This window comes from Hesperophylax consimilis, chromosome 24 (genome assembly GCF_061612785.1).
Source record: "Hesperophylax consimilis isolate HC1 chromosome 24, BYU_Hcon_1.0, whole genome shotgun sequence".
NCBI lineage: Eukaryota > Metazoa > Arthropoda > Insecta > Trichoptera > Limnephilidae > Hesperophylax > Hesperophylax consimilis.
This window is the reverse complement of record NC_142859.1, coordinates 20,873,451-20,945,539: the sequence shown is the minus strand read 5'-3', so window position 1 is coordinate 20,945,539 and position 72,089 is coordinate 20,873,451. Positions and strand designations below refer to the sequence as shown.

At 33.7% G+C, this 72,089-nt stretch overlaps 1 protein-coding gene and 1 non-coding gene across 2 annotated transcripts; one reads left to right on the top strand and one right to left on the bottom strand.

Moving 5' to 3' along the window:
• Positions 1–21,571: 21,571 nt before the first annotated feature.
• Positions 21,572–49,205, bottom strand: LOC149412073 (uncharacterized). Its single transcript, XM_089646293.1, has 2 exons — positions 49,095–49,205; positions 21,572–22,789 (listed from the first exon to the last, which is right to left on the bottom strand). The coding sequence occupies exons 1-2, from the start codon at positions 49,203–49,205 to the stop codon at positions 22,127–22,129; spliced, it is 774 nt and encodes a 257-aa protein (XP_089502419.1). The 3' UTR covers positions 21,572–22,126.
• TRNAM-CAU (transfer RNA methionine (anticodon CAU)) lies at positions 29,112–29,184 on the top strand. The gene has a single exon. It is a non-coding gene; the product is annotated as a tRNA-Met (tRNA).
• Positions 49,206–72,089: the final 22,884 nt, after the last annotated feature.

Below are 72,089 nucleotides of genomic sequence, written 5' to 3'. Positions count from 1 at the left end.
ACTCATATTCACGACTGTTAAGTTGATTGTACCTAATATTTTAATATTACTTGCGTGGCAACTTTTCCTTATCCCTCTCCTCCCCTTTCCCGTTCCAACCCAAGTCTATTTAAGTATAGTTATAATCACTTTTATTTATTGCTGTTTATGGTAGGCATATATAGGTTTATCGTTTGTTGAATTTACATTCGTATTATTATTTTTCTTATTTGCTGCTTTATTCTGTTTTTTTTTTCTATTTTTATTAAATATTCTAGTTTACAGGTTAGTTTTATTTTATCTGTGAACATTATCAATTGGTCTGTTTTTTTGTTATCCTCTTATGTATATTGTATTACTAAGACTTTTTATGTTCCTCAAATAAATAAATAAATTCGAGCAACGTCTTATACAAGTCAACTAGTAATTTTAATAAAATAAAATAATCATCAAAAGACATTTGACTTTTTCAGGTCATAAACATTATTAATATATTAACTGATGCTTTACCGTATAACACTTCAAGAGAATAATTAAGATCAACAACTCGTCTGTACAGCATCGTCAGCATCCAACAGCATCAAGGTTTAGTTAATCTGAATTTAGCACGATTCAGCATTATTCATGCAATTTTAGCAATTTTTCGGGGCCATAGAAGCATTTATTTTACAGTTATGAAGATTGTACCATTATCACGATCGAAATAATGTCTGAGTTAGCCGTGACCAGGTTAGCGATCGCTTTAACAGAATGACATACGTAACTTTGCAGTAGAATACCGTGAAGCATTTTGAGAATTCCAGGCTAAAATTTATTTTTATTTTTATAGATACTTAATAATTAGTTTCTGCGACTCTAACAACACAGCTGAAACCCGCAGCAAATCGTTCTAACAATGCAATATATCGGGACTCTATTGCTTCTACTTCATTCAACATCTCATCTGTTCTAAGTTTGAATTCGACTCCAATCTTCCATATAAATTCTAAATTATATGGAAGAATGGAGTAGAGGCACACCTCTCCTCCATTCAACATCTCATTTGTTTTAAGTTTGAATTCGATTCCAATCTTCCATATAAATTCTAAATTATATGGAAGAATGTAGTAAATAATGGAGGCAATAGATTCCCGATAGTAGAAGCAATATCGGAACTCTATTGCCTCTACTCTATTCAACATCTCATTTGTTCTAAGTTTGAATTCGATTCCAATCTTCCATATTAATTCTAAATTATATGGAAGAATGGAGTAAATAATGGAGGCAATAGATTTCCGATAGTAGAGGCAGTATAGGGATTCTATTGCCTCTACTCCACTCAACATCTCATCTGTTCTAAGTTTGAATTCGACACCATTCTTCCATATAATTCCATATTAATTCTAAATTATTTGGAAGAATGGAGTATAGGCAATAGAGTCCCGATAGTAGAGGCAATATCGGGACTCTGTTGCCTCTACTCCATTCAACATATCATCTGTTCTAAGTTTGAATTCGACTCCAATCTTCCGTATAATATAGAATTTTGCCGATTTACACAAACTTGGTGTAAAAAATTCACCATCGATCTCTAAATAATAAGAAATGATAGCTTAGAACAACCCTTGGAGAGTAAAAGACAGAAAAAATTGAAAAAAAACATGCTTGAATGCCAAACCTTTCCCCTTACGAACAAAAGAGTTTTAAATTTTACACAACTGACTTGCGAAATGTATATTAGTAACGTCGTGAATTCTTACATCATTTTTTTACCGGTTCAAAATACAAAGTTTGTTGAAACCTAATCGTAATTACGCAGAGCTGAATAAGAAAGAAAAAATAAGGCGACTTTAAATCTTCTTTTGGCTCCCTAAAGAGTTAGCTGTGTCAAGCTGTAGAGAGTGTTGAACGTAAATTTATTTCATTGTATCGGGAGAACGGAGCAGAGCGGTAGGTGAGATCGGAAGGGAAAGTTTCCAGCAAAATGTTTCGAATTCCTCGCTGTGATTATTTTTAATTTTCAGAGCAACAGTTATACGTAGTGTCCGGTAACTTTTAGCACCAGCGGAAAACCGGTGAACATAGAAATCAAATAAGTGGTTAAAAACGGTACGACACAACTAAGAAAATATTAAACAGTCGATATTGATTGACCCCGTAGCGACCGATTTTTTTCAAAATGAAATAAAAAACTTCGGACTCGATTTACTTGAAAACGAAACCTCGAACCAAAAAAAGTTGTATCACAAAATCGATTTCAAATATGATGTGTATTGTAGAGTTTCCGGACACCGTTTATAGATACTTTGTATTAATCATAATAATGTGGGGAGGTTAGTGCAGTTCCACACATTCCATATACACATACAAAAATATATATAATCAAAAAAAAGATAGAACAGAAAAACAAAGAAATGAAAATAGAATAAATTGAAAATAAAATAGAATAAAATGATAAAATAAATAGAATAATAGAAAGTTGAAGCCTTTAGGGAGCCGTGACTATATTAGGCGCTAGTATTTTTCTCCAGTTTGCGTCAATGCTGGAGGATGGAGTGAGGCGGGCTTCCATAGTGAGGATATTTCCAGAGCTTCTTATCCTTTCCCTCATTCCTGCCACCCTGGATCTAATAAGGGCTGCATATCCGGGAACTCGCCCCTCCGTGAACATACGGGAAGCGCTGCAGTATCTGGGGAGACAAAACATTATGCGGAAGGCGTTGTTGTATTGGACCCGTAGTCTTTCTATACTACTCTTTTTGTAGTTTCCCCATAGTTCGCACGTGTACAACGTTGCGCAGAAGGAAAGGAATTATTATTGTGTTTGTAACGTTTTTTTTAGCAAAGATATGCTGTTATTTTTAAAAGAGGTTTGAATTGTATGTAGGGGAACACTGGCGATTGATATAACAATCAGAAAATTTGAGTAATACAACTTAAAGACACAGATATTTTTGATTAAGATGACACCGTAAATAACAATGTACCTAAATGGACGTTGGTTAAAAATTTTAAATCTCTGAAAGTTCTTCACCTATTGCTTAGAAATTTTGACACTATTTTTTTTTCAATCGCCTGTTGCATGCTCTCAACTATCCCCAAACTGTTTGAAAAACTTATCCTCGATAAAATCTCCATACATATTAACAACATCATTGTAACTAATCAACATGGATTTATGCCAGGCAGATCCACACTAACAAATCTCTCCTTATATGAAAATTTTATAGCATGTTCACTCGAAAACAAAACCCAAGTCGACTCAATATATACAGACTTTGTAAAAGCGTTTGACAAAGTTAACCATAAAATTCTTCTTAATAAACTTAGTCAAATCGGAATTGAGGGTAAACTATTGGAATGGATAAAAAGCTACTTAACAAATAGAAATCTACAAGTAAAAAATAATTCTAACCTTTCACACAAATTCATAGCTACTAGCGGTGTACCCCAAGGGTCACATTTAGGCCCAATACTGTTTCTCCTTTTCATAAACGATATTGTTACTGTATTTGATAAAAATGTTGAAGTGCTACTTTTTGCCGATGACCTTAAACTATTTAAAATTATAAAAACAATAAATGACTGTATTCAAATTCAATTAAATTTAAATAAACTTCAAGATTGGTGCAAAACTAACAAACTTTATCTCAATATTAGTAAATGCCACATTATAAGATTTTTTAGAACAACACAACCCCTTAACTATCAATACAAAATTAATAATGTTTCTCTCGCCTCTGTAAGTGAAATTAACGATCTCGGCATTATTTTCGATTCAAAATTTAACTTTCTTTCACATGTAGAAACAGTCACCAACAAAGGACTAAAAATGCTCGGCTTCATTCTCCGAAATGGCAGAGACTTTAAAAATATTTCAACACTAAAAATCTTATATTCCTCACTTGTTCGAAGTCAAATCGAATATAATTCTCCTATTTGGTGTCCTTACTTTAAAATCCACTCCGACTCTATTGAAAAAATTCAGCATAAATTCCTAAGATACATTAACTATAAACTCGGTCTACCTATAGAATCAATAAATTACAATCACTTGATGAAAGAATTAAACTTACTTAAACTCTCAGATAGAAGACTTATTTCCGATTTGACTTATATTTTTAAAATTGTCAATGGTATTATAGACAGCCCTGATATATTAAGCCTAATTACCTTCCATATACCCACTAGAACCACTCGATCCAAAATTCTTTTTAATTTCAATAACAATATCAGGACTGAGTCATTTAGAAACTCGCTTATACCTAGATTGCATGCAGTTGGCAATGCTTTCTCAGAAGTAGTAGATGTGTTCAACTGCACGGAATATAGTTATAAGAAGGCTATAATAACATACCTCTGTCGTAATTATCAAAGTTATTAGGCATAATACCATTCTATCCATAAGTTATCACAGAACCTAAACTATGCACTTACATCAGATATCAGACAGAAGAGTGTTATCTAATAATTTTATATACTTAATCAAAACTATAATTTTTCCCAAAATTGTTATGAGATGTCTTACTGACAGCCCTGTTTCAATAGAGCTAACTCTTAGTTCTCAGCAAATTCAACCAAATCCAATATTGAAGGTAACAATAACCTCAATAAATTTAAATGTTAAAATTTCAAATTTCCTTAAACAGACTGACTGGTCATTCTTTGTTAGCGACGATGATATTAATGTACACCTTAAAAAATTTTACTTCATCGTTAATTCTGCAATTGAACAATTTGTTCCTTTAACGACTTACAGAGAAACTCTATACCCAAAATGGTTCTCAAAAGACCTGATAGACTTAATTTACCTCAAAAAATTATCTCATAAGAGATTCAAACAAAGTCGCCTGGCCATCGATTATACTGCGTTTCAAAAATTGAGGGCAGAGTGCAATAAGCTCTCCGCAAAATGTTACAAAAATTACATTAGTGATGTCGAAGGCTCTATCATGGACGACTCAAATTTCTTTTGGAAATATGTTAAATCCCAAAAAGAAAATGGTACTTACATACCTAGTAGTGTGTCATTCGATTCTAAATTATCCCAAAATCTTCAGGAAACTGTTAATCTTTTTGCTGATTTTTTTAGCGGCGTTTACATTAATGCAAGTGAAGACAGCAATATTTCGTGCTTTGATTTGGTTGAAACTCTTGATATATCTGACTGTAATGTAACCATAGACGATATTATATCTAAGCTGAAGAGTCTTGATTCCCGAAAATCCGCAGGACCTGATAATGTTCCGCCCAGGTTTTTAGTAAATTGTATGCATACATTGTCATATCCTATTCATAAGTTATTTACAAAGTCACTCTCATCAGGTGTATTCCCGGACCTTTGGAAGTTTAGTCTTTTAACGCCCATTTTCAAAAAAGGTAATAAGAGCGAAGTAACAAATTATAGGCCAATATGTATAATGTCTACTTTACCCAAACTTTTTGAAAGCCTAGTACTAGATAAGTTGATATCCCGAATCAATCGAACCATCTCTCCCCTTCAACATGGATTCATTAAAGGTAGATCTACTCTTACCAATTTGATATTGTACACGAATGATATCGTTAATGCCCTTAATGCATCACATCAAACTGATTCCATATATACTGACTTCAGTAAGGCATTTGATAAAGTAAACCACAAAATATTATTACGTAAACTAAAATTGTTGGGAATAAGAGGGAGTATGTTGGAATGGTTTAAGAGTTATCTATTAGGAAGGTACTTAGCAGTCAAGATAGATTCGTTCACTTCTTATACATTTGCTGCCTCGAGCGGAGTACCACAGGGATCTCACTTGGGCCCAATTTTATTTTGTTTGTTTATCAATGATATTGTTAATATTTTTACTAATGTTAAAGTCCTGTTATTTGCCGACGATCTGAAGATATACAGAATAATCAAAGACGATGACGATCGCGCAATTTTGCAGTTGAACCTTAATAAACTATGTGCGTGGTGTTCTGTCAATGATTTGCAACTAAATTTAGGTAAATGCCAGATTATCAGTTTTTACAAAGGCAAAAATCCACTTAATTTTTCCTATTTTATGAATGGTGCTAATCTTCTTCGTGTATCACAGATTCGTGATCTTGGTGTTATATTCCACGAGAGTCTACAGTTTAACGTACACATCGATGAAATAACAAGCGATGCGATGAGAATACTAGGTTTTATTTTGAGAATGGGAGCAAATTTTAAAAGTATGTCAACATTAAAACATCTGTATTGCTCGTTAGTACGAAGCAAATTAGAATACAATTCCACCGTATGGTCACCGTACTACAAGGTCCATTCTCAATCATTAGAAAAGGTACAAAATAAATTCCTTCGGTACATTAATTTTAAAATGAAAATTCCAATCGAATTTATAAATTACAATAACTTGCTTGCTGAAACTAAACTTCTTAAATTATCTGATAGAAGAGTGTTAATTGATTTGCTATTTTTATTCAAAATTATTAAATCTTTAATTGACAGCCCTAATTTGTTGGAACTTATTTGCATTAATGTTCCTGCTAGGCAAGCTCGCAGTAAAGATACTTTTAAATTTAACAAGAACCTCAACACTAATTATTCTATTTTTTCACCAATTCCTAGAATTCACAACCTTGCGAATAAATACTGTGAACTTATAGATATATTTGGTTTTGACAATTTTGTGAGCTTTAAAAGGCAACTTATTTCGATTCTATCGGCTAATAATTAACTTTTATAGCTTTAATAATTTTATTACATCTTCTCCCATTCGAAACCTTTCAAGTAAATTATATCCATATTTGTTTGTTTTTTATTTGCTCTACTATACACTTATAATTGTATGCATATACCTACTAACTACTTTTTATACATAACACTATGTTCCATCTCAGATCTTATTATTTCTTATTCATGTCGATATTGCTAAATTCTATTAGTTTTTGCTTTTACAGGTGCAACTCTTATTTTGTTATTTTTTTTTTTAAATCTCTGTTATAATGTTCTTTACCTCACGAGTAAGTTACACTCTAATTTATATTGGTTTATCGATTTGTTAAACACACAATTAATACTGGGTTTAAACACACCCACTTACTTACTTTTTATGTTGAACTTTCTTTTACTTACTATTTCATGCTTGGGTATATTTTATATTGAATCCATCTTATTAGTGTTTTGCTAATTTGCACAAAATTTTATTATATGTGTTGCTTTCTTACAATTAACTCCATTTATCTTCTTATGTTCAATTATTGTAATCAATGTAAATGTATATTTTCATGTAAAAGCCCATAAGGGCGTAAATAAAATAATAAATAAATAAATAAATAAATAAATACTAAATTACTGTACGGATTGAAAATAAAAATGCTATGGTACCTATGTATACCAGATGTTATTCTTGTTTAATTTTCAACATAATTTCTCAGTAATTATTCTGTTTAACATAATACTGTTTCGCTCCTGTGAACCACTGTAAACATAACTCATGTATATTGTAAAAGCCTTTTACGGCGTCTAAATAAATAAATAAATAAATAAATAAATTTGTTTTTATATTCCTATATTATATTGATATCACTTTATGACAGGTAAAAATATGATTTTTGTGAAAAACAGCGCCATCTGTTGGACTTAAAAGCAACACGCGATATTTTTTCTCTTTATGCACAGACAGACTGAACCACAGCGACGCCTGTCGGGGGCATATCGTCTCAGCTAGTATTTAATACATTAATGAGATCTATAGATAGATGAGGGCGATATTGAGAGTAAATAACTTCCACTTCCCCCCTGCACAGAGAAAAATGAGTATTGCTGATTTATAAAAAAATATGGTTAAAAACGGGATTGCAGGCTGTTTCCTGTTAAATTTCTAATAGATTCCTAATAAATTAAAACACATGTTCATGCACCTGCACTTATCCTGATAATATACAATGACGAAATGTTAAAATATTAGTATGTTGTGTTCTGACATCGCGATAACACATTCGCGTTTTACTGAAAGTTTAGTAGGAAACTTATCGGCCAACAACCTAGGTTGGTTACAATACCCTAAAATAAAGCCAGAATCTTAGAGACGTAAACCGTTTTACAGAAAATTTATTTAACTAATAAGGTCCTGTTTTCATTAATCTTAAATATAAATAACTTGCATCCGTATGTATTCTTTTAGAAACATTTGGGATTTTATTAATACGTTCGTCAGAAAAATTAAAAAGTGGGCGTCGAGCAGACCACTGTTATTAGTGGCTCGGTAGATCGAATGGTCGAAACTGTCCGGTGCGGAAATACACGGGCGGATACGTGTGTGAATTATAGACTTTAGTATATTTGTCAAACATTCGAACACAGCGGTAGATTTTTTTTATTTTTTTTTATTGAATATATATAAACACATTACAATAATTTACAGATGTAGATATTTCGAGGCTGATTGCGAAAAAATTAGACATTTTTAACAAAAAATTGCCCAACTCAATTGAGAAATTATTTCTCGTGTTTGAGTTGGGGAGTGTTGTGAGTCATTATGGTTTATAGGTTGTAAAATTTCACTAGTTGATGTAGCTAAACATTAACAAATATCTATAAAACTAGATGATAAATTTGAACACTATATAATTAAGAAAATAAGAAATTTAATTACAAACAAAAAAATAAAAAATATAACTTAAATAATATAATAGTTATTAAACTTAGAAAAAATAAGATATAAAAATAAAAATGTACTTATTAGGTACGAAATAATAGTAGGTAGGTACAGTACTGGTAGTAAATTGTTCAAAGACCGAGCTGGCAATCTTGTATGAAATGGGTACTTAATAAAATGCAACAACAATAAACGTATATTAGCACATATTAGGAAGCGGATAATATAACTTTAGAGGATATGTATTTTTTTTTAAATATTAAATTTTGTTTATATATATTTTTTTTTATTAATCATTAATCAATTTTCCTAAATTCATAACGTAAATTTAGGAAAATTTAATTAATAAAAATTACAAATGAGTTCATATAAACAATTATTTGAAAAATGTATCCAATGAAATTAAAACTTGTGATTACCGTTGGGTTTATCTAAAAGTTGTTTGATTTGTGATTTGAAAGTTTTGTAATATTTTTCAGTTTTAATTTTATCCGGAAGGGCATTAAACAATTTTATACCTTGATAATTATAATGGTGTTGACCAGCACTAGTATTACATTTAGGAATTTCTAAGTTACCACGTGATCTAGATCGGTTACTTATTTTTGTCGAAATTGTTGAATTGAAATGGTCTTTATGAATTTGTAACAGTGCATTCTTTTTAAAAATTTTGTTTAAGCTAAGAACCCTAAACGAGTCAAACAGCTCCGTGGTTGGAAATATCGATGGTTTTCTTAGGATGACTTTCAAAATTAACCTCTGAACCTTTTCTACAGGTGAAAGGTTAGTTTTGAAAGTCCCTCCCCAACCGATTATACCATATTGTAATATGGATTGGGCAAGAGAAAAATATATAATTTTAATCATATTATATGAAAGGATGTTTCTCAATCTAATGAATAAGTAAATAAGTTTTCTTACTCTGGTTGCCGTATTTTGGACTTGTTCGTTCTATTTTAAGTGTCTATCTACTATGATACCCAGATCTTTTTACTTATCCTGGGCTTGGAGCATTTCAAAATGAACTGTCCGGTGTTGAACATATATTGAAAGGTGCGCACATTTTGGTGTAGTACATTTTTGAAATTTCAGTTTTTTTTTCTTTATTATGTGTTTTTATTGGTTTTTACATTTTTTAGGTGTGTTAAAACACAAAGCCAAACTATACCACCAAGCTAGGCGCACGCCCGTGTTGTGGTGATTGATTAAATATACAGTACAAAAAAATAATAAATCAAGTATTAAATAAAGAAGAAATTAAAATAATTATAAAAAATTAACAATTTAAAAGAAAATAAAGAGGATATAGTTTAAGATAGTATGTGAAATATATTAAAATAATTTGAAAGAATAAATCAAAAGATTGGAATATAATAGAATATTTAAAAAGAGTATAGAATATAAGACATAGTAAAAAGTAAAGAATTTAAATGAGAAAAAATATACATATGTATAAAAAGTTATTGAAATTATATACCCATAGCATCAAAATGAGTATGTATTACTAGGTAAGCAAATGTAAAAATATGGTACACAGTTGATAAGTATGTGCGAGTTACAATGACATATTTGAATACATTATTCTTCAGCATTTTAAGTATGGATTCTTGTTTGAACTCCGGCTAATAATACTAGAGTGAAAAAATTATTGTCACAATATTGTTCTTAACAGATACTGAAGCGATCCTAAAGTACATGAAACGTTTCAGTAGTGTCAAACCATTTTAAATAATTAATGCAAAAATAATTAAATTAATAATTAGATTAAACCTTACAAATTACAAAAAAATGAAATTACACTTCTAACTAACTAGCTAACTAACCATCATGCCGTTTCCCCCGCAGGGGTAGGCAGAGAGAACGGACCGCCAAAAAACTCGGCCTTGTCACACAATGCTTGCCTCATTCACATTCATACATCGTCTCATACATACTCTTCTATTGTTCTGACTCTTGACATGGCCCGACTCAAGTATCAGATTCACTTGGTCGTGCCATGTCTTCCTCGGGCGTCCCCGACTTCTGCTACGTTTTACTGTATTTTAAATCAGTAAGTTTTCTCCACGTTGAACATGCCGTTTATAAATCAAGGGCCTTATTAATGTACGTGTTTTAAATTGATGAATAACCATACATTTTTGGTAAATAGCCAATTCTTAGTCGAGATCGAGAGCCTTACCCCTTCGACCATGGGGGTCGATAATTCCTTCGGAAGTCGAAATAGCTGTCGCGCGCAATTACTTAGTAGAACTTTTTATTACTAATTATAGGTAAATTCATATTATGAACCGTCAAAAATATATTTTATTATTATGTTTTACGTTCTGTTTGTATGGTATAATGTGTGAATACTTAAAATACAGTAATTACTTTTTGAAGAAATATTTTTGCTATCTCTAAATAGTATAAAATAAAGTCGCTATCTGCGTATGTCTGTTTGTGCACTTAGTTCTTCTAAACTAAGCAACGGATTTCGATAGAGTTTTCACTATCATTTAGAGAATTTCTTTTGGAAGGTTTATATTATTTTTATTTTATTATTTATTATATAAGTACATTTTGTTTATTTGTTACAATATATGATCAAATATTTCAAGACCCCTCTTCCATAGAAGCATTAGCTTGTGGCTGGAAGAGGAGTGTACATTGTTTTATTACAATAAGTAAGTAATTAAAAATAAAATAAATACTTATTTGAAGTGAGTTATACTTAAGATTAATTCAATATATCGTCACCTTAAAGCAATAGTGGGATATCTTCGAAAAATACACTTTTGAGATAAGTATGCAGTTCGATGTAAAATTGTGAGCTCTACGTGATGAATTACTGGGATATTTTGTAAAAAAAAAATGCCCGTGTTACAAGTAAAATCTCAGTATTGAAATGTTCGGTCACTCAGAGCAACACTGAGATATTGATGTTATCCCACTGTTGCTTTCAAAATGTCGTTTTAAATACTGAAATAAATTCATTGTCTCACTGTAGCTCTATAGTTTGCAACAAGTTGGGTGATCTTGGAAGAGAAACAAAGAAACTGAAGGTGAATACTGGTCAGGAGTATGTAGTAAAGTCAGGAAAGGTACGCAGAACAAAACAAATTTAGCCTGTAGGTACTGTGTACTAATTTTAAATACAAATGTTCTGAATCTGTTTTGGAAGTTGATCGATTATAATATTGTAATATTTATGATTCCATGAATGCTAGCTAATAGTGGTTATTATTTTGAGAGAGATGGACATAACATATGTGTATGTAAGATTTTTTTATGGCAACCTTGGATATAAGCAATAATACCATAAGCACTGCAATAAAAATAAAACAGACAGCTTCCTGCAAAAGGATGATTTATGTTTATCTGCAAAAGGTGTTATGAACCACATCAACAGCTTTAGTAGAGTGGAATCGAACTATTGTCGTGCAGGATCAGCTCGGATCTCCAAATATCCAAAAGATGTACAATTTGTACAAATAGAAGTGCGTCTCGGTATGTAATCTCTATGTTACACACTCTACATACAGGAAAATATTCAATACCAAATTCAATATATATTTTTTAAACCAAAAAAGAACTTTTGCGCATTTTGTGTAGATTACAACTATAGTACTGCAAATGAGAAATTAGGAAAAAAAATAATATTCTGAACACACTCAGAATGAAAAGCTATGTCGACAAGAAAAAGATAAAAACATTACCAAGACCACTGATGATACTGTAGTTGCCATTTATGACTTTCAAGCTGTTGTGCCGTTGCCGAATGGCAATATATCTATTTTTTTATAAGAGCAAGTTAAACGTTATAACTTCTGTATTTACAATACCAAAACACGACAGGGCCATTGTTACATGCGGCATGAGGGTGTAGCTAAAAGAGGCGCAATTGAAATGTCTACCTGCGTGTACCTACACATTTTTAAAAGACCTTTGCCAAGGGAAACGGGAAGTGATCTTTTATTCTGATAACTGTGTGGCACAGAATAAAAACACATTTTATTTTCCATGTACATGCATGCACTATGAACACTTGATATTCGAATCATTACCCAAAATATCTAATTGTTGGGCACTCAGAGAACGAAGGAGACTCCATTCATTATTGCATCGACAGAGAAAAGGTCAGGGTTTTAAAACAAAGCCTAATATTTATTCCAACGGAGTTAGCGATGATCAGAAAGTGTTCCAAGAACAATGAACCTCGTTATAAGTTAACAGAAATGGAAACAACGGACTTCATTGACTGGAAGAAGGTATGTGAGAAGACTGGAAAAAATTTCTCAATAAACATGGACAAAAATAAATGTTTTGGAATAAAGTTAAGATTTTACAGATCACTAAAGATGAACCGTCAGTTATCAAATACAAAAGCACCTACACCGAGGATCCAATTAATCGGAGTATTAATGTGAAAGAGCGACTAAAGAAGTGGTGTTATACAAAAAAAACCTCATAAGTTTTTTTGAATTAATTAATCCTGCCAATACAGACCGCGATGTACAAGAAGAAAATAACGATGAAGGTTCATTGTAGGTTTCCAGGGAATCAACACATATTTGTTTTATTTTTTTGTTCTTAAAGTTTTCTGTAAAAAACTTTACATACTTTTTATTCTAAAGGTTTTCTGTTATTTTTGATACATACATACTTTTTATTCTTGAAATATATATTTTTTTCATTTTTATCCCACCTTACTCCCATACAATTGTCGTATTGACAAACTATAGGAGTGAGTGGGTGTGTACTGTTGAAAATTTATTTATGATTATAAGCAACATGGAAAAACATGCAGAAATGAGAATTATTAATTATTTTAAGCAATAATTATTAGCCTGAAACAGTCGTCCAGATTGAAAAAATCTCCCGAGAAACAATTATTAAATCATTTATCCATCTAAACTCGTAATATTATTACTATGCTACACTGAGATAATTTGAGATGATTACCAAACACTCCACGCAACAGTGAGATATTTCCAGATTTACGTATACTTTGTCGAAATTAGTATGAAAAAATTAATTATTTTTCTATTATTACAATTTTGTGTTGATGTTAAATAATTTACCTCTCTTATACCATATCATTAATCTGCAAGATTAGTTAATTTGATGCTGCTAGAGCTCACGCAAACCTAAAAGTCCTATTATCTCAGAACACCATTTTTTAAGATATCCCACTATTGCTTTAAGGTGACGATATTTAATACATGCATATTACACTTATAAAAAGTAGAAAAAAATCGATGTTTTGAAATAAAGTCGTAAAATTTTTTTTTCGGGCGCTTACATTGCTAACGCTGGCTAAACCTTATGAGATACGACGGAATTGTTTGTCTTAAAAAGGCCTACAGAAAAGTATGTGATGGTATTTGTATCCTAAATTTCCCAAGGATAACCCCTAGCAACACCGGGTACACCTCAGCTAGTATCCAGTTTTTTTTTTAATTTTTTATTTTTTATTTTATTTATTTGGAAAAGTTGACAGCAAATCTGTAATTATATAATGATACAATAATAATATTATTAATTATGCCAATTATGAACTTTCCACTGATGAATAGTTAATGGTGTTACAATGGTGTACAATGGCATAGAGATGTTCTCTTAAATTAATTTCTTGTTTAGTTAGGAAATATTAAAAATATTAAAATAAAGGAGGGTGGGGGGGAGGAGGGGGAAATATAGGATAAGGATTAAGAGGCAAAGGACGGGAATATATAGGAATTGAACTTCTAGTTTGAGTTTTGTTGATTATTGAGTTTTTGTTTTATGTCGCTTAAAGTCGAGTTAAATATGTCAATATGGTTATAATTTAAGTTAAAAAAGTGTGTGGATCTGTAGATAAATGAGTTTTGTTTGGAATTTGTCTTACAATGAGGGAGATTAAAAGTAAGCGACTGTCTGCTGTTGCGATTGGGAACATGGAATAATAGGCGTTGAAGAAGATCAGGGCTATCGATTAAATTGTGTGTAATTTTGAATAACATTACCAAATCTGCTACATTTCTTCGGAAAGTTAACGTCTGTATATTGAAGAACTTTGCAGAGTCTTCATTACTGATATGAGATCGAAAAGAGCGGAAATTAAGGTACCTTAAAAATCTATTTTGAACACTTTCAATTCTATTTTTATGTATTGCATAGCCTGGGTTCCACACTTGTGATGCGTATTCAAGGATACTACGAGCGTATGAGAAATACAGTGTTTTGAAAGTAGCAATGTCTTTGAATTGTTTACAGGAACGGATTGTGAAACCCAGCATAGAAGATGCGTTAGTGACTACGTGGTCAATATGTTTATTGAAATTCAGTTTACTATCAAGTATAACCCCAAGGTCCTTAATTTCTGATTTGGTAGATAAAGGTTGATGATTAATTGAGTATTCGTGTATAAATATGTTTTTGTTTCTAGTAAAGCGTACGATGAAGCATTTGGATATATTTAATTCCAGACAATGGGCATTAACATACGCGTTTAAACGTTGTAAATCCTTTTGCAGCTTGTGACAGTCTTCGATTGATTTTATAGGTGAGAAGATTTTCATGTCATCTGCATATAGGATGGTCTGCGAGTGTAAAAAGCAGTGACCAATATCATTGATATAGATATTAAATAGTAACGGTCCTAACAGGCTGCCTTGAGGAACTCCCGGTGTTACAGCAACAGAGTCGGATTTAAATCCAGCAACCACTACTATTTGACTACGGTTGGAGATATAAGAAGAGAGCCAACGATAAAGATTGCCGTGAATACCAATCTTTAAAAGCTTGTTCAACAAGGTTGAGTGATCGACCTTGTCAAACGCCTTACTATAGTCGGTATAGACAGTGTCCACTTGTATTCTGTTATCCAAATTATCCTGCAGGTACTCTGTGAAGGTTAAAAGATTTGTGGTTGTAGATTTACCACTAATGAAACCGTGTTGGGTCGTATTCAGGCTGGGCTTAAGAGCAGAATATAGTTGGTCATAGACTATTTTTTCAAAAATTTTGTTAAATATACAAAGTTTGGAGATTGGCCTGTAGTTTTTAACGTCTGTTTTTTTGCCATTTTTGAAAATAGGAGACACATAAGCAGATTTCCATATAACAGGGACAGTGCAATCGGTTAGGGAACGATTGAAAATTAAAGAAAGGGGTAAGGCTAGATTGTGTGCACATTGTTTGATAAAGATTGAAGGTATTTCGTCAGGACCGGCACCTTTGCGAGTATCAATTTCCTTAAGGTATTTTAAGACGATTTCTCGTGTCACCTCAATATTGCTTATATTGGATGTATGGTTCCCGACGTCAGTTGGATCAAGGGTAAGTGGATCGGAGGGTTTACTGAAAACTGAACTGAAATATTTTGAAAATAAATTTGCAATTTCCGTTCCATTATTGGCTTTCAGCTCTCCAAAATACATACATTTTGGGACACCTTGGGATGCGTTAGAAGATTTGACGTGGCTCCAGAAGTTTTTAGGGTTTGAGGAAATATTGTTTTCAATATTACTCAAGAAACGGGATTTGCTTTTCCGACATAAGTCTTTGTGCCGTTTACGAAGCAGGGAAAAAGCGTCATAGTCATCCTGGTTCTTGTGTTTTTTATATTTGCTAAAGTATTTTGATTTTTCCTTAGTTACCTTAATAAGGGCAGCACTGTACCAAGGAGGATATTTCGAGTTCCACGAAAGTTTATAAGGAATATGAAGATTTATGAGGTATTTCAAAAACGTATAGAAACCGTCAAGCGCTGGTTCTATTTGAGAGGTAGAAAAAATGGAAGCCCAGTCAGCTTCTTCAAGGGCGAAATTAATTGAATCGTAGTCTCCACGATTATATAGAAAAACTTTTCTTTTCGCATTTGTCAATGAAGGAGTTTCCTGAAATGGCACACTAATGGATAGAGCTTTATGATGTTCATCTTCGGGAACTAGCGGGTCGTCATTAGATTCGACGGAGATTAGTAGATTTGACAGAATCAGATCTAGGATATGGCCGCTTGAGTTTAGTTCACCGTTATATTGAGAGAGGTTCAGAAAATGCATACAGTCTACGAAGTAATTACTAACGTGAGTAGAGTAATTACTAGCTGCATAGTGAGCAGATGGCGTAGTTTGGATCCATGAAATTTCAGGAAGATTAAAGTCACCTAAGATAATAAAAGAATCATTGGGGTTATTTGATACTACGTCTGATAACATGTTCAGGAAATTTTCGATTAAATATTGATGTTGAGTCCCTCCGGGGATGTACACGCAACATATATGGACCAAACTGTGAGGTGTAGTATTGGTGCGAATGGTGACCCAAATGTCTTCAGCACAAGAAGTCCATTCTGGTCTGGCGACGCTGATCAGCTCCTGTTTAATAGCTATCACTACACCACCGCCAAGACGCTGACCGGTGGAAGCGTAATCGCGGTCTCTACGATATACATAGTATCGAGGATCGAAAAGTTCTTCGTCTCTGATACCTTTGGTGAGCCATGATTCTGTGAGGGCAATTAAATCGTAATCGTTTGAAAAGGTATTTTGAAGGATCGTCGTAGTCTTGGTACGAAGACCTCTACAGTTCTGGTGATATATTGCTAAAGACATGGGGAGTATTCGAATAAATATTAGTGAGTAGGCGGTAAGTTATACATATTTTTTTTTTTTTTTTTTTTATTTAGTTACTATATTACATTTTTTTAAACATTTTTATAAGAATTATATATATTTATATGATTAATTGATATAGATTTTTATAGTCCTCCTCACTAGGAGATCCTGTGCTGAGGGGGACTAGGTTTTGAATAATTTTTCAGCGACTTCTATGGTTCGACTTCATGTTTTGGGTAAGGGTTTCCAGAAACTTCTACGACGATGTTTTAAATATGCTAGTAAGTTCTTTTTCCGGTACTTCCTTAAGCCAAGATTTAATGTTCTTAATGCAGTTGTTTTTTGTTTTGATTTGTTTGATACTAAGTGGGAGTTTGTTATATACCTTTACTGCTAAAAATTCAGAGCTTCTTTGTCCAAAGGTAGAGTTACACTTTGGTATAGTTAGTATCTCTGTTTGTTTGGCTCTGGTATTATGAGTATGTGAGGTGTTTTCCTGAGAATTATTTTTGAGGTGTTGTACCAAAATGTTTTTGGCATAGATTTTCTGTATGCTTGGAACGTCAAATTGTTTAAAAATTTCTGTTGTTGATGTCCTTATGGGAACCTTTAGTATGGTCTTTATGATGCAATTCTGAGTTACCTTCAGCTGTTTTATATGTTTTGATACTGCTGAGCCCCATCCTATTATTCCATATTCCAATTTGGAGTGGCATAAAGCATAGTAAACTCTCTTTAAATCCCTAGCTGACAAAATGTTCCGTAATTTTTTGAAGAAGTAGATGAGTTTAGTTAACTTTTTTGAAGTTCGATCAATGTGTGAATCCCAGTGTAGTTTATCGTCAATTTCAATACCAAGATATTTTATGCTTTTGGTTTGAGTTATAATCGAGCAGGAACATTGAGGAAATTTTTTTTGACATTCATGTAGTTTGAGTATATGCTCATTCATTGGTTGTCCTCTTTTGTTTTTGGAGAAAATTAAATATTTGGTTTTATTCACATTTAATGTAAGGGAGTTTGCTTTAAGCCAGTTTTGAAGAACAGTTAGGCCATGTTCAGCCTCCTTATATGTGCTTGTCCAATCTTGTTCATGGAATAAAATTACAGTGTCATCTGCAAAGCTCATTATGTTTCCTTTGATGGGAAGATTCATAAGGTCATTTATGTAAATTAGAAATAGTATAGGTCCTAATACGCTTCCCTGGGGGACACCGTACTTAATTGGTAGAGTTTTGCTCCTTCTTTTACCAATTTGTACAAATTGTTCTCTTCCCGTTAAGTAACTTCTAAGTAGGTTTAGGGTTGTTTCGGTTATTCCATTTTTTTTTAGTTTTAAATACAGTATTTCGAGGTCAATGGTATCGAAAGCTTTTTGAAGATCAATGAAAACTGCTAGGCATTTTTTGCCTTCATCCAATTTTCTAATAATTGTATTTGTTACATTAGCTATAGCGTCACCAGTACCCAGGTTTTCCCTAAAACCATACTGCGTAGATGATAATATTTTATTAGAATCCAAAAATGTAAGCATTTGTTTTTTTATAACTTTTTCTAATATTTTTGATAGTGTAGTTAAAATACTAATTGGTCGATAGTTTGATACATCATTTTTGGGACCGTTTTTATATATTGGAATGATCGTAGCAATTTTAAGACAAGCAGGAAAAATACCATTTGATATTGACAGATTTATAAGATACGTCAGTGGGTGGATTAACTCATTTTGTAGATATTTAATTGATTTGCTTGATATCAGTTCATTTCCCGATGAAGTATTTATATTTAGGGAGGCTATAATATTTCTTATTTCATCACTTGTTATTTTGACAATATTGAGGCTGTTTTCTTGATTTACATCGTCAATCCTCACTGTATTTTCGATAGTACTAATTGAATTTTGTTTAATTTTATTTGCTAAGTTTGAGCCTATATTGCAAAAATAGTTGTTTATAAAGTCAAGAAGTTTGTCCGGGTGTTCTGTAAAAGATGTGGGAATCTCATCAATGTTTAATTCTTTAATGCTATTGTCATTATGTGAGGCTTTAGCATTAGTTATTTCATTTATGATCTGCCAGAGTTTACGTGAATCATTATTACATTCATCAATCTTGTTTTTATAGAATGTTTCTTTAGCATAACGTATTACATTTTTACATGTATTACGATATCTTTTGTAGAATCGAAGTGTTAGGATATCATAAGGGTTGTTTTTGACTTTTTTGTGCAGTTCATCTCTTTTTCTGATTGAGTTTATAATATTCTGACTAATCCAAGGTTTAATGTGTAAATTTTTATGAGATAACTTTTTTTCTATGGTTTTGGTGTTTGATAGGATAATGTTCTGTAAAACTTCTATAAAATAACTCCAAGCAGTATCAGTATCATCTTTTTCCAGAAGGCTTGTCCAGTCATTCACTGTTAACTCGCATTTGACGTTTTCCCAATTTGTTTCAGATTTCGTTAGGAGTGATTTCTTTTTTTGGTTTACATATGTATTTTTTTTTGTAATAGATAGAATTATTGTATAATGGTCTGTCAGTGTGGTAGTACAAATAATGGCTTGAGTTTTTCTATTAGTTTTACAAAAGATATGATCAATGCAAGTTTTGCTTTCATTATATACACGTGTTGGTTCATCAATTAGGCTTTTATATCCATGGTATGCTAGTGTTTGCATATAATCAAATTTTTTTGGATGGCCATTTTCAAGAATATCAATATTTATATCACCGATGATAAATACATCTTTAGTTCTTTTTAGTAGACTTAGTTGATTAGATAAGGAGTTGAGGAATGGTTCTAGATTTTGTGTAGAAGGAGATCTATAAATTGCGAGTATTGTTGTGTCATTACCGATTGATATACTTAGACAGTTTGCATTATTGATACAGATCTCTCTGACATCAGCTTCTATATCTTCTTTAATATATACGATGACACCATCATTTTTTGTGTTGTTCATTATTGTAGAGTAAGGGACATAATTCCCAATTTGTAGGGGGTAGTATTTATCAGTTAGCCAACATTCAGTAAGAATAATAATATCCCATTTTAAATTTAAGCTTTTCATCAATATTTGTAGTTCATCAAAGTTTTTATTGATACTTCTAATATTCTGGTGCATTATGTTAAAATTATTGTTTATGGATGATATGTTTGGTATGTTTGTTGTTAGTGCGTTATTCATTTTCTCAATTTAAATTATTAAGTGGATTAAGTAATGTTGTTCATATTATTCACTAAATTATTTTCACCATATCATCAAGGTGCTTAATGTAGATAATTTTATCATCTTGTTTTTTGCGTATCATAACTTTACCCTGTTTGTACCATACATATTGGTAATTTTTTTCTTTTGATAATTGTTTTGTTTTCCATAGGATTTCTTTATGATACGGGCTTAATTCTTCCCCGATGAAGATTCGAGATGTCGCCAGATCCTTGATTTCATTATAATTTATTTCCTTTTTCTTATCAAGGAGGGAATCTCTTTTTCTTTTATCGGAAAAGGTCACAAGAAGTTTAGGAGGGGCTTCATTTCTTCTGTCTGAGACTCTCGTGACGTCAGTTATATCAGTGTGTAAGAGGTGGATTCCTGCTGCGGCAGCAACTTTTTTAACAATTTCCACAGGTTGTTCGCGGTTTTGTTGTGGAATTCCTGCTATTTCCAAACTATTAGATTTTGATAACGTTTCCAAATCAGAAAGTCGGATTTCAAGTTTTTTGATAATCATATTTTTTTCCATTTGGTCTTTTTTTATATTTTCAAAATCTGTTTGAATCGCTCGATTTAAATTATTTGAGACCTCAATTTTTTTTAACATCTCATCGTATTGAGCACTGATAAAATCAATACTTTTTGTAGTTTCTGTAGTTTGTAAATCAATTTTTGTAAATATATCTTTTTTCAGGGTTTCAAATTTTTTATCAATGTATTCAATAATCTTATCCATGTTCAATTTATCTTCCGAAATTATTGGGGTTTTGCTACGTGTGCTAGACATCACTATTTTAGTAAGTTCACAAATGCCCCTCTTTAATTATGCTTGATGAAAAATTGATGGTGGCAATCACTATTTAATATTTGTTTTATTGCATAGACAAAGTCACTCAACTTGACATTTAATATTTTTTTACTTTAATTAGTTTTTGCGCAAAAATCACTCACACTTTGAAATCTTAACTAAAACTTTTGATCCCACAAAACGTAGAAGGTTTAAACTTTAATTTAAATCTATTTATTGTGGCTTTAAACAACTCCTATTAATTTTTCGGCTAGTTTATAAGGGACGCGGAAATTTCAGATCTTAGCACTACAGTTAACCATAGACGGTTGACCGGTTGACGGTTGACGGTTGACGGTTGAGATTATAAATGATAACTTCAATAAGTGAGTTCGGTTATAGTGGTCATGCAGTTTTACAAAGTAAGTACATCTAACACAATAATTTCTTGGTATGGGTGCATAAAGTAGTTTAAAATAATAATGGTATAAAAATCTTGTAATACGCATCTCTGGCTCGGCTAGTGATAATATTATTCTGATGTTGATATAATTAGATGGAGGTAGATATCCATATTTGAGGTAAGAGCGGTTAATAATACTATTCAGTTTATATTTGAGTGAAATATTTGTTGACAAATGAGTATACGGTAATTTGCTTACCACGGCGGAGAATATAATTAGTGTGTGTGAGACCGCGATTGTCCGTCGAGTAGGTCTGATTGTCGGGAGTGCAGGGGGTCGCCAACATGCGGTAAAATGTATTCCAGGTTGGTTCTTGAGAAGTGTTGACTGATTTAGAAAAGAATTAGAAAGTTTGTGGGAGAGGGTGAAATGGTAGAGGGAGGGTGAGTGTAATAGGAGTGGATAAAAGGAGGGGGGAAATGTATGGGGAGACACATGAGTATATGAAAAATCCATTTTACGACGCGAAGAGAATGCAGATCGACTCAGGCTATTTTCTTTAGGTCCTCTTCCTTGAAAATTGGTATGGGAGGCGAAGTGGGATTTTTTCTCACAAATATCCTGGTGTTTTTTATCCACGTGAACTGGAATCCCTTCTCCTTGGCAATACCCTTGGCCCGAAAAAGGAGGTTTTTGTTAGAACTAGTCAGATGGTCGTTGACATAGATTTTTCTATCGTCACCAGGGTAATTCAGGTCCTTCGTGCTTATTCCTTTCCTTCGTCGAATTTCGGTGATGAATTCATTTTTACGCGAGCGGGTGGTAAATTTAACAATTATTGGTTTGATTAATTTGGAATGAAGTGGGTCTTTCGCCGAGACTCTGGTGGCGAACTCAATTTCGTTAGTTTTAAAGTTGTGTAAGCCAAGTTTGTTTGCCATCTCTGATAGAATGTTTGGAATGTTTTCATTGTTATCTTGAGGTATTCCTTTTATTTCGACATTCTGTAGTCTCATCCATTGCTCCCTTTTGTTGGAATCTTCTTGTATTTGTTTGATGGTCGATTTAAGGGAGGAAACTTCTTGTTCCAGAAAGTCTACTTTGCTCATTGACTGTTCGAAAGCTTGGAATCTATTGGAAAAGTCATCCAATTTTGAGTTGTTGAAGTCCACAGATTTTTTCAGTTCTGACATGTCTTCCTTGACTTGCTTATTAAGTGTTTTGAGAGAGGCAAGTTCAGAAGATATTTTTTTTTATTTCTACCATTACATCTTCTATTGGGTTGGTTGACGTAGCGGATGATTGGAGTGAAGTTTTGCATGTAGTGCAGCGCCAGCTTCTTCTTTTCTCGTTATTAGCCTTTCTGAATGTAGTTTCAGATGTTCCTCCGCATTCGTAATGAAACTGCTTACTGCAGGAGTAACACGTGATGCCGTCGGTAATAGTAAGTTGGCACTTAGAACAGTTCATGTTGAAAAGGTTGGGCACCTCTGGATTGTCGGGCACCGGCGATGAAGTGGATATATAGCTGAGTATGTATGTCTGTCAGAGCACGCACGGCACTGCACTGCCACTAGTAGGTAGTATTAAATATGGCTACGCGGAACTGCACCTTACTGGACTTTATAATATTGGTTTCACAGCAAATTAACATCAACACTGTAGAGATTATATAAGAGTCAATTTTATGTGAGTTCTCTGAAAAAATTTGCGAGGTTCAATGATACAATTTGATGTTTTAACTGTAGGAAAGCAATTACTTTAAGAGAGCGAAAAATGACGTGTGTGTGACACTGTAATCTGTAATGTTTTTGACACTGTAATCTGTAATGTTAAAATGTTAGTTGTTAGTATAAATGTTACTTGATGTTATAAACTACTATCTATACATTTATTTCTTCGACGCGTCAATAAAAATCGATCGATACCAAATGACCAAATGAAATAAATAACTCTGCAATGACCTTATGAATTTATGGCAAATTGTCATAAGGCACCCGGTTTCATTGTGGCAAAATGTCACGTATTGATTTTTATGTCTCGCCCGCTCTTCCCAACCGACATAAATAGGACTATGAATAAATATGAGCTCATATCAGGCCTATCAATAGATTACATTATTCCTACTGTAGTATTATAATAATGTGAAAGATGAGCCCCGTCATCGGTTATCAAAAGGTTAAAGAAACCAAAGCAAGGATGTTTGGAGATCGTTTGATGAAATAAAGAAAAGATTCCTACACGAATTAGACGGATAAAGTAATCGACAGAGTATGTTTCGTTCTGAATTAGGTTTATCCAAACGAAATTCAAATTTTAACCGAAAATTATTCCCAGAAATAACCAAATTGAATGCTGATTTCAGTTTTGGCTCTCCGAAACAGAATAAGGAACTAGAGCGATAAGTAAATATTCATGTAGATAGATCATTTTTTTCTATTATTGATACTAACCAATATGGATTCCAAAAAAAAGGGCACTGAAGTGCTACTTCAAAAGTTTGCCAGCTTGATAAATAATAATTTAAATAATAAACATCATGTATTAGTCTTATTTATAGATTATTCCAAGGCATTTGACACTATTAACCATAAAAAATTGTTGAAAATACTAGAAATCATAGGAATAAGAGGGAAACTTCTAAAACTATTTGAAAATTATTTGAACAACAGGTGCATGCAAATAAAGCTTTTGAACACATTAAGTAAAAAAAGAAAAATCTTAGCAGGTGTTCCTCAAGGTTCCATATTAGGTCCTATTTTATATATAATTTATGTATCTTTTATTAAATTTATTTTTAAACATGTAAAACACTTTGTGTACGCGGATGATACTGCATTGGTGTTTTCTTGCAGTGATTTGCAATTATGTATTGAACTTTTACAAAAAGATTACATTGAACTTTTAAAATGGTCTCACGACTCTGGCCTAATCATAAATGCAAAAAAAACTAAATTGATACACATTAGATCACCCAATGCCAAGGTAAATACTATTATACCCGAAATTAAAACACACAATTCAGATTGCCTACATGTTGGTATCCCTGCGTTGTGTACATGTGAAAATATTGAACTGGTTAAAAAATATGTTTATTTAGGTGTTATTATTGATTGTTTTTTCAAATGGGATTTACAGATAAATAAAGTCTGTGAACGACTGAGATCTATTATTAGTAGATTATATAAATTAAAATTTTATGTTCCAATATGCACACTTCGAATAATTTATTTATCACTAGCTGAATCTATCATAAGGTATGGAATTACAGCTTGGGGATTTTCCTCTAAAACAAATATAAATCATGTTCAAGCAGTTCAAAATTCTCTTGTTAAATTATTAGCTCATAAAAGTTTATATGAACAAAGGCATAATGTTCCACACCTTTATCAAAATCTGAAAATCCTCTCGGTAAGAGCAATTATGTGGTATAAAATAATTTTTCAGCACATAAATAGCCCTATGTACATAAATAGACTGGAACACACTTACAATACTCGATTTACATTAAATGAAGGACTAATCGTACCAAAGCATGTAAACAAATATGGAAAAAGAACGCTAGACTACATGATACCAAATTGTTTAAATATGTTACCTGCAGAAATCAAAAAATGTACAAATATAAAAAGAAATTTTTTGTTGAAAAATTGGCTAGCTGAAAGAAATAGTTTGTACTAGACTCCAATACAAACTATTTCTAACTGCATACGCTTTAATTGTTTTTTGTTTTTTTATTTTTATTGTATTACACCTCTCATGATATGAATGTATACATTTGATATAATCTGTTTAAGTTAAAAGCACCCAATGACAAACTACTTTAAAGTAGTTTATTGGGACTTTTTGATTTTTGTATATTATTTTGATATTTAATAAAAAAAAAAAAAAAAAAAAAAAACGAACGCTGATTCTGAACATATATACAGGGTTTACCAACAAGAGGTGTTATTTTGATATTCAATCGTAAAAAATCAATGGTTTCGTTGCTTGTGTGGCACGTAGCACCGTCTTGTTGAAAGTAAACGTTGTCCAAATCAATACCATACAATTCCGGCCATAAAAAATCATTAATCATCACCCGATAGCGCAATCCATTCACCGTAACTATTTCTCCAGCCTCATTTTCGAAAAAGTAAGGTCCAATGACTCGGCCGGACCATAAACCGCACCAAACAGTCACACGTTGAAGATAAAGAGGCTTTTCAACAATAACTCTTGGGTTTTCCGAGCCCCAGATGCGACAATTTTGCTTGTTGACGAAGCCACCGAGGTGGAAATGGGCCTCATCACTCAAGATGATTTGCATTTGATTCACTCAAGTGAATTTTAATAATTTCAATGCGTTGTTGAAGCGTGTATCGTTTCATTTTTATTAATAACGTAGTTTCTACTTGTCAAAAAATGACAGCTTTAAAAGTAACATCTACCAAAATAGCGGGCTATTCAAAATAACACCTCTTATTGGAAAATCCTGTATTTGATGGTACATAATTATACTTAGAATTATGAAATCGTCATTTAAAATCGATTAAAAATGTAAAAGTCTTAACTGTCCTATGATTGGTCGGCCGGCCGCGTGCATTAATAATACGCTAATTTTTGTGCCAAGTTTGCGAAGCGTCGAATCGCATACGATTCACCACTGCGTTATACAAATTATTTCAAAAGCATTCATGTATATTTATTTGTTGATTTCATACCGACCCGAGAGGGATTGACTTTACTGTTAACCGAAAAAACCGAGAGTACGTATGACGTCACGCGTACCTCGCCAAATTTCGATCGTTTTGGCGGGCTTTAAAATGCAAAATTTGAAGTTTATTTTATGAAATTGACAATTGTTAAAAATAACTCATATTTAAGTTAGAACGTAAACATTCATATATATTCCTGTATATATTTTTCAACTGACCGGAATTTCTTATTCACTATGACAATATTATATTGATTTTGGACTATTGTGCAAAAGGGCATTTCGTTTGAATTTTGTATTACTTATCAACAAATCTGCATTGTTTTTAAAAATTCGCTTAAACCAGCCACTAGTATCTGGTTTATGAATACATATAAAAATCTTTGGTTTCCTTTTTCTATCAGTGGTTAACTATCTTCAGGATAATCCTCGTCAAATAAAGGTCCGTTAACATACTGAATCTTACTTGCACAAACTCTTATTTGAACGAGTAAGCATGTACAGAGACTGCAAAACGGTATCTCACGCAAACGTTTATTCTAACGAATTACTTGTTCACTTTGTCTATCAAGTTAGTCTGTGCAAAGCTTTTTTCGATATTGCTCCAATGTTGTACCAGTCATTTAGGTTTCGAAGTCATGAGACTCAACGTTTTCCTCTATTACGTCTTTCACTGGATTATCAGTTGGGTGAACTTGTATTTGACGCTCATAACACAATTTGTTAAAAAAAACTTAATAATAATAATACTAGCCCCGACACGTGTTGCTGTAACTCCTTCCACTTTTAAAAGCATTCTCGAAAAGCATCTAGACACACTCCGTCACTCAGTTTGGAACCCTATAGAACCTTCTTAAGCTTTCTCCTTCCAGAACCTCCTAGAGCATTTGAGAACTTTTTGGAACCTTCCAGACTCACCGACACAGTCGGCGGGCCCATTCTGAAATAATCTGAAGCATTCGCGGCCTTCCCTTAACAAAGCACATTTTAGTCACCCACTCCCACCCACGGTTAGCCACCCCACCAAACGCTCTTACTTTCGATGTGACACCAAGGGTGAGGAGAGCTGTGAAGAAAGTTAGGCGGGTAGGGAAACACGGGTTTCTTTTTATAATATATATTAGATTAGATTACAAAACCTATTAAAGATAAAAATGAAAGTTTTCAATTTAAATAAAATATGGTCATTTTTGGATCTGACAAAATATTGAACCTTTTTCAAAATTATTAATGATTGGACATGGTTTAGACATTTATGACACATCAAAATCCTTTTTGCGTAGCAAAAAATAAACGGAGAATAATTTAATTGAAAAAAAGTATTCATCTTATATTGTTGAAAATAAAACCCTTTCCCATTCAAATTCCGCACTGACGGTGGCAAGATTTTTGTAAAAATCATGATATTTACTTGCATTGGCGGATCGTGAGGTTAAAAAAGCTAGAATGCTAAGATTGGAAAATAAAACATTTTGATGGTGTTAGTAGCTCAGAACGGTTTTTTCCTATTTTTATAAAAGTTCCTATTTTCAGGAATGTTTCAGTTAGATTTGTCTTTCATCATAGCCAAATTAAAATACTGCCTTTTGTAATAGGCAAGCCTGTTGACAACACTGGGGTTTGAAACGTTTTTACAAATTGATCGGATTATTTTGCGCAGAAGTGTGGGAATATCACGTCACGGATACTTTACAAGGTGATTATGGAATACAACATATTTAAAAGGTGTTAAAAAAACTATTTTTATGGTAAATTACAAGCCTTGGGATCGGTACTAAGGGGTCGTTTTCCGACTCCTTGGTTTCGAAAAAAGATAAACTTTGGATTTATACTGAACATTTCAATTTTTCCATAGGCATTTGTGAGCCTTGGGTTCTGAAATAAAGAGCCGTTTTCTCAGAAAAGGACCGGACACATAAAACATAATTTATTTGTTAAAAATCATCAAATTTGTCGGTAATAGGGACCAATTTTCTCAGGCTTCACGTAATAGTTACTGACACGAATATTGCATTTTTTTCTGAATCCTACCTAAAAGAAGCAAAACATTTTAAAGTTAGTACAGGTAAGGGAAGTAAGGAAGCCCCTAATCTCATTACCGAGGAATGCGACTACTGGAATTCGCCGCTACGGAAAATTCGGTGCCGGTTTATCATTTAACAGATAATCCCTTACGGCTGTTGTAATAGACTGATGTAATATATTATTGATTATAGTTTACTGTAAAACATCTTGTCTGATCTAAAACATTTCGTCTGCAAGAAAAGTTCAATCTGATTATGTTAGTAGAAGTCAATGTATTGGTATAATCGCGCAAATAGAGTTGATTCCAACTACACAAAACTACATTCTTACCTATCTACTTCTGGTTTCCTTGCGAAACGTCACTGAGAAACAGCCTTTTGTCTTGTTTGCGCCTGTTTTTTCTTTTTTTTTTGGATTTACAAATGTGCCTTACCTAAAGTAGTCACAGAGAAAGGCTGTACGTCATCAAAGAAAAATCTTCATTTTCTCGTGTCTTGTATGGAAACGACAAGGATGCATTATTCAAAATTGGAAAGTTTTTTCACAATTTATAATTTTGGTGTTCTACAAAATTACTTTTTTTAAATTTTTGTTCGATAATTCTTGTTTTAAATGTACTGTACTCAAGCTATGCATCTGTGTGATTAATAAGTTCGTGTCAACACTGGCTGCGATACCTGCCTAGTAAAAATAACATATTCTTTCTTAAAAATTACAACTTACTATTCTCGAGAAGAAAAATCTGTAAATAATCCTTTGGGGTTGGACTAAAATGGGCTTTAAAGCTTATGTTGGCGCCTTTATCCAATGCCTCGGTGGCGCAGTTGGCAGCGCGTAAGTCTCATAATCTTAAGGTCGTGAGTTCGAGCCTCACCCGGGGCATGTTTTTTGCAAGGGTTTGTCTTTTTATTTTATTAGTATGTTTTAAAATCACGAAAATTCTTCTTATTTTATTATTAATGATAACAACCTTTCGTATGATAATAATTACCAACTGACTTTTACTTTCGTAAAATATCATCCTAAGGGCGCTTTTCAAAGGTAGAAAAAACTATGTTTGTTTGGGCGTCTCCAAATAGAGTATGTTGTGAGGCATGGCTGTGAGTAAGGGAGGGAGATGGGAAGATAAAGGTTGGACATTAGGGTGAACGCATGTTTATATGACTAATATGTGGAATGGTTCATATTTTCCCGATTGAATCCTGATTGTAAGAATATGAGGGAACCGTCAATGGGTTTAGTTGGCAGAAAAATTACCGGTAACCAGACGCATTTACAAACTCAGCCACTAACCAGCACAGTGTGTGTTCAGTAGATCTAAACTGTAAGACGAACAACTAATAATAAATTCCAATGGGAAGCATTTGTTATATTTTTAACCTATTTTAGGTAAGTTGCTTAAATGTCAAGACCGGAAGAATGTTTTCCCTTTTTTTTAAGTCAGCTATCCAGTACTAGTCAGTCTAGTCAGTACCTATCTGGTAGGAAGTGTGTCATGGCTCATGGCCTTATCGTGCTAAAAGCTATAAGGTGTTGCGATAACATTTTAATTACTTTTATCTTACAAGTTTTAATTTTTATAAGTTGTAATATACGCGGAAACTAGAGTTTTTTTATTATGTTCAAGCGAAACCCAAAACAATCTGGTATTTTATTTATTTATTTATTTAACGCCCAGAGGGCTTTTACATGTAGATGGTACAATTTTAATAACAGTTTTGAAACATAATAAAGAAATAATAAAAATAAAATTACATTAAAAAATAATATAATATGCAAGAAACAAAATTAAAAATAACATGAACATAAATTTAAAAAATACAGCGATTTGACAGGTTTACAAAAATAAAACTTCCATTTAGGAATAGTGTTGAAATAAGTCTTTTACGCAATCCACAAAATTGGCAAAGTTAATATTAAATATATCGACATCACCTAAGTATTGGTTTCCCATAGTGTGAAACCGTTGTATTGGGGAGTTCGCAATGTAATTGCGCTTATGTGTGTTGCAGTGGAATAGTGTATTTGGTCGTGTTGTTATTCGTAAGTTTATGAGCTGCAGAAGTTCGCAACAGTCGAATTTAGAGTTTTTAAGTTTAGAATTTTGAATAATAAAGTTGAGTCGTTTATTTTACGCCTGTCTTCCATTGTGTGTATTTTTAGAGTATTTAATAAGAAATGATATTGTAAGTCTTCTACTGGGATATTTAATTTAAAATTATTCGCTCAATGTTATTAATGTAAATTTTGTAAGAGGGAGACCAAACTACTGAGTTGTATTCAATTATGCTTCTAATAAAATATGGTCAAGTATTACATTTTTATTTTTTTTTAAACTTCCGATTTAGTTGTCCGGGTTAAATCTTCCCCAAAGGAAAAACTTAACCCTTCCACTCACTTTTCCACAAATGATCATCTAGTCAATTAACATTATGTAAGTGCATTATATAAGCAAAATAAATACAAAACAATACAAGAACAACACGTCAACTCACCAGAGATCAAATGGGAAAATAATTCACCGACTCCAGATATTTTCATATCAGAGGGTTCGGCTCGGTAGAACTTCTAACAGGGCCTATAAATCCTACTGATCCCTCAACATAAATATTTAAAAAATCTTTTGTTATCCTACATGTATTCAAAATGACCGACTTTTGCATCTTTATATATAATTTTTTTGATAGATCTAATACGCCTAAATTTTTGATAAGAGAGCAAGGTATAATGCCAGTAGCCGAAATAACGAATGGTAATATTTTTATAGTCTGAGAATGCCAAATTCTTTTTATTTCATTTCCTAAATCTGTGTATTTTCTTATTTTTTTTTTTCACTAACAGATTTTTGAATATTACAGGAATTTGGAATAGCGACATCAATGATATAAGTTATTTTTTTAATTTTGTCATGTAAAACTATATCGGGTCTATTATGACTAATGGCTCGGTCTGTTAGTATAGTTTTATCATAATATATTTTATAAAATTCGTTTTCTGAAAATGAATTTGGTTCGTATTCATAATATGGTACTACATTACGGCAGTCAATCAAGTTATGTTTAATTACCAAATTTTGGTGAATTATTTTTAAAACTTGATTGTGCCTAAATGTATACTCGGACGGTGCTAATATAGAACATCCCGATATAATATGTTCTATAGTTTCCGGAAAAGCCAAACATTTTCTACACAAATCATCAATTTGATTTGTATCTTTGATTATATGCTTTCTATAATTTTTAGTATTAATGACTCTATCCTGAATGGCAAGCATAAATCCTTCTATTTCTGCGCTCAACTCTCCAATACTCAACCATTTGTTTGACGAAATTTTGTCAACATACGTTTGGTTGAGATAATTGAAGTGTTTTGCGTGTAAAATTTTATTTGACCAGGAATCTAATAATTCCTGGTTGGGATTTATAAAAATGTTGACATTCTCATCGTATAAATTTAAAGGTGTAATATTTCTATCTGCCTTGCAAATTATTTTGTGCATTTCTGAGCTATGAGCTTTCCTATGGAAAAAAGTTCTTAGCATTTCTACCTGATTATGTTTCAAAGAAGTTATTTTGACTATACCTCTACCTCCTAAATTTCTAGGTAAATTAACTCGTTCTATAGCTGAATTTGGATGATGGCAATTAAACTTTGTTAGCGTAGTTCTAATTAATCTTTCTAAGTTATCTAAATCTGTATTAGACCATTTAATTATGCCAAATGAGTACGTTAATAGAGGTATTGCCCAAGTATTTATTGCTTTTACTAAATTTTTAGCAGATAGATTGCTAATTAATTAATTAATTTGTAATGTGAAGGGGTTTCATAATGTAATTTGTTCTTAATAGTCTGGTTAAATTTTGGCTAGTAAGTTCTTTTTTTTTAAATTCTGTTTTATTAGGAATGTTTTTAACAATGCATATATTTAGTTCGGTAATAACACCGTATTAGCCATGGGATTTAGTTCCATCCATGTATTTTATTTTAATAGTAGCACTGTTGTCTGCGTAGGAAATAATTTCCTTATATTTAGGGACATTACATAATATATCATTGACATATATGCTAAATATAAAAGATCCCAAAAATGTAAGTTGACGTATTGAAAAGTCACTTTATTCTGAGTGACAAACTTGAGTGTTCAATTTGAACTTTACTGATTTGAATACGAAAATTTGGTACCTATGCAAGTATATGACTAGTTTTTGAGATTACAATATGACGCATAAGTGGATGGCAGATTAAGTCGAGAACACCCCAAGACCATCACACCTTACATGCCTACACTTTCTTCGAAGCGACGTTATGATCAGTTACTTAATTCAGTTTTGTGAAAAACCGCCTTAAAATTAGTAGGCTGGTATGTAGATGTCAAAAGAAATACAAAAAAATGTTTAAAGGAATATGTGAAACAATCAATCTGTATTACACGTTAAACTAAGTATTGTAGTGTCAAAGAACTCCTCTCCCCCATCCATCTAAATGTCTTATTCTTAAGACGAGATACCCTAAAATACAGCCAGAATCTTAACGACACGAGTGAAGCAGCTGTGCACAAAAATATGCGACGCGCGTCCCTGGTGTATTGGAGAGACCTGCGGTTGAATGTGCCCTATCAAATCTCCAAAATAAAGTGGGAATCTTAACGACATAAGTGATGAAGTCATGTAAAACAATATACGGCGCTCGGCCCGGCGTAATGAACAGACTTACGGTCGAATTTGTCCTAGCAGGCCTAGAAAATCGATCTTTCCGTGGGGATTATTTTAATTATTTCTGATGAACATATTATTAAAATCTTAAATTTTTCTTGAGGGATCCCTCGGAAAGTTACTAATTCATCGTGTAGAATAATAAAATCTGGTGCTTACCGCTTATTTTATAGTTTAAAAAACGTTTTATAAAATTTTTAAATTATTTTACAAAAAATATTTTAATGGTCCTGTTTTGTTATTAATCTTAAATATAAATAACTTAAATCCGTAGGGATCTCTCTAGAAACCAGTGGCGGCTCGTGACTTTTGGGTGTACTAGAGTGCTAATATTATAAAAAATGGCATTTCTGATGTTGTTATAGCTGAAAACGATTTTTTATTTTTTTTTCGAAATTCCATTTTTTGTATGAAGATTTTCAGGAAATTTCAGTGTAGCCGTGCGCCGCACGGAATTCCTGAAAATCTTCATACGAAAAATCAATTTTTCGAAAAAAAAATCGTTTTCAGCTACAACAACATCAATTAAGCCATTTTTTGTAATATTAGCACTCTAGTAACCCAAAAGTCACGAGCCGCCACTGCTAGAAACATTTGAAATTTTAGATTTATTAAGGAACAACATCGGTTGTAATCGTGTGGCAATCAATGAATGGCAGTATACACATTTGACTTCTGAAAATTGTGTTTAAGATGGCCCAACTTCTACTAAATGCCGTTTTAACACAATTACCTTTATACGCCTTTGTAGATAAGATCCCATACACAACTCACTGTCATTAATTAGTGGACAACAAATTTACCTTTCACCTTTGACGAATCAAAAACAAATTATATTTAAAATATTGTTGTGCGTGTTCTCATCCCAAGTTAGTTTTTATATTCCGTCCAACTCAATTCCTTTTATGTCTATATAGTTGGTATTTTCATCGATTGAAGATTTTATAAAGTAACTTAGTTTTTAGTTAGGTTAGACCTAACCTATTTTAACCCAACCTAACATTCATTTAACTGTATTTTTTCATGCTCTCCATAAAACGACTATACACCAATACATTATTAAAGGAAAGATTATAAATTTAGATCACATAAAGGTATAGTAAATGAGAAATGGGTAAATTAGAAAAAATATTAACATGTATAAACAAGTAGTAGCAATAATAAATAGTAGAGATAAATAAATAACATGTGTATATTGAAGATTTATTTAAAGTACTACTGACAATATCAAATGAATAAGCAACAGGTGACATTATTGTGTTATGTTACTTTGATACAACTAGAAAAGGCTGACAGAAAATAAAGCTAAGTAGAAGTATAAAAAGGTCATGGGGGCAGTTTTACTATTTCGAAAATTTTTGTATATATTTCCAATGAAACTATTTAGGTCATGTTAGGTTACGTTGGGTTAGGATGTTTTATGTCAGGTTAGCTAAGATTAGTTTAGGTTAGTTTAGATTAGGTTATGTTAGGTTAGGTTATTCTAGGTTAATGAGTATAGTGAGTCATATAAACAGTTTTAGATCACATTCGGTAATTTTTTGACATTCTTTACTTCCTGGAAAGTTAACGCATTAACTAAATTAAATAACTTAACTCTCTCTCTAAATCTATAACAGAAAATTTGATTGTATCAACAACTCTAGTACGGTGATCGCTGACGTTATGAAATTTGCAAAAACTTTACTGGCAAATATTTCTAGGTCAAAGAAACTGTTTTCACCTGATTTTTTTTGTCGTGCTCGTGGAGCTTCAAAATAGTAAATAACCGTTCTATTCTATTTTTTTATTTCTACTGTAGGAACTATGCATAAGTACTCTCATTTTAGGTGCTGGCAATATATATTTAATCGCCACACTGGGACGCACGCGCGTTCCATCGACCAGCCGCCGGCCAGCGCGATCGGAAATTCTCTTCATTCAGCTTCGAGTGGCTTGAGTTGTTTTTGAATCCTTTCTGATAAAGTTGGCTTGTGAATTTGGGAGTGTTGAATATAGTTAATTTTTGAATAATAATTCGCTAATATCATCCGCATCTCTAGCAATAAGCGTATAACTCAAAATCACCCCACTAAACTATAATTTCCAGGTGTTCATAAGTAGGTACCTAACTACAATAAAATAAGAGAACACTTTATTACCTTTATAGGTTATAATAGTATTAATGATGTATACATCCGATTAACTATCTATCTGCAAAGCAAAGTTAAGGTCATATTATAGCAGAATAATCACTCCATGTATGTAGATAAAAAATGTATTCATAATTAATCATCATACATTGAAGTGATACAAGTAACTGCATTAATATCAGAAGGCTTTAAAAAAATGTATTCGCTTTTCATGGCTTACATTTAATTACAACCAAAATTAGTATATTTAATTATTTTTATTATGAACCGGAGTTATGGACAGAATCAGGACCTAAAGACAAACATTCATGGGTTACGAATAACCAGGCTAAAATTAGAAAATCTCCTATTACCACCACATTAAACGGAAAGTGATGCTGTGATGGAGGTCTTAACGGTCCGAGGAATATGAGTCACGACATCTGGGTGAGACCCAAACGCGATGCCAACTCAGCCACTGACCAGTCATGTCACATGTTTATGTATATAACATACTAATTTAGGTTGTGATTCTGTCTGTTAATCCGATTCGTAATAATATTTTTATTAAACTTGTCGAATTCCGCTGCACGCAAAAATATAAATAGCACACGATTTCAATTTAATTTCTGCAAGAAATAACTATTTAAGGTGTAGGAGATAGTTGAAGATGCATTAAAGTTTCATTGTTTTCTAGATCAACGGAAAGTTTTCTAGTAAGGAAATGCCTACAAATAATTCAAATAACCCAAACTAAATCCTAAAAACCTATTTAGTGTGATTATCATGTGGGACCTAAACCCCCAACTTGAACACTTGTAAACATTAGATAGACAACTTCAAAACAAGTAGTTCTTTTTAGAGAGCCTGCAGCATGTGGCGGAATTCGACAACTTACATAAAAAAATCAAATATACCTAGAGATGAGATGTTGAAAGGAGGGAAATCCGCTTAGAGAGGGACAATTACATAAATAAAAAAACAATAGTTAAAGAACAAACACAAAAAAAATTTAATTAAATTTTAAAAATTAAAAAAAAAGACAAAAAAAAGAGTTTTTGAAGTTTCCACTTCTAGACGAAGTCGAGCCCGTTAATTTTAAAATGGTGAGAAGGAACAGAACAATGGAAAATTATCATTGGAATAAGTAAATAATAATTTGAAAAAAATTATAATTTCGGTTGTGATTCTGTCTGTAATTCTAACTTAGGTTCAATTAACTTTTGAACTTGGATTTGATTCATCATTTTCAAAATAGAATTGATCTTTGCAACAATTAAAAAAAGTAATAACGTAGGTATAAACATGCTTTTCTTTTAAGTAAATAATTAATAATTCTACATATGTGAAATGCATATTTATTTTGTTTTAAATTTTCGACAGATGTCGTAATTTTTCAAGTTTTCTGACGACTTTATATTCGGCATCGGAATTCGTTAAGTTTAAAATTTTTTTAGTAGGTATATTTAAAAAATCTATATATATTTTCCTTGAATGAACTTAAATGAAAAAAAAAATATGTGCCTATATAATTAATATTGTAATTTATTTATTTCTGTAAATGGGAAATATGGGAAATTTTAATTTCTTTTTTCTGTAAAAAAAATGGCTTTCATTATGAAGCCGAATAATAAAATTAAAATATCTCAAATTAACTAAAACTATGGTATCTGTGTAAATCATTTTACAATTAGGTACGACTTCTCACCAACATCAATTGAACGATTAACACATCATTATTAATCACATCACGTTTGTCATACCTACGTGGGTTTACCTGTCTTAGATACAATACATATGACAGGAGACATCCTTGAGGATGAAAAACTAGGCTAATAGCTCTTATACCACGAAATAACATTAACATAATAGGTATATTACAATAAAACGACGCTTTTTGACATCTTTTGGTGCACCTATGGGGGAAAAACCAACTCCTGCATATAATGACTCATGACAAGATGCTTTGGCCAGCCTCGTGACTCGTCGGCTCTTTCCGACCGGCCGCCAAAACTCTGTGCGGGGAATTCTCATCGAAGGGTAAGCTTTGTGGGATGTTTTATTGGCCTGGAGCTAATTGTTTCTTCATTCCAAAGTAAAGTTTGTTGTTGTGCAGTTAGGCTTTCTTTAATATCAATATTTTAACTAAAATCATCAATATTTATTGTTTATGGTACAACTTAATCTCATTGTATGAATGCATATTTCTTTTGAATTATCAGTATATTTCTCTGTGTGTGTTATTTATAATAATAATGAAACACTTAGACCTTCCTTAATCCTTCCCATCACCCCAACATTCAAAAGACTCATTAGCATTCCACAAACTATTAAAATTATAAATTCTGGGACTAACTTCTTTATGTATTCCTCTTTGCCCAGAATACTAATGGGGGGAAACAATTATACTAAGTCAGTGGACATCTTCAATTTATCTTTAAACAAATATAAAATGTTGTTAATCAAGTAATTCAGTTATCTACAATAAATAATAAACATTTCTTAATATTCATATGTAAAAGCCCCCAAAAAGGGCGTTAATTAATAAATAAATAAATAAGAAGACAGAAGAGATATATCCGACCAAAAATTTTTATCCACACTGTAAAATGTTCATTTCCACTGTCCAGTTCTAAACAAACGGTCAAACATCCTGTCCCACATCCCACACTCAAACTAAAAACACCCAACATTCATTTTTCAGAAGGACATGCACAAAATACAATAACATATTTTCAGACGCCGACATTTTCCATTTCTCCTTGGTTTCGGTTTATTAAATGCACATTGGAGAAAATTCAATAAAATTGTTAATTACTTACCCTCTCCCCCTGTTGTGTGTAAGATATCTGAGATATATCAGTTAATTTCATTAAGGTGTTTTCATTTAGGTGTGTAAGATATCTCAATTTTATCAAGGTGTTTTTATGTTTTTTTTTCTGTATTTAACATGAATTTTATGTGGAAACTTCACTGGTTAATGCAACACGTAAAATGTAATTATTTGTAGAAATTGTAAAAAATTTTGTTTCCATAATACACTAAAATAAAATAAAATATTTAATATCAAAATTATAAAGTTTTTCATTTGAAATACAAACATATGACAGATTTACTGAAGAAAAACCAATGGTTCTAAAAACTAATTACAATAAAATGTTTTCTTTTTAACGTAACTACCCAATTCAATAGAGTAAAACGTTTCGCGTGTTTGAGTTGGGGAGTAGTGCCATTACATTATACATAAGATAAAGAAAACAAAGAAAGTTTTTATTTATAAAGTAAGAAATAAATAAAATATATATAGCATGATATAAAAAGTAAAGATAATGAAAATAGACTAATATAGTAGTTACTAAATTGGATACACAATAAATGTAAATAAATTTAAGAATATGGATGTAGTAAACTAAAAATAATATTATTACATTTCGATTAATAAGTAGGTAGTAGGTGGTATACGTACATGGAGTTATTCTATTCAGTTGGAGTAAAACAGAGCTGATAATATTGCAAGAGAAGGTACATAATAAATTGCGACAATAAGCTATTGGTGGTTCAAATGCATATATATATATATACACGGTGTCCGGAAACTCGTAGTACAAGCGGGAAACTGGAGAATCTACACCACATGGGGAACCCAAAAAAACATAAAGTTTTTTGATTTGAGCATTTTCAAAAAAAAAAAAAAAAAAACCAAAAAAAAATATTTTTCGGCTATTTTAGGGTTAAAGTTTTTTCTGGTGTTTAGGGTTGAATAACAGATGTTTTAACCCTGCAGAGCAGAAATATTTTATGATTACACCGGGTTAAATGAAGGGTGGTTTCAAAATAATGCTTCAAATCCGAGTTTCTTCATTTGTTTTACTTTCAAATAGTTTTAATTAGTTGGGTACTTTGATCTTCAGTAATAATTTATAAGAATTTGATTAAAAAAAAAAAAAAAAAAAAAAAATCAACTTCAAACTCGATTTACTCGATAACGAAAGCTCAAATAAAAAAAAATATACTACAAAATCGACTCCAAATGTGATGTAGATTCACCAGTTTCCCGCTTGTACTACGAGTTTCCGGACACCCTGTATATATATATTTATATATTTCATCATTTAAAATATATATATATATTTTTTTTTTTTTAAATGATGAAATTAAATAATTAATTATATACACGTGTAATACTGGGTTTTCCAATAAGAGGTGTTATTTTGAATAGCCCGCTAAGTCGGTAGATGTTACTTTTGAAGCTGTTATTTTTTAACATTTGACAAGTATAAACAACGCCATTAATAAAAATGGAACGATACACGCTTCAACAACGCATTAAAATTATTAAAATTCACTTGAGTGAATCAAATGCAAATCATCTTGAGTGATGAGGCCCATTTCCAGCTCGGTGGCTTCGTCAACAAGCAAAATTGTCGCATCTGGGGCTCGGAAAACCCAAGAGTTATTGTTGAAAAGCCTCATTATCCTCAACGTGTGACTGTTTAGTGCGGTTTATGGACCGGCGGAGTCATTGGACTTTACTTTTTCGAAAATGAGACTGGAGCAACAGTTACGGTGAATGGATTGCTATCGAGAGATGATTAATGATTTTTTATTGCCTGAATTGGATGGTATTAATCTGGAAAACGTTTATTTTCAACAAGACGGCGCTACGTGCCACGCAAGCAACGAAACCATTGATCTTTTACGATTGAATATTAAAATAACACCTCTTATTGGAAAATCCTATATAAAATATAGTTTTTCTATACAGGCATGGTGGTCTCTCACCGGGACGAAACCGAGAGTATAATAGACCTCTCTGAAATCATTTACAAATCTGATTCTGGTCGCGTTTTAAAAAAAGATTGCCAAATTATAATGACGCTAATGCAAAGCGAATTGTGTTCAGTTGTTACATTGTCAAATTAGTGCAGGTAATTCCGGCAGTATTGAGTCATCTTTTAATTAATGTAATTGCGAAAATTAACAGTCTCCTCAGACGAGCGAGAGAGCAACGAACTGTAAGGAATAGCAATAGCAACAACAGCAGGAATGGTATTTGGAAATTTGCGTGAAATCGAAAAGAGTTGGCATTCGCGCGACGTTTTTAGAATTGCATAAAACCGCAGAGACGGGTGACAGTCATCGTTAATGTATGTATTGCGTAACCTTATGTAACTGTTTTATACAATGTAACATTCATTAATTCGGACTTATGAAAATTAAGTAATGAAATATGTATAACATAAGATATTAATGGTTTTATCACAAAGGATACCAAATTATTACATGCAATAATTAGTCCCCTGAAATATCCATACAAATTGAAAATATCTCCGGAGTAAAAATAAATGCCGCCGACGGGAATTGAACCTGCACCTTTTGATGTCCGGTCAGGTGCTCTGGACTACTGAGCTACGCCAACAATAACACGCCAAATAATTCAATACGTACTAGTACTTCAATCAACAATTACTGCTTATTATTTTTTTTCCACTTATGAGAAAAACATTTTTAATGTTTTATGAAACATATCGGGGAGTTAAAATTTGTAGGATTTGTGAAGCTGAATATTTGTAAAAAAAATATTTACCTCGGAATCGTTGACCTACAAAACCAGAAATTTATCTTTCGAATGTTAGTAACCTTGAAAAATTATGATATCTGTCAAAAATTTAAACAAAAGAAACACATACTTCAAATATTATAAATTTGGTACCTATTTTTTCACGTGTCTGATACGATTTATAATTATCGGTTCCGATATTGAAAATTAAAAGTTCGTTAAACTTGAATAATTTTATGAGTTACGCAGGAATACAATTTAAAATAACTTTATTTACATTAACCCCACACAGGAGGCCCTGAGAAAAATATTTTCCCTCTGGGCCTATGTCATTTTTGGGGATGCTATGTGGAGGGCCTTTTTTAGGAAATGAAGTGAGCCCACTTGGGGTTACCTACGGCAGAGTTGTTGGTTATCCAATAAATAGTTTCCGGGGCAATACCCAAACACTCCTAGTAAGTTGAAAGTTCCCGAAATTAGTATACTTTAGTATATTAGTACACACGAGAAAAAAATTTCAATGCTGAAGTGTCAAAAGTAAAAATAATAGAAACTAAAATACTATCGAAGGTAAAAAGTTTTGAAACTTAAATGTTTCGAAATGAGACAGTTTCGATCTGAAAAAATTTGAAAAATTATTTCGAAACATAAAATTTTCAAACCTGAATAATTTAGAAACTAAAAAGTTTCGTGCAAAAAAAAACTAAAACCTTATAGTGTCTTCCATAATAATCTCTAAATATAACTCTATTGAGAAGTCAAACACTTATTCATTTTAATTTTACATTAAATTATATATTTTAAAATATGATCTGATAAAATCGAGAACAAGGAACTATTTTTTTCTGAAAACTGAAAGATTAGATTTCAGTCTCCAAAAGATACCAATTTTTTCGCTAAAAAATGTAAAATTAAACCAATATTTTCATTTATTCAATAATTGCAAAATTAAAATAATAATTTTATTTATTTTTTATGTATTCAATAATATTGTTATTGGGTTTATAAAAACAGTTTATTTTTAAACAAATTCTGCTGTGTAATTATTATAACGCGTGACAGCTGTTTCATAATGTTAATGCAGTTTGATAATTCCTTCAGAGGGCAAAACAGCTGTCACGCGTAATAATAATTACACAGCAGAACTTGTTTAAAAATAAACTGTTTTTATAAACCCAATAACAATATTTTTGAATATATAAAAAAAAAAATTAAAATATTCTGCAAATTCTTAATAACAATAAATAAAATTAAAAAAACTGACAATATTTATTTGTCAAAATTTCCAAAATATTTTTTTTCTCTAGTTTGTTTACAGAACAGTATATAATGTACGTTCTTCAATAATTAAAATGATATATTTCATACTCTTTTTCTTGTACACGCTCCGAATATACCTCTGTTGAGAAATCGAGAACTTTTAAATATTAATTTTTTGTCAATTTTTTTAAAGAAACACGTCTGATTCGGTTCAGTTCTCGTGATAGATCAGTGGTTAGAAAACGGAGATTGTTGCATTTAAATCACGATTTTTTATGCACTTAAATTAATGCATCAATAAAATGTACATAAAATATGTATAAATAAAACTGCATTGATATTTTAAAATTCATTCACCAAATTTAACTAAGAATAACTTGATCTGAAAAAGAATAAGTTGGTGTCCATCGCTAGCTAAAAACCACATTTCGTTTTTGACTGGTGACAGCTGTTTTACCTTCTGCAAGTATTTTATAAAATGTGTAGACAGGAAACACGCCAAAAAAGTTAACGCTTTGATTTCTTTTTTCAGGAAAGGATTTGATTAAAAATCTAAAAGTTGTTAAAAATTAGATAAATTGAGTATTTCTGATTTATCAAATTGGTTAAAAACATGATTGCATTCCTGATATGCTTTTAGTACTTTCGTTACATGTCGAAACACGTGTTCATGCATCTGCATTCGTTCTGATAATATACAATGACGAAATGCGAAATTATCAGAGTTTTTATGAACACGTGTTCCGACATCGCGATGACACATTCGTGTGTTACTGAAAGTTTATTAGGAAACCTATCAATTGATACATTAAAGGCCTGCAATCCCGTTTGTAACCGGATTACGAATAATTTATAGAGATTCTTAATAAAGTAGCAATATTTTATATCAGTAAGTTTTCTCCTCGTATCTTCGAAAGCAGTAAAATCTGGATTAAATTTAAAAAAAAAAACAAAAAAAAATGTATTTTCTGCATCTTAATTTATTCCAATTTATTTCAAAAGCAGTTAATTCTGATTTTACATAGATTTATTATAGAATTAGTAAGATCTATTTGAAAGCGAAAAGATAACAATGTATTAGTGCCTAATGTATTATGTTGTCGGTGACGCCTGAAGAGTGGTTGACCCAGATACTATAATGATGGTGGCGAATTGAAAACAAAAAGACAAAAGCGCAAACCGAAAGGGACCTTCGATTGTTTTTTTAGTCAGTATTTTTCTTTATTAGTATTCATGAGAGTTCTTCTAGAGATAGGAGGGGTGTATTGTGAATTTACCAATGAAGTAAAGTATTCTAGATCAGCCTACAATGATAAAAGTTAGTCACGGTAATAGGATTTGCGGCTCTTGGCCTATATTGATTGACAATTCGTTGTTAACAGACTGATTTCCATCTCTAATGCACAGATGCAATGTGGACATGCTAAATATGTTCTACGTGTATTTTAATAGTGTCTGCTCTAAGGAGCTAGCAGCATTGATCACCGGTGCACGTGTGTGAAACTTTATTATACTTTATATAATCCGGGCCTCTTCAAGACCCGTATTCATAAATAACTTCCTACAGCCCCTAAGCTAACCTGTCTGGCAACAGATGTGAAAAAATCCTATGTCGGTCTTTTCGTGTTATTATTTCTCCCTAGATCTAATCTATGTGACCTAGCAAAAATACATATACAGTTTGAAGATTCATTGAAAGGTTTGTGAATAAAGAATATAATATCGTAGGTAACAAAAATAGTTTTGATTTAAACAATAAAACTGTTATTTTTGTAACAGTTTAAATAACACAATTCAGTAGTTAAATGTGGTAGAAAAAAAAACTATCACTGCGCACACGGTTACCTAATAAATACCCAGGGTTTGATTGTCTACCCCTCTGGCGCCACTAGTATGTGTTGTATGAACTATTTCTTAGAACAGAAAGTTCCATAGACGCTGACATTCATAGCGGACGTATGGGATTTATTTCGGACTCGCTTTTGGGCACTATAATTCAGATGAATGGATTTTTTAACAAAGAAGTTGAATGGCGCGTTGTTTAAAGTGTGATAAAGTTATAACCGTAAATAAACCAATCACGTTATAACACGGGTTTGTCTCATTTTCTTATCTCTTTTATGGGTGTTAACAGCACAATTAGACTTTTGGTGACTTTTGGTTTTATATTAGTACACAATCTTAATTGTGTACTAACTACTAGATTGTGTATGTTAGTGCACATTGTAAACCTACACTTCCGACAGTGGTTTCCTTGCGAAGCGTCACCGAAAAACCGCATATTGCCTTGCTTACGCCGATTGACTGTTTTCAGTTAAAAAGGGGAAGACAACAAGTGTATACGTTGATTGAACTTGAAAATCTATTCATTCTGTCCAAAATCCGCAAAGAAGGGTTATTTTCAAACATTTAAATCCATAATTCTAGAAAATTACTTAAAACTTTTATTTCTTAACTTTTTTTGCAAATTTGCCGATTAATTATGCTGACTGAAGATTTTTAATTCCTAAACAATATTTTGTTGATATTCAAGAATTTTTGAACCAGTCTGATAAATTCAATAGCAGGTGAAACTAGTCCAATCACAAAGGGAAGACAAATGGGATTTCGCTGGAAAAAAAAATCGACCCAAAGAGGACTGCTGGTTTTGGATGGGTTAGAGCAGGCAAGAAGTAGTAAAACTGAAATCATTATTCTTTTATTGTGGCCTATGTCCAAATACGACTTATGAAGAACTAGAACTCACAAGAATGGGTCTATGAAAATAAAACAATGCCTTTGTTTATACCAAGATTTTTTTTTATTTCCCTATAACCGACCGGTTTCGCTTAGTCCAAACATCTTCAGGTTATAAAATTAAACTGGAAGAACAGGTCTATTTTAATACTACAAAGGCCAATCTGTTGTACCCTATACCAATGACCCGTGTAAAATTAACAGCATTTACCAAACCTGTCTGATGTCTGCAGTAGGTAGGTCCCTACAAGGTAATACAGTGACGTATTATGCGCATGTTAATTCGTCAGTATAATCCAACATTATGTACAATGGCATATCATCGTCGTAATAAATCAATAAATTACTATCGATTCTGTAAACTTAATATATTTTATTGATAGCTATCAAAACACGGACAAGAAATACCAATGACTCGCAGAATATACATAATTTTTAAAGTTCATGGAGAAAATGTTCACCTGAGGAACTTGCGAAACCAACTTCACGCTTTGCTGACTACAAGAACGTGTGAATAAACTTTAAATCAGTTGGCATTAAAATTACGCTTTTTTACAAGCAATTTTCGTATCTTCAAACTGTTGGTCTAGTCCAGAGGTTCATTTTTAACAAATTTGTTTAAAATCCGTTGACTGGGTGAATCAATGGTGAAGATGAAGATACGATGGCCCAACAATAACACTCCTTACGTTAATGACGATAAGGTTTAAATTCCCCTTTACATATCAGCAGACGATTATGATTATTGCAAGAAAACAAATTGTCAAAAATGTGTTTATTATATTATGTGCGAAGTTCAGGCACAAATATTTATTAATTTTCCAAATTATACAATAAAAACAAAACCGAAATGCGCTCGTAAGTAGGAGATTTTGATTTTTAAAGTAGTTTTTATAGGAATGATACTTTATTTTTTGGGCTTATAAAAGGACTTCTCTAAATAGTATAAAATAAAGTCGCAATTCACGTCATTATTGATAAAGTCATCATTTAGAGAATTTCTTCCGGAAAGTTTACGTACATAAAACATGCATATTATATTTATAAAAATAAGAGAAAATCGCTGTTTTATAATTAAGTCGTATTAATATATTTTCGAGCACTATATTGCTAACGCTGGCTAAACCTTATGAGATACATACAAATAATTTAGGACGAAATTGTATATCTTAGAAAGGCCTACATAAAAGTTATTTGTGGTTTATGTCTATATCCTAAGGATAACCCCCAGAAACGCCGGGTAAAAGCTAGTATAAAATAACGCTCGATTATTTTAAAGGCCAAGATGTGTTCTACTCACAGTATTTAATTAAAATATTTTAAGCATTTAAACATTTAAAACCAAAACTATATGATTACGTTTAGCTTGGTAGAACTTCGCCTTAAGCGAAATACTTCACCTAACTATGTAATGAAAGAAACTTAATATTTTTAACATATCCAAGTTTGCAAAAAACAGGGTTTAACAATTTCAAGGAGAACTGATCTGAACAGTCTCGTAGATTTTATTTTCAAACACTATTTGAATCTGTTAGTGATCGTAAATGATATATTCCATTCGTTTGATAATAATTTGTTCAACGGTGTTTAAAATTTGGTATCATACCAAACATGAATTGGCAAATTTCTGTGTGTTCGTATCTTAAAATGAATTGCTTCATTGAATAAGTATAAGTTCACATGTTTGTATTGGTGAACATGAATTGTTTCATGGTTTGGGTGTGTTTAAAAAATGTAAGTGTTGGTGACGCGTATACGCATTCAATGCGGTTGCACTTGACCCAGTTGCTGGTTCAAAAACGACTACTTTGCAGTCATAATACGTATGTGTCATGTGTGAGGTTTGATGATGTGTGTAAGAGTGTGTGTGTGTTGGTGTGGCCAATGATACGATAATAATCATTATGTGAAATATGTAATAGTTGTTTTAATGTGTCTGTAAAGACACAGTAAATTATATGCTTAAAAAAATCTGCTCGGTGTGCAAAAACTTTTTAAAAACCTTGTGTAAAGGCTGGGAGAAGGATATGGTATCATTATTGGAGAGACAGTATTGTTTTTATACATTATATTCTGAAGAATTTATCGTTGGAAATTATCAGTGAGAAACAGTTTTCTACCTTTAATATGATTAAATTGGTAAAAACAAATGCCATTTTAAGAAACTAGGCAAAATAACCTTTCAGATTTTTGTGTTATAAATAGGCTTTGAAATTTATAAATTGGAATATTTTAGTTTCAAACATGGATAAATTTAAAAAAACAACAATTTAATATGGCAATATAAACTTTGATTTCTATATTTAATATTTACCTACACATACATAAAACATTTGTTTCGTTGAAAAACACCACTTTCATAGAATCCTTATTAAATTCACGCAGTAACAGTCAATTAAAGAATGATGTATCCAAAATAACCTAACTTTTCAAGACCGGAATTTCACATGTCATTCTGCAGAAAATCTAACGTAGCCAGTTCTTTCAGAGCCCAGTTAAAGATATTTTTACTAGTACCAACTATAATATAAACTTTTACAGTCTTTAATAATAATAATAATACTTGGATGACTTGTATAGCGCCGTTTTTGTGCAAAAACACCTCGAGATCGCTGTACAAACTTATAATACATTTCTACAGTGATCTATGTTATTACTTAACTATTTATGGAGAAAATATACAGTACAATACTTACCTGGTAGGTCACTTGAGATTAACACTTAATTAACATTATCTAATTGTTTATTGGCGAAATTTAGATACAGGATTTAGGATTTAATTGAAAAATTGAATATAACTGGACTTTCTCTTAGGATTGGTATATTTAATTTAAGGGTACGACAGCTTAAAAGGGTAAGTTTTTAGTTTAGACCTGAATTCTGTTGGACTTGTTATGGATCTTAGTTCCGGAGGGAGTTTATTCCAAGCCTTCGGCCCAGATACTCCGAAAGCGCGATCACCAAACTTAGTATTTGGCTTGCGCATAGGTTCTATCAATCTGCCTACAGCTGCTGATGTTGCTGATCTAAGCGTTGACTGCCTCAGACCAGTGTTTTCCGGGAAGCATAGTTTAGAGATGTAGGGTGGGGCCATTTCATTGATGGATTTAAACACCATCCAGCACAGTTTGTACTGGATTACAATGTGTAACAAAAACAACGTTCAACGAATGTGAATTTGTTTTTCTTTAGTAAGCCTGTAATGTATAGGAACTCAAATCGAGTAATCGTTTAATTAATTTTATACCGTAAATATTGTGCAAACCCATTCATTGATTTATTCCGTTTGTATTGGTACATTGGACCGTTGCCGACCTTCTCAAATCGAAGGTTCTTTGGTTCTTAGTATGAAAACTAAATTGACCGATTACTTACACTTACACGTTTACTGATTTTGCAATATTGATATCGTTAACCATTATTTTTTATTGTACGATCAGTTATCTTCGCCGTGCAATTTCAAGCATATCGCGATCAGAGAAAGACGTACACATGCCCAGTAATTTCATGGTTATTTCTGAATACGCGAAATCATAAATCAGTATCCTTCGATAACTCTACAATAATTGGCGCTGTGGTTGGAAGGTAGTCAGAAAGAAAAGGACTTGAAGAAAAACACGCTATGGAAGGGAAGTTGTTCACGAAGAAAACTAACTGATATAAAATACTGTTAATTAATTAAAATAGTTGTCAAAATATTCATTTTCCTGTTAAAAAGGGGACTACAGGCCTTTAACGAATTAATTGACAGAGTTCCTAACAAATGATGAGTTTAAAGTGAATGTTTTACGAGGACGGAGGAACACGTGTTAATACAAGTACTGATTTTAAATACTGATATTGTCGCATTCCGTCATGATATTTAGTAGAAAAGAACACGTGTTCTCGATATATTCTGAATGTCTAATATTTTATCGGGATTTCTATCACTTTTTTAACAGAATCATATTTTTCCATGTGGGGTTAAAAAATGGGAAGTCGCAAACATATATTTTTAAGTGTTTTGTTTATATTGTCGCGCGTGGGACCTGGGGTGCCCTGACTTTCCCTCGGCCAGCTCAGAGCGGGGCATGAGACGTCTCTCTCATAGTCAGGGTTCGGGGTCAGCGCGAGGCTCAAGAATCCATATCCCACCGTCTACACAAAACACTCCCATACGACTGCTATCCCCAAATGAAAGAGGTTAGGTTTTTTATAAATCAACATTGTATTTGAGCGGCAAAATGGACATTACATGGGTGAATAACATTAGAATACAGGTTGTTACATCCTAACTGGAATTATCATCAAAGGGTTCCCTAATCTCTCTCTGGGGAGTAATTAACAGCTCTCTCTAGACCGACAGGCAGCGTGGACGAATTTAGGTTATTAGCGGACACATTCAAGGGGTAATAGGAAGCGTAAGAAACTCACAGCGTGGCGTGGTCGGGACATGGGAGTCCTCGGGGCATCCTGTTGATTGTAGGGCTGAGCGCCGTGTTTCAAACAAGCGGTGCCAGTCTGTCGATGTTCAAAGCGCGCCATTCTCGTACATTATGCTTTTCGACCGTGCGGTGCGAAATTGGGAACGCGGGCACCGGAACGCGCACACGTCCAGCTAGGTCAGAGGTCGGGGCGTGAGAGGGGACGAGGCGCTTGGTCGCCGGGGGTGGGGGGAACTCTAGCGGATCTTTTGTGCGTTTTCAACTTCGTTTGGCCCAGCAACCAACCTGATAGTTCCCGCTACTCAGGCTAGCAACTGTAGGATCTTCGCGCCTAAAATCTGTTATATGACACCTCCCCCCGCGCTCGTAAAAAAGGCGACGTGGCAATGGAGCATCAGGGTTAAAAGATCCTCTATATGCCTCCCTTGGGGTTTTTTTGACAAAACAAAAGTTGCCCTTAGTTTGAGAGACTTGGATGGCCAGAGAGATGCCTAGCTAAAACATAATGACTAGCTTATGCCATAGGCTAGGTAACAATATTTGTGGGGAGAAATGAGGAAGGGTACATAGCATGTTTGGAGCAAATAATTTTGGGGAGAGAGCAGGTGTGGAAACAACAAGTAAAATTATGCAATTAGAAAACAATAGACATGGTTATGCAATTGAAAGACAAAAGACAAAATTATGCAATTGAAAGACAAAAGGGCATGGTTATGCAATTGAAAAAACAATAGACAACATTATACAATTGAAAAAAAGAGCATGGTTATGCAATTGAAAAAACAATAGACAACATTATACAATTGAAAAACAAAAGACGGAATGTTAAGGTGTGATTCTAGGGTTTCATTGGTCTGGAAGCTAAGTTTGCGTTGCGTTGGTTTTTTGGTTTCGAAGAGTTGCGAAGGAAACGAGATTTCACTGACTCTAAAAGATTACATTATCACTGTAATCTGACCCATTGAGATAACACTCAGGAGTACACTTAGGCCTTGGAAAAACACTTTGCTTCGTTGTGGGCGTTGATGTTTGCGAAGTGGGGCTGTGGTTTGCGGGGCTGCGGCTATGGTTACAGTGGTCATTGGAGAGAGTAGTCCAGGTTCCGTAGTTATGCCAGTACGAGTCCTATGTGCTATTATGGTGGGCACGGATCGTATGTGTTGGTTATCGGAGCATAATGTAGCTCAGGATAACTTTTTAGAGATGCGCAGTTTGTGTTTACTGGAGGGGCAAAGGGTAATTATGTTTCACCCATGACCTGGTATGCGTCACTGCATGACAGAGCAAGAGACGGTATAACTGGCATTGGCATTGAGGGCAAGAATTTGAACTCCGGGACTAGCGTGTCCGAAAGGTAGTTCAGAGTGTCATAAAGTATAGTGGGACAACTCGGCTTGCAGTGGTGCGACAAACGTCATACATATGAGTGGTATGGTCTGTGCTTTCAGGAACAATATGGAACAAGTGTGTAGCGAGTAGTAGTCGAGGGACCTTTGTAACCACAGCGCAGGCTGCTAGGAGGTGAGGCTCAGCTTGGCTGCTGGAGATGGCATCCGCCTGGGCTTCTTTTTAAATCCGGGGGGAATTATTATTAAAGCAAATTTCTTGAAGTTTACCTGCCTAGGGACCAATGAAGAAAAGTTTTGAGAGAAACAAAATGTGTCCAGAAAAATAAACAAACGAGGTTTAGCTGCCGGTCCGGAGAGTGACGAAGAGTGTGAGAGAGAGGTAGAGAGAGGTTCCTAACTAGTTTTGATTACATAAACATTATCCTTTATTAGGATGACTTGACGTTTGCCGAATGACAAACTGTCTTGGTTGAAAAACAACCGGCCTTCCTTGGCCTATGTTAACATACAGGTGGTAACATTTTCGTAGGATTTCAAAGAACAAGACAAAAAATTCGTGAACGAGTCACGGCAACAGCAGGGAAACTAATTCATGAATAAAGGTTGTCAGAAGAGACAGACGATACGCCAAGTGCGTATCATACATATTCAAAATTCATGAATGTGTTTCGTTGAGGAGAGAAAAAAATGACAACATACGTGAAAGGTGAGGTAGGAAGCCTGTTGGTGACCGGAACAATTACCGATTCGAACTCGAAGTGAGGGCGAAATATGGTCGACAACAGATTTTCCACTTCATACATATGCCTGAGGGCATGGGGGTAGGGAGGGGGAGGAAAAAGGACGGGAATTGAGTTACGAAATTTGCTAGAGACTGGACTAATTTCCAATTCAACCTCTATGTGAGAGTGAAACATATTCAACCAGCAGATTTCCTGACTCTTTACATTTTAATAAAGTGGATTAATTTTAAACAGCATTTGAATACACATTGTACTAAAGAGGCTAATCTTTTGCGTGTATTTGGCAAAAGATTAGGGGTCGTTTTAAACTTCTACATGATTGTGAGAAAAGACAGACCCTAGTTCCAATTTCACAAACCTGGGATTCTTCTTATTCGTTTCCCAGACGACGAGTTTAGTGGTTTTGTGCCCATCGATTAACTCCTGCGGCACTATGCCCCATAATTGACAGTGAAGCTGAAAACTAGTCCTTTTGGGATAGTAGATATTCCTGGGCTTCTTTTCTTTTTGGAAAGCAGCAAAAACAGGAAGTCCACGGGCATTGGCGTTGAACAAAGGGGTTTCTGTGAAATACTTACGTAGTTCACATATAAAGGTTTGATATTATTTCGTTCGCACGATTCATGGTGAGTATTGTAACGTCTTCACGTATAGTGTACAAGTATGCAGTATATGCAAGGTACAACTCAATTATAGACAGAAGTCAAAGAGTGTAAAAACAGTTCCTTAAAGGAGATGACGATGTCGATATTATGTCGTTCACACGAATCACGGTAAGTATTATTATTACGTCTCCACGTCTCGTGTACAGTGTTGTACACAATTATACACAAAAGCGGTTCTCATGACATGTTAATGACACACGACCAAATTATACACAAGGGCGGTACTCATGGCAAATTAATGTCACACGACCAAATTATACACAAGGGCGGTACTCATGGCAAATTAATGTCACACGACCAAATTATAACACATGGTTATAAGTATTAAGTAATTGTAACGAACTTCTCGTGTAGTGGTGGATTTTTTAAGGATCTCTCCTATCGCGTGACAATTTTTACATTTAAATATAATTCAACAAAAGCTAGCAGTATCATTTGATACTGTTTGCAAAGATTTGTTAGATTGACTAACTCCGTAGCCTGGAGAGGCGTACGATGGAACAATAGAGAAGATAAACAATTTTAATGTTACTTCATGTGTTACAAGGTGCAAGATGATGGTAGAAGGTATTTCTACTTACATCGTGCGATGGGTGAGAACAGGCCCATAATGGCTTTACATACTGTTCATTGTGGCGTGCAATTGGGTTGCAAACACTTGGTTAAATGGTGAGACAAAGGTTGGGTGTTTATATTATGCAACGATGATCGAACAAAGTCCTGTTGATTTACGTTGTGATATAATTATTTGCGTTCGAAGATCAGGATAACCGTAAGGTTTTACTAACCTGTCCCGTAGGGTTGAAACGTGAGGTACGAGACATACGTGACGTAACAGTAGAGAAAAAAAATCGAGATCTCGTCATACAATAAAAGACCTTAATGGGTTTTACATACTTTTAGTTGAAGCGAGTCCAGTTATTTGTATGTGGTTTTATAGGACCGACATTTGGTTTTCTTTTATAAATACAATTTCCCAAAATGGATGTGTCAAAATCCAATTTTTGGTAAATGTGAGCTTGGGTAGGACGCCATCAATTTTTGAAAGGAAAAATTGAAAAAAAATTAAAAAATTATATACATACAAAGAGGGCAATTATGTGATTAATTGCTACTTGGTTCTTGCCTTTGAGACCACTATAGGGTTTTACATACTCAAGGTAACGTTGAATTGGACAAGAAAGAATTAATGGCTGTACTTGACAGGTTTTCTTTTTTTAAAAAAAAGGGGTCGGTATTTAACACTTTGGAATTTTACAAAATCCGCACTCTTTTGGATGGCACTCTTATGAGTGATTACCAATCGTTATTTTACAAGGACAAAAACAAAAGTGGGGTGGTTCTTTCTAACACGACAAAGGGAACAAAATGAAACGAAAATGGGGTGACATGACATAAACATTGCATAGTGTAGAAGTTGAGAAGCAAAAGCGGGTTCGCGACTTCCCGGCGATTGTAACTCGAAAACGTGTCTCTATTCTAAAATGATCAGTTTCAGAACAGGTGAGAAAATAAAAGGTAAAAAGGGAGAAAACGATTGTCGTGAGGGAAAGAACGTTATTACAGGAATAATACTTCATGGTCATAATATGTTAATATAAATTTATTTACAAAGGTAGGTTAAACTTGTTTTTGACGAATAGGTTGACATGTAGTTGACACTTTACACGCCTAATTATGGTAAGACTTCATAGGCTTACAATAGTTTGTGATAATACACAATGGGTTAGTTTAAAGTTGCTGGGGTGGTGGGGCAGTTTCAACTGTCTCCTCACTTCCAGACTTTACAATGTCCTTAATATGGTAATTACCAGTATGTTTGCCAGAGGAGTCGGACAGGTAGTAAACTAAATCCGATATTTTTCTTACAACCTTGGCCTTGACAAAACGGGGTGCCAGCTTGGCAGAGAAGTACAGGGCTCCTTGAGAGAGGGTGTTATTCCTTCTCCAGACAACATCGCCTACATTAAAAGTGATGTGTTTCCTACGTAGGTTATATCTGTCCGCACTTTTTTGGTGGGCCAGCAATAGGGCATCAGTAACTTCACTATAAATGGCAGTAAGTTCTTCCAAACGATGAGCGTAATCAACGGCAGGATTGCTTGTGGAGGTGGTTGACGTGGGGAAATTCGTGTTCCAGTGCAATGAATCATGTACCACCTGTTCCATACCGTGTTTTAAAAAGAAGGGGGTGTAACCAGTGGTTAGGTTAACAGTGTTATTCATGGCAGCTTGAATTTTATCTAAATTCTTACACCAATTACGTTGGTCTTTGTCAACCAAAATGGCCAGAGCTGTGTTAATAGTCTGGTTATACCTTTCGACAGTGTTATTTTGGGGAGTGTACAAGGTATTATAATAAATATCTTTAATCCCGTATTTAGCAAGGAAATCTTTAAATTCTTGTGCTATAAACTGTTTTCCGTTGTCAACTATTACGGTTTTGGGTGTTCCGTAGGGTATGAAAATGTGTTTTTCCACAAGTTTGACAATGGCGGCGGCGTTGGCTCTTTTTAAGGGGAAGATCCAACAAAATTTGGTAAAGATATCCACAACGCTGAGTATATGCATGTGTCCAGAATAACTTCTGGGAAAAGGTCCGACGAGGTCCATAGATAACGATTGGAGGGGTCTATCAGCACGTTTGGGTTTTCCCATTAGGCCGGCAGGGGGTGCCGTACTGTGTTTGTAAGCTTTACATGTTTCACATTTGGAGATGTAGTTGCGAACTTGCTTGAAAAGACCAGGCCAGTAATACTTCAAGGAAATCTTTTTATACGTCTTGAAGGTTCCTGGGTGTATAGAGTCGGGAGCACTATGATTGTCGATGATTACTTGTTTTCTCTTTTCGAGGGGCACAACGAGTTTCCAAGAGTAGTCGTCAAGGATGGACAGTGGGGTCTTACAATTGCGATATAGTTGTCCTTCTTTTATAATAAAATTGGGAAACTTTTGTTGATTGTTTTTGCACCCTTCATAGATTTTAAGATACCATTCATCTTTTGTGGATGGGGTAGAGGCAATTGTATCGATGTTTAATGTGGCAAGTTCAATTCTTGACAGGGCATCTGGGACAATATTGTCCGCACCTTTACGGTGGATGACATCGAAAGTGTATTGGGACAAACGAGAAGCCCAGCGAGCGAGTCTGCCGGAGGGATTACTTAGAGAGATCAACCATTTCAAACTACTATGGTCTGTGACTACAGTAAATTTGCTACCGTCTATGTAACCGCGAAAATGGTGAACAGAATCCAATACTGCCAGTAACTCTTTTTCGGTGATTCCGTAATTTTTCTCGTGTTTATTCAAGGTGCGGGAAAAATAGGCTACAGGGTGTTCGCCATCGGGGAATTCCTGAGTTAGGACTCCACCGATCCCTACGTTAGAAGCATCCGTATGGAGGGTAAAAGGTAGTTCAAAATTAGGACAATTCAGGACAGGGGCTGTTTGAAGAGCATTTTTTAAAGTCGTAAAAGCTTCTTCGGCTTCAGTAGACCAACGAAAGTTGCTGATACCTTTACGGATACCAGTAATTTTGTTTAATGGGGCCGAAATAGTGGAAAAGTCTTTAATGAATCTCCTATAGTAACCTGTAAGTCCAAGGAAACCTTTGACTTCTTTCGCGTTTTTGGGTCGGGGGAAATTTGCCATTGCTTCCACCTTAGTAGGATCTGTTCTCAGACCTTTTTCGTCGACAATGAATCCCAAATAACGCAGGCGAGACTTACAAAATTCAGACTTCTTTAAATTGATGGTTAAACCAGCAAATTTAAGTTGTTGAAAAACTTTTTCCAGCATTAACAGGTGTTTTTCGAAGGTGTCACTAACGATGATGAGATCATCAAGGTAGCAGAATAGGTTGTTGTCAACTTCAGGGCCAAATAGTTTGTCCATCAGCCTCTGTAGTTCGGCGGGGCTATTTTTTAGACCAAAAGGTAGCCTTTTAAAGTGGAACATTCCCCTACCAGGTACAACAAAAGCAGTTTTTTCGCAGGATTCCGCATCTAAAGGTATTTGCCAGAAAGCTTTGCTTAGATCAATGGAAGAAATGAATTTGGCGTTGCGTAATTTGTCTAAAGTTGCGTGAACGAAAGGCAGCGGGTACGCGTCGGCTTCAGTGCAAGAGTTTAAACGTCTGCTGTCGAGGCAAAAGCGTGCAGAGCCGTCTTTTTTGGAAACCAAGAGGGTTGGGTTGGTCCAAGCACTTCTGCTAGGAACTACCACTCCCATTTTCAACATTTCATCAAGTTCATTTTCTAAAAGTTTCAATTTTTGGGGGGCTAAATTGTAGTAGCGTTGCTTGATTGGTGGGCCGTTGGTTTTAATGTGGTGTTTTACCAAATTAGTTAAACCCAGTCCGCATTTTTCGAAAGATATTGATTCAAATTTATTGATCATTTCCTTTAATTGGAGAGCCTGGTCAGTGCTTAGGTTTTCGTGAGGTATTATTGTACGAATCTCACCAACTTAAGCGACCGGAGGTTTTTGGCCAAGAGTATTAAATACTTGTGGAGCAACGTTAAAAGCCTTCCAGAAGTCAACGCCAAGGATGAAATTCTGGGATATAGAGGGTACTATTAGAAAGTTAATTGTAACTGTGTTATTGTTACATTTAATTGGTAATGACAGAGTACCGATGACTGTCTGGGGAGCATTGTCCGCAGTTGTCACGAGTGTAGGTTTGGAAAAAACTTTAAAACCGTTGTTAACAAAAGGCAGGTGGGCATTGTTGCCAAGGCAACTAACAGATGCACCACTATCCAGTAGTCCAGAGAAGGGGACATTGTTAACGGAGAAAAGGGCATAAGGTCTTCCATCTTTAGCCTGTTTGCAACAAACCGAAGAAACATTTGGTCTGGTTAAAATATTTAATGTGTGATAACCAATCAGTCCATTCCTTAGACCTTGGTACAGAATGAATACCTGAGAGGTTATTATTTAGTTTTTTGGTTTTCTCGCATGAAAATTCGGTGGGGGTTTAGAGAAATCCACTTGAGGTTTAACAAAGTGAGGGTCTTGCAACCTTTCCATGTTATTTCTTGATCTTTTGAAAATTTCACACAGTTCGTTGCGTGGAGGAGAACGATCCCTGGAGCGATGTCTCTTTAAGGTTCTGGGTTCTTTAGCTTCCAGAAATTTGGCCTGCTTGAAACAAGTGGTAGCTAGGTGACCTACTTTTTTGCAAAAGGAGCAAACTTTTTTGTTGTCAAATTCTGGTTTTAATCCAGAAGGACGGCTTGGTACAGTGATATTGTCCGTGGTGGTTTTGTTGTTTTTCCTGTCTTGGTGGGATTCCAAAATGAGGCAAACTTCGTTTAAATGGGCCAACGACACAATTTTCTGTGAGGTGATAATGTTTTCATATCTTTGTAGGAGGCCATCAGTTATAACTGGTAATAATTCGGCTTCCGAGACAGGGTGGGAAAGTTTGATGTTGATGGACTCGGCCCTCTCTATGAATGTTGCCACAGTTTCGTTTACTAATTGTTTAATGGATAGTAACGATAATTTAATTCTGTGTTGGGCCTCTGATTTGCCGAAGCTAGTGATCAGGGCTGATCTGAGTTTATTCCAGTCCTTGCATTTTGATTTTTGTATTCGGTGCCACGGGATTAATTCTGGAGATATTAGTTCTATAAAGTTTTTCTGCAGCACGTCAAATGGAACATTTTTAATTGAGGCCGTTTCTTCGATTCGGTCAATGAAATCCAGTACATCAGAAACACCGTTGTATTTGATCCTCCAAGGAGTGAGATCGTATGTTTTTTCTTGTGCCGTGATGGGTGCATTGTCTTGTTTTACTGTAACATGTGTCCTGGTTTCTTTGTTAGAAACGGGGATTTCCAAAACTGGGGTATTGGGCGCCTTGTCTTCACTTGCAACGGATAGGTTTATTTTCCTGATGAACTTCTTGTTGAATAACAAAGCGTATGCTTTCAATGCTGACTTTGATTTGTTTAGTGGTGATATTCCTCTGTCTTTTAAGACGGCTTGTAGGTGCACTTTGGATAAGTTGTGTACATTGGGAATGATACCCATGTCCAAAGATGTAGCCATTTGATTGGAATTCATTGTTAAAAATGGTTTAAAAAGGGAAAAAAAACTCCGAAATTCTTCTAAGTCTTTTTGAAGAAAAATTGGCCAGGGGGACACTTTAGGATTTGCATTATTTAATTTTTGTGGGCACTATTCGCACTTATATTCACTGCACTTGAGGAAAGGCACGAAAAAAGGCACAAAAAACAGCACTTCAGAAGCGAAAAAAACACTTTTGATGGAAAGATTTTATATTTGCTTCATTTACTGGCACTAAATCGTGAGATTGAACACACGTTCTTATTATTGCGTCGAGAAAGCACTTCTTTGCAAAAAAAACACTGCACTTCTGAAGTTAATTTGAAACAATTCACTTAAAATCACTTTTATAATAGTCAAAGCTGAAAAAAAAAACAAGAATATGGACAAACACCGTACCTATATAATTAATCGGGATAAAGAATTATTTGTGTTTTACAGGTTGTAGCTGATATACTTTTTAGAAATCAGCTTCGATGGGCCGTTGGGTGTATTGTGCTTTTTTTTAAAAAAGTCACTTCCGGTGTAAAAATTGGCTTCACAGTTCTAAATCCTGACTGTTATTATTACGGTGCAATTTATGCCGAAATTAAAACAGTGGGTTTGTTTTGTTAAACAAAGAACACAGAATCTAGGTTATTGAAACAAAACATTATGTTCGAACTTTCGTTATCACAGCATTTGGCGGGAATTTCGCGCGTCTCTTTTATTCGTTCGAGAGAATTCCTACCGTTATTTTTTCGCGGCAAAATGCGCTTGGCAACAAAGTCACGACGGGATTGCGTGCGTTTCTTATTTATTCGAGAAACTTCCACCGTAGTTTTCGCGGCAAAAATGCTCTTGGCACAAAATTGCGCGCTTTGTGTGGACAAAATTGCATAGTACATGTTTTCAAATTGGGGACAATCGTAAAGGTAATTCTGTGCAGTCGGGAAGGATATGTTTAAAAAAAAATTCTGCCCCATGTTGGTCGACAGTGTCGCGCGTGGGACTTGGGGTGCCCTGACTTTCCCTCGGCCAGCTCAGAGCGGGGCATGAGACGTCTCTCTCATAGTCAGGGTTCGGGGTCAGCGCGAGGCTCAAGAATCCATATCCCACCGTCTACACCAAACACTCCCATACGACTGCTATCCCCAAATGAAAGAGGTTAGGTTTTTTATAAATCAACATTGTATTTGAGCGGCAAAATGGACATTACATGGGTGAATAACATTAGAATACAGGTTGTTACATCCTAACTGGAATTATCATCAAAGGGTTCCCTAATCTCTCTCTGGGGAGTAATTAACAGCTCTCTCTAGACAGACAGGCAGCGTAGACGAATTTAGGTTATTAGCGGACACATTCAAGGGGTAATAGGAAGCGTAAGAAACTCACAGCGTGGCGTGGTCGGGACATGGGAGTCCTCGGGGCATCCTGTTGATTGTAGGGCTGAGCGCCGTGTTTCAAACAAGCGGTGCCAGTCTGTCGATGTTCAAAGCGCGCCATTCTCGTACATTATGCTTTTCGACCGTGCGGTGCGAAATTGGGAACGCGGGCACCGGAACGCGCACACGTCCAGCTAGGTCAGAGGTCGGGGCGTGAGAGGGGACGAGGCGCTTGGTCGCCGGGGGTGGGGGGAACTCTAGCGGATCTTTTGTGCGTTTTCAACTCCGTTTGGCCCAGCAACCAACCTGATAGTTCTCGCTACTCAGGCTAGCAACTGTAGGATCTTCGCGCCTAAAATCTGTTATATGACAATATTATGCCTACATACCAACATTCCATATTCTAAAAAAATGTTATGAACTATCAATAGTAAATGTTTTTTATCGTAAATTATCGGTGCTACTTCGGAAGTGTTGTGAGGCGCGCCTCAAACTAAACAACGCCTGACCATTGTCAGCTACATTCATTTCGATTCCGTGTGACTTCCTCACCCCTCTCTGCTTACATGGAATCAGCGGCTAAAGAAGGCGGGCCGTACGTCTGCCTCATTTCATACTGCGTACATTTGTGCTGCGTTGTCAAGCATTGTGAAGCAAAGTTAAGGCTAGTATAATTTATAAATTGGTAATGTACGGCCTCTTGAGGTTTGGAGTCGGGCTTAAATCGAGATCCTTTGGTAACTTCTTTCGTCTTCCAAACAAGGGGTTTTCACACAGGAGTTTGTAGGTTAATCGAATAATAAAACTTATGTTATATCACTTTTATATTGTCAAAATGCTTATAAAGGGTTCAAATGAACTTGCATTAAATGAGAGATGATGTTAGATGCTGGCTGTATGGTCTTTAGATCTGGAATGCAGAATTCTAGCAATGAATTGGGGACAATCCAAAATCCGTAGAAAACAATGATTTGACACTATTTCTTAGTGTAACAGCATAGAAAAAATGTGACACAGGTGTGTCAATACATAATAATAAAATCAATTTAAATATAAAATGACAGGTAAGAAATTAAATTAAATATGGCAATCAAATACACATATTTAAATTGAAGGAACTTAAAGCTTATATTTTGAAAAAGTGGATATGTTTATTTTTTTCCTTCTTTCTCTTCTATTTTTAGGGAGGCACAGCATCCCCTGCCTCAATGCACGAACCGCCACCGTGGATCTTTTCAATAAAAGTTCAATAAAAGTAACGTTTCCAACTTGAATGGTGGTCGTCCACGAAGGTATACCGGGAGCATATACAATTTAAAAGATAAACTTCATTCAATCAAGAAAACTAAATCTAAATTGAAAATTTATTATTTAAAAATAATAACAAATATATATATTTTTTTAAATAATTTTTTTACAAAAATACATAGTGAATGGCATAAGAATAAAATAGTGAAAAAAATATTTTTTGTATGAAGAGAACTAGCTCTTGAGTTTTGTGTAGGAGTAAAAAGTAACATCATAAATTGTAATGATACTGCAGGATCTGATAAAATATAAATATGGTTCGAAATGAAGTCAATGCATTTTGTTATTGATGTTACGCGTGTTCAGTTTTTAAAATATAATTTTACTTTTTTTTAATAATATCAAATTTGTTATTTGTTTTTAATTATTCGGGAATACTATTAAAATATTATATCCCTTTGTAAATATAAATGCTGTGCATTTGTTGTGTAGAAAATTGAGGAATTTAGATGTTATATTTGTGTCTTAATGATGAATTAAGTTTTAAAAATAATAAATTAGTTTAAGTCTATAGAATCTACGTAGGTACATTTATACATTTGTATGTACTATTAAACTTATACCACAACTACTTTACTGTCAAGAAAGTTGCTAAGTGGGTTTTTGTACATTTTTTTATTCTAATAAATAATGACATTAAAAGAGTGATAAGCTTTCAAAAGAAGTTTTCTTGGAAAAATTATTGTTTTGTAGCTACTAACTAATTCGAAGAAATGAAAAATTCCCCATAAAACTTTCCACGTAATCAGATGAAACGCAAGAACTGATACGTGATTCCCATACAACATCCTCATAATATATACTCCACTTGTAATATAGCAAATTAGTAAACGATTATAGGACATTTCATTCCTGGAACTGCACGTAATGCGAACCCAAAGTGACCACCACGAGGTTCGCATCATAAACGTATAATATTGCAGTTTCTCAACGCGTGATAAAACTTAGCAAATAAGGTTGCTTTTTTGGAATTTTTGTTGCACGAGCTTTAGATTTGGAAGTGATGATAATCAACTGTGAAATAATAAATGGTAGGTAATTAATAGTACTGTGCGCACTGATTAATGTAATTGTTGACTCTCCAATCGTTGGAGAGTACTGAATCTATTTTTTAAAGAAAAGGACAGAAAAAAATGTTCTGAATAGGGACTCTATGAGGGGTGGGTAGGAATTTGAGGATTCGCATGTCGAACAGTGGCGGAGGTATGAATTAATCCCTGGTACAAGGCTATGGGTCTAGAGAGCCCGGCTGAAGAGGTCAAAGGGATCCGGCCCAAGGGATTCAACATGAACCGGTCATTAAAATAACAGTTATTATTGCAGCCCATTCAGCTAAAAGATATCAGAGATTTAAAATACCAAAGCAACTAGATCTAAACTGTTAATTAAAAGGCGTTAGCCGAAAACGTTGCAGCAGAAAAAAAAAATTATTATAATTTTTTTTTTAATTACCTAATTAAAATTTACATCTGTACAAGAATTTAAAAAAAATGTTACCATTTTCGATGTCAGTACACATCTGTTTTCAATGGACTGATGAATATGACTAATCGTCAATCATGGAAGATCAAAGGTAAGTCAGATCATTGACAGATCCTGATCACAACAATAAATTACCAATATTAATCAGAAACGGATGTCGTGAAACCTTCTCAACCATTGACCTGTTGATATGTTGACCTCAACGCTCAACACCATGAGATACATAATACCATGTTGCACTGTTACCTTAATAGGTCTACACTCAACAGATGTCCTTTTATCTTTTACTGTGCCAAGTCAAGACTACGTTTACCTTTTTTGTTTAAAGTCAATATTATACCTTGCCAAGGCATACAATGGCATGGCCAAGACCTTATTCATATAGGCTTAGCCCTGAATGACCGCTGCTTGACTACTAAGTATTTGGAAGGTGATAAGCAAGGGCTTTAAAGTGGCCAATGGTAAGCCTAGGGCTATTCAGTTATTCAGGACATCCGTTGTAAAAATGATCGATAATTTTAATGTTGAAGGTTGGAGGAGGCTTGATTCAACGAACTTTGATGCCTGCAGATATAAAATGCGCAGAAAATTCAGATAACGGAGGACTGAATGTGGAAGTCACTAATGAAAGTTTTTTCGGGAAAATAGTTAAAAGTAAAAGCAAACCACAATGATGTTTCGATACTGGATTTGAATGATTACAAATCAAGAATAAAAATCTGACTGAAAGCGATTAATGAAAAAAAACATTAAAAACGACATGGAAAACAAATAAAACAGAAATGAATAACTTTAGTCCGCCTCAGCACAGGTCACCCTAGCGAGGAGGACTAAGAAATTCAATTTACTATACATATATTCACTATCATATTTTGTATGTATAATATTTAAATATTCGCTATAACAATACAATTTAAAAAACGAATCCTGATGTATGGGAGCGAGGCATAGAATTGGTAGACGGTGGACAAAAGTAGAATGCAGTAGAACAGAATGCAGCAGAAATTAAATATTGTAAAACCCCTTACCACGAATGAGCGCATTAAAATTAGTTCACTGATTTTTTCTCTTGGAAAGGCAGTTGATCTCCAAAAGGAAGGGAAGCAATGAGAAGACTGCTGGTTGGGATTGCAGGCCTTTAACAAATTAATTAACATGTTTCCTGATAATCTGTTTGTGCATTTCAAATACATTATCACGATGTCTGAACACATGTTCGAACAATCGATGTGGTCATCCCGTTTCTAACCAGATTACCTATAATTTGAAGAGATTTCAATAATTTAGCAATACTCATTTTTCTCCGTCTAGGTTTGGATACGGAGAGCAGGACTGGCGCAGATTGGACTACAAGTAGAAACATTGTGGTACAAGTGGATGTAAGAAGAGGTAGGCTAAGCCCCAGGAATGATAAATCAGGAATTATATAAAGGAATTACATACTCGTGGTTAGTTGGGATCATTTCTGCATTTTTCTGAAATTGGACACATTGTCTGATAGTATTTCAAAAGCTTTCTACATATCTGAAATATTCCTAAAGGTACACACAAACATTATTCAAGTCACATCCTGATAAGTATGGTTAAACCAAGTGTAATTAGAGTTGGCTGTGCGATTGTAAAATGATAATAGTTACATTATATAAGTGCAATAAATGCCTTATTACTTAGGCATCGTAAACATACCGCATGTGTGGCATAAAAGAATCCCCTCAGGCTAAAACTCCATAAAATGCAATAATAATTATTATTGCCTGTCGAGGGCGAGACACTAGATTCAATCACTTGGTAAGGCTATATACACTATTAACAGGGCGGAATCTACAATAGAAACTGTAAATAAAATGAATTAGCTATTGCTTGCAGACTGTAAGGATTACGCCATCACTCCCTGTCAATACTGATAAATTGAATTTAGCCTTAGGTATACCTTTTTGATGCTGAGATCAATTATTAATAACAAAAATAAATATAATCAACATGTAAGGATTCCGCCGATGACAATCATTATTACTTGGAGACTGGACATTACATTGGTGCTAATTATATTTTATTTTTTTAATTAATGTTTAAGTCGTTGTTGAATGTACACATCAGCATTCTAAGAAATGTGCCAAATGCATTCAATTTAAAATATAGTTTTGTCCAAAAGATATCGCCTGTGCTAATTCAACGCTTTATGTTTCGCTTTTTTTTCAAAGAACTGTCCTGTGCCCCTGGTTGCTTAAAATTAAAGCATGGATGGTAGTAAAAAAAGCGCTGAAATGGTGCAGATACTCTTAAAAGTGAACAAGGAATGAAAAAAGTCAAAGGTAAAAACAATTGACATAAAAAATTTAACAAATTGAATCAAAATTAACATCCTGTTCGCGTATTTCCTTTTCTGTGTGCAATAGGGAGCAGTACTGCCTAAAAACACGCAGGGGTTATATGCGCCTTATTGTAATAAAAAAATTGCTCATTGATTGAGCGCGTTAAAAACCGTCCACGATTGGAAGACGCATGCCTTCAAATTGAACACGAGATTAGAAAGAGAATTAGCGTAACAAACCCGTGCGTGTTTCAAGCATTGAAACTATCACTGCCTCCCATTGAACACGGAAAAGGAAATAAATGCCCCGGTTTTGGTTTCCATGTGCACTGGTTGATCTGGCTCTGTCTATATGACTCTAGTTAGGGCTAGCTTTACACTCGTAAGTTGGATTTACGGCTTAGATACGTACGTTTTCGATAAGTCTCTTACAAGTACGTCTACATATTCATCCAACTCACGGTTACTCATAAGTTTAACTTAGGTCGACCATCATTACGTAAGTGACATTAATTTGAGGTATATAAATCTAGAGCAAAATTATTTATTTTCTATGACAAACATGTTGGCAATGTCGATACATCAATGGCTGGCAATGCTTTTCATTTTATGATTATTGACACCATTTAAATGAATGGACAACTTGCTGCATTTAGTTTTCATTATCAAAAAGTCCCAAGAGGTAAACCTAAAGCTATATAGGTAGGTAAAAATAGTTAAAGTTCTTAAGGCGATGAACTACGTCAAGAAAAAAACATGGCCAAAAAGTACCTTTTCTTATTTTGTGGATGTTCAGGCATAAATATTTAATTTTTTCGCGATCATTTTATAAATAACTTAATTCGCCACATTATACAATAAAATCATAACCGAAAATGGGTTTGTAAGTAGAAGATTTTGAACTTTAAAGCAGTTTTCATGGGCCTTAAGATTATTTTTTTCAGGGCTTATAAAAAGACTTATCTAAAAAATACTCGATTATTTCAAAGGCCAAGATGTATTCTACTCGCAGTATTTAATTAAAGCATCTGAAAAATTTCTAGGCGATCAAACTTTCAAACCAAAAACACATGATTTTGCATTGCTACGTATGGAATCGCCTTAAAATACAATCATGTTAGTCCTCTCAGGAATGAATTATGATAGACACATACAAAATGAATTTGTGTGAAATACTTATTCTGCATATTCCTCTCTTTGTACTTCGTACTATATCACGACAGAATATGACAAAATCAGTATTTGTATGAACATGTGTTCGGCCGTCCTCATAAAACATTCGCTTTTGACTAATATCTTGTTAGGAACTCTTTCAATTCATTCGTTACAGGCCTGTAGTCCCATTTTTAACAGGAAAACGAATAGTTTGACCAGATTTTTAATAAATTAACAGTATTTCATATCAGTAAGTTTTCTCCGTGAAGGGAGGAGTGAACATGGGAATTAAACAACCCCATGCTGTAGGAGGGAGGAAACATAAAGGTCAGTAAATCGTTCCACATTCATATGTTCTCAAGTGACAAATGTCAACCGTTTACAAATGTTAAGCGCGCGTTTGGCGTGATTCCCAACTACACACCGGAGCCGAAGGGATAGTTCTAGTTCCTCTGAGCATCTTCCATTCTAATAGCGGTAAAACAAGGACAGCATACCTACCTAAGGGAATATAAGGTAACCTATCAAGCGGACAGAGTTTCTGCATAGAGTCAAAAGTTTTATTCAGGTATTTTGAGGCTCCAGACTAACTATCTAATTTTTTTTAAACTAATTTCGTTGTCACTAGATGTTCTTTATACAGTTCTTCAACTTGAAGGTTTGAGGACTTAAATACTGCCATCTAGTGGGGGTAGTTTAAAAATCGCAAATTAGTAGCTGTCCTCGAGTGAGTGAAATGAGACCATGCGAAGTATAAAATCAGTAATTTAGATTAATCTTTACTACGAATCAGTATACATTATGAATTCCAAAAAATATGCCTTTGATAAATTTAAGCTTTTCCCGTCGTTTCGCTTGAATAGAATTTAAATAAAATTGTTAATTGGCAACTAAAAATACTTTTCGTGGTTAACAATAAAAAAAAAAATTATTGCTAAGATTATCGGAAGTTTTTTCTTTCTTTTAAAATTATTCACAAAATAAATAAAAAACCTTTTTTGCGTTAAAATCGATCGTTTCTAGACTCCGTTTGCCAAACGATTTTTATTTCTATTACCTGTATTCTTAGTGTTATAAGGCACAATAAGAAAATATTTTTTTTAATGTGAAACCACACAAGGGTTCCAAACTGCTCTTAACCGTCTGGAACAAGTGAAACTATGACATCCCCAATTGGGGTAAATTGTAGGGCTGACGGTAGTGGAGAGGGATAGGAGATGAGGAAGGTGTGGTTATTCAAATTTGGTCACCAAACACGACTAAAGCCATTTCAAGCAACGTTTCAATTCTGTGGTAGTAACTACTTTTGGAAATCGTATCGAACAAGCGGTAAAGTAGGTACCAAAATTGTGAAATAATAATTCTTTTTTCTAAATTATTTGTTTTGTTCCTTGACATATGCTTAGGTGAGACAAAGCACGTGGTTTCACTGAACTAGGTCCAAATGGCATCTTTTAGCCGCCTGTCCATATAAATATTTGAATTGCTATCCTTTTCAAGCTGTGCTCTATTATTTGTTCAATTAGTACGAATATAATGTAAATAATATATATTAAATTATATTTCTTCTTTTGAAAGGCAATGATCTCGAAGTTTTATTAAATTCTTTCAAATTCACAAATCATTCAATTTCAATATATCCCGTAATTTTTCAACCAGGATTTCATCATAATTCATATATTACATATCAATTCAAATACACAAGCTGGCAAAGGTCTAAAACTAATGAAGTAATAAAATAATATGCTTTTTCTGTGTTAGGTAAAAGTGAAGATTGCATCACAGTTGGTATTAGATCGACCTAGAAAACCCACAAGTGTTTTTTTCCACCGCCTCTTTTGTACCTGTACTTTGTAACACACACCCCTTGTGATCACACCACTTCTGTTGCACCAGAACTGATAGGTGTTCCTTGTGATTATTATTATTGTAACATATGATTCTCCTGGTGGTTATTTTATTTTTTTTTGTTTCTTATGATGATTTTTAATACATATTTAACTATATTATCATATCTAATACATTTTTTAGTTATTTTATCATATAAAACAGAGCTTTGTTGCAAAATTATCTTTGAAATTACTTTGCACATTTTTTTTATTTTTTAAAGAATACAAACATTCCCGGGTTACGAACAACCTGACAATATTGTAAAAGCCTTAATAGGCGTGAAATAAATAAATATTTAAAAAAATTCTAGATATATAAATATTTCTTGTGTTGTGATGGAGGACTTAGCCAGCCGAGGAGTTGAATGTGAGAAACCTGGGTGGGATCCAAACGCGATAAACATATTTTAGACAAAGCGAAAAAAATCAACCCATAAGTTTTTTTACTTAAGTACTTTTTTCAATAATAGATTTTTTTTTAAATATATATTTTGTTTTGATTGAGGATTGAAAAATCAGGAAAATTTCATATCTGGGTCATGTACTTCGAGGGGAGAAGTATCACTTGCTCCAGTTTATATTGGAAGGCAAGATAGAGGGTTGCAGAGGGCCTGGTAGGAGACAAATGTCTTGGCTGCGAAATATACGAGAGTGGACCGGCATTAGAAGTGTGGAGGAGCTATTCCGGACAGCGCAAGACAAAGAGACATTTTCTAGAGTGATCGCCAACGTCGGGGGGACCTGATACGGCACATAAAGAAGAATTGAACCTTCCTTCCCAGGGACTAAAGTAAACCGCGCTAACAACTGAGCTAATTCCCGATTGGGTAAGACCGACATTTATTATTTATTTTGCTGTAATGTCATCCATTTTCAAAGAAATGCATGTGTGTCCACGTGTATATGCGTTATTGCCATAAATGCACAGAACGCATTGTCATCGACAACGATTCGATCTGCAGAGTTTCAGCTCGATCGGGTGTCGGGAAGTGGGTTAATTCCCACGAAAACTAAAGTGAAATTCAAATGTATATGTAGATTTTTAAAAATTCTAAGAAACTTGGTGCAGAAGAGTCAATTTTTACCAAAATGTCAGAGGTTGTTGCCCCAAGGAAACGATTTACGAATCAAGGATTGTACCGCTCTGGCTGTATATATATTTAGCCCTCGATGAGGCTGGTTTACAGACTGTAAGGGTGACCGGCCTTTGATTGGCTATAAAACCTGTAAATCCTATTTGCGTGGAGAGTCGAAGAGCTCATAATATACTGCAATATACCTCGTGTCATCTACAACCAATGTAATATAAAGCACATGGTAATACAGAAAACACTATTTTTGATTGTTATAAACGAAAACAAAAGATACTAAGATTGTGGTGATTTAAACTGAGATTGCAATTCAAAACAGACTGGGTCAGTGACATTACAAATGTCATCAAAAGAAAGAAACAGTTAGCAAAAATACCGTGTTTTTGAAGTATGAAATAAAGTGATAAATCTTGCACAAATATTATTATTAGTAAAGATTTAAGCCCGAACAGTAGACGGCCCTTTTCATCGTATAGCTATACCAACGCTGCAGCGGCGTATTAGGAAATCTTTTTAAGTAAGACTGAAAGAATTAGTTGGATATTGAGTCAGTTATAAACTTACCTAAATAACAAATATACCTAATTATTTTTTAATCATAAATTAATGTTTATAAAACAAGCTTTTATGCATAGCATAAACGATAACAAATAATTTAAAGCAATAATTAGTCGCCGGAAATATCAATACAAATTGAAAATATCTCCCGAGTAAAAATAAATGCCGCCAACGTGAATTGAGCCCGTGCCTTCCGATGTCCGGTCAGGTGCTCTGAAACCACTGAGCTATGTCGGCTTATGATTCAATATGTACTAGTACCTCAATCAACAATAGCTGCTTATTATATTTTTTCCACCTGTAAACAACCAACTTTATTTTTGTAAGAAAGGCTTTGTTAGTGCTAAATTTCCCACTAGATGGCGTCGAGACATATAATATCTTCATTTTTTGGTGAAATATTTTTGACTTGTCAAATATTATTATTTTTTAATGATAAACTAATGTTTAAAAGACAAAGTTTTATGCATAGCATAAAGGATAACAAATAATTAAAAGCAATAATTAGTCGCGTGAAATATCAATACAAATTGAAAATACAAAAAATATCAATGCAAAATTATTTTCAACTTGTATTGATATTTCAGGCAACTAATTATTGCTTTTAATTAAATATACCTAACTTTCTACCCAAATTTATTAAATTTACATTAACGATCTGCTTTTTAAATATCAAAACCTGAGCATCAATCCAAAACACGATAAAATAATAATAAAAAAAAATCATTCATCATCATACCTTCAAGGATGAGTGTTGTCCATAATTAATAGCATTATGTTATGACCAGGTTATGGCAGTGTTGTTTGAGTTGGTGTCGCAATATACCTCAAAGGGCAACCACCAAAAGTTCAGGTTTGGTAACATTCTCAATTCGCCCACATGTCCAAATCAATGGACAGTAAAAAATACATAAACAGGCTTATTTTTACGTATTACGAACTTGCAAAGAACTGCGTATTACATAATATTATATTTGTGTAAATATTATGACTTGATAAGGAAAGTGATCATATTACACTTGCTAATTTAAAAAGCAGATGAAACAGCTAGAATTAATTTCATTTTTCAGTTGTTTGGAATTAGGAACTCGAGTGGAAAATATCGTGGCTTAAAACATATATCCATATATTCAAATAGATCAACAAACGCTAATTCTGAATAAACTAGTTTTATTATACGTAAAATCAAGTCATCATTAAAACTGTAAGAGATTTAAACGCCCTGTGATTTGTGACTTACACCGCTTCCTCACGGGTCGGCCGGTTACGTGCATTAAGCCCCCGCTCTGCGAATTTTTACCGATTTAATAACAATAATAATAATAATTGGATGACTTGAATAGCGCCGATTTTGTGCAAAATCACCTCAAATGCGCTTTACAAAATTATGATACATTTCTACAGTGATCTATGTTATTACTAACTATTTATGGGGATAATATACAGTACAATACTTACCTGGTAGGATTTACAACACATTTCTATCGAACACTTAAACTTTAAAGTTCCCTTAAAAATAAACGTTATATTTTAAGATAATATCAATGCATTATTTGTAAAACGGAAACGTTAATTATATGAAACATATTCACGAGAGAAAAAAATCGCAAAGTGTGCAAAATTATTTAAAACACATTTTGTTCTGTTATTTAATATTTTAAATATTTTCTAATTTTCGCTAGCGCGTTCCCTCTAACATTCATATTTACATATCTCCCTGTCAAACCATCTTCTTCTTTTTTTGAACGCTTACTACGGAGCCTTAAGAATAAGGACAATTTTGTGCAAAGTTCCGATGCGTTGACTCGCACACGGCTCAGTACTGCAGTATATAAATTATTTCAAAATTTTTGTTTTTTGGACTTATTGCCAAATATTTAAATTGGTATTTGTTGATTTCATACCGACCCGAGTGGGATTGACCTTTCTGCTAACTGACAAAATCCAGGGACGTGTGACGTCACCAGATTTCGAGCGTTTTGGTAGGCTTTGAAAACTATTTTTACTATGAGAGCAACACTTGTAAAACAAAAAATTGCTTTGAAGTTGGAAGGTAAACATTTATATTAATAATTGGATAATTTTTATAGCGCCGTTTTGTGAAAAATCACCCCATGGGCGCTGTGCAAATAATGACTTCCTAGGCTGTATACAATGATTCACCAAAAAACGTAATGTGTACCTTAAATACGAAATTATCAATATTTATTTACAATATCGCGAACTGATAATTTTTTACTTTTTTTATATAGCCATAGGTCAACGCATTTTCTCAATTGTCCGTGAATAATTTACATGTTCTTGACTTTAGTAAGGCTAACCGGCGCGGCAAGACTAATTAATGTACGTGATTTTCTGAAAAGATGGGTTCATTACAAGTTTCGGATCCTGACACTCCTACTAAGAACGCTCATCGAAATTAGATATCTGGTGTGCACTTTGGTCCTTCAACCTTCTGGTTTTTTAAGTCTTAAATTCATATTTTGAGAAATACACATTTCCGATAAGTAAGCCGGAGCCATTTCAAGTGACAATATTAACATCCAACGGATGGCAAATAATAAATAATTATAAATGGCCATTGGCCGCAAGAAACTTTAATTAGAAAAAAAACATAAAAATGATGTGCTTGTATTATGAACAATTCCACCCACTTGCAAGTGACGATGTCTCTATGACCAGAATGACAGAAAGCAGATCCAGCGATGACGATTCTTTAACCTATAACGAAATTATGGCTTCCGCTTATTGACATTTAAACTCGATCAGCTGTTGCAATTTAACATGTTGACTTCATCAGCTTTTTCAAAGCCTTCCGAAGTCCGGCTAAAGGTTGTTAGGTCTTTCTAGTTTGTATACAAATCTTTTTTGTCACTTTTAAGTTCTTGTCTGAGAATCTCCGCAGTTTCCAAAAAGATTTTTAGCGACACCTAAAATTGAGTAAGGTGGCTAAATTATAACACATTTAAAAAAATAGTGTGACAAAAT

Excerpts from the sequence above, each read along its gene's own strand:
- LOC149412073 (XM_089646293.1), bottom strand. The coding sequence starts at position 49,205 with ATGGCGCGCTTTGAACATCGACAGACTGGCACCGCTTGTTTGAAACAC. Across the intron at positions 22,790-49,094 it reads TGTCCCGACCACGCCACGCT|CAAGTCAAGGAAGACATGTC; the intron begins GTGAGTTTCTTA and ends ACACTTAATAAG.